We start from the raw sequence: 55,581 nt of genomic DNA on the forward strand, positions 1-55,581 counted from the left end.
AAGTCTCTCTTCAATTTGCACAGGCTTCCCTTTAATCTCCCAGAACGTTCTCAGTCACATGATTCCATTGTCACATGACCCCCAAACGCCTTCCCTCCACCTGAGGAAGTGGGTAATCCTGTCACAGATAACGCTGAGGCCCGGCCTCCTTAAAGGGTCAGCTCACCCTGTGGCAGAGCAAGCATAGGCTGTGCTGAGCATTGATCCAATACTGCACTTCTGTGCTTTTTTCAAACAAGAAAAAATATTTTTATTTTTTTTTATTCTCCATGTTCTTCCCTATATTACTAATGGTAACTAAAAACATTAGGAGCAAATGACACATACAAGTGAATGCCATATACATTCTGGCTCTTTTTCTGCTTCACTTGTTCTTTAAGGCACTTCTCATCTAGACTAATGTGTTCAAAAACTCATTTCAATTATTTTTATTATGCCTGACTACAGCTTCCTGCCATTAAAACTATGAGTGTACAGTTCATTTAAGGATTCAATATCCCTGTTAAACAGTCATTCATGTCAGTTTCCCCATTAACACTCCAGCAACTCATGGGGTACAGTTGATTTATAGAAGTACTTGGAGTTGATTCCCCTGCTTCCTCTGTCCATTGAATACTGTTTTGTAGAAGGAATATTTCGCACACTAAAGCTTAGCAATTAATAATGAAACATTTTCCATTTTGGTCAGCCGCTAATATTATGTTTCCTGAGCAGCTAAATGCAACTCTTTCTCTTTCCACTTCCTCAAATGTTTTTAAATTATTAATTTAGATACTAATCAGTGCCATTTGCTATCCAAGAAATATTGGCCCTTGGGACAGGAATGGAGGTGGGGATAAAGTGACTTTTAGTCACTTTTGTTCTTCCCATGTTTGGGGAAATAGAGCACATAGTCAGTCCTTGGTGTAAGTTAGAGCAGCCTACAGCCTGTTCTATCAAAGGCTGTGCCTACAAGGTAGGGGTGTGATTCCCCTGTTTGTGTAAAAATATTTGCACTAGATGTCATTGAGCTAGTGCAAGCATAAATAGCAGTGTAGATGCAGTAGGGCGGGTAGCAGCAGCAGAGGCCCGGCTTAGCTGTGCAGTATACGTACCCACTGGTTTCATGCAGCTGTGCCTCAGCTGTTGCTATGTATGCTGTCATACCTACACTGCTATTTATACTCATGCTCTATGAGAGCTAGCAGGAGCATATATTCATCAGCAGGGGAATCACATATCTACCTTGTAGTGTAGACATAGTCTTATACTCTCCTTCCCTTGGCCCACCCTAGGTTCAGGGCAGCAGAGAATAGCTTCAGAATAGTTTGCTGCAGCCTCTGCCCTCTATACCCCCAGCTCATTGCTACTTTGGAAGCTGGACTTGCATAGAGCCCTTATCAGTTCTACACCAAAGGAGGAGGCTCCCTGTTCAGGGAGTATTTTCATGAAGCTGCTCCTGTCACCTTTGAGGCCTCTTTACACTGCCAGAGTAGCATAAAGGGGATCACTGAATACAAATCAGGATATTTATAGTCCCTGTTGGGAGTTGGCTCTGTGCTCCACACTGGCATTATTGCCCAATGGCAATATTCCAGGGCATAATGTCTAACAGTAAGAGTCCCAGGATCAGTCATAGATTGAGGTAGTGCCACCCCATGCAAGATTCCAAAGGCCACTTTGCCTAGCAGTGATAGCTCAGGGTAATGTCACCCACTGGCAAGAGTGGGGGATGTTAGGGGAACCCAGGCCCACCCTACTCCGCTGGGTTCCAACCCAGGGCCCTTCAAAGCAGTAGCTCTTGTACAGGGCCTAGAGCCTGATCTCCCTAACCACATACCCTGGGTCACTTCCTACCCTTGTTCCAGTCCCTCCAGCATCATCTTGGGCTGGACTTGAGGTCCCTCCTGAGTTCCCGCTGGCTACAGCAAGTTGTCACCTTCAGCTCCTGTGGTTGATGGGCTCCCAGCATCTTGGCTACGAGGCTCTGTCCTGGCAATGTGGAGCCCTGGCAGCTTCCTGGCAGGAGGCTGCTGTACCCAACTACTGTCCTCCAAGGTCAGCCCAGACTGAGATGAGTCACTCTCTTTTTAATGCTCCACTGGGAGTGTGCCCAGAAGAGATGAAAGGTGTGTGGACTCTTGGGCTCAGAGCAGCTCTTTAACCTTTGCTTCACCAGTGCAAGGTCGGTACACCTGTCACAACCTCTTTGTACAGAGGGAGCCAAGCAACAGTGAGAGAGGGCTTGTGATACTGCTGTCTTGGGTAAAGGGTGACGGTGTCAGTCCACCATACTAAGGAGAAACTAGAAGTCTGGTGAGTTGTTCAGGATGGAACAACTGGAGGTCATAACATACAGGCTATTCATTAGAGATGAACAAAGAGTTCATAATAAATAATTTATTCTGAAAATATCATCTCATCTCCTGTTTGTGAAATGTTAACAAGTAGTTCACAAATTCTCACATCTGTTTTTCAATAACTATTTGCAATTTTTTTTCTTGATTATTTCCCCCTTATAGGAATAGATTGTAAAGTCACATGATATTGGTTAGTTACCTACAAGTCTCATGACTTTTATTGCTATTCCATGACTGGATGACTTATGTAACTAACCAGTGCAGCATGAGTTGGAATTCTAAAATTATTAGTCAAATATGCAATTCTTAATTTACTTTTGGCCAATATTTGAGCACTCATGCTTAAAATTCAGTTTGAGGGGCTGATTTTCCTCTCAGTAGTACCAATGTAAAATAGAACTAGCTTGACTGAAGTCATGTTAACTAGCATAAGTATGAGGAGAATCAAACCCTGTGTGCATGCATTTGTGCTAATAAATATGGACTGTTCATGGAAAGTGATCATAAAAGAGTTCCAAGTTCAACTTGAAATTTGTTTTCAAACACAAATGAATACTCACAAAAATCACTATTACCTCAGCTCTGCTAATAATATATAAATATTCCATACTTACTATAGGGGTAGCTGTAGTGATAGCAACCTCTACATTAAGGTAATCTAATATGTCCCACTACAACCGTCTGTTATCAGTGGTTTATAACTTTGACAAACCTTACCATTCAAACTGAAATTCTCCATATTTGGTCTCTGTCTCTGGGCAGACTTACTGTTTTTTAATATTTCAGCAATAACAGTGCAGCTGTTTTTGAGAATGAGGTTAGGAATAAATCAGTAGATTTGCAATGTCTGATATTTTTTCAAGTGATTTAGTGCTTCAGGAATTTGGAGCAGGCACATGAAATAGGACAGTAGTCCTGAGGTCAGAGAGGTGTTGTTTGCTGTTCCCATGACAATCCATCCAGATTTAGCCAACTTATTAAGCACAGAAAATCACTATTTTTACTTGTTCAGCAGAACCTATTAGGAGTTCACTCCTTAATTCTCTGAACATCCCATCTACACTGTGCATGCTCCCCAGTCCCTTGTACTTGGTTCTGAAGCAGCCACATAGACTATAACTGCCAGATGGGATACATGCGATTTTTCTTTTTAGCAAAAAAACCATGACTGTTCACAGAAGCAGCTCAAACTTCATAAAAAGGCAAATTTTGAGAAATATTAATTTCAAGTCAAATATTTTGCACAGCTCTATTTAGAACCCAAAAGGCTCTTTTCCATACCCTAATACAGAGGTCGGCAACCTCAGTCATGCGGCTCGCCAGGGTAAGCACGGCCAGTTTGTTTACCTGCTGCGTCGGCAGGTTTGGTTGATCATGGCTCCCGCTGGCTGTGGTTTGCCATTCCAGGCCAATGGGGGTGGTGGGAAGTGCCGCGGGCCAAGGGATGTGCTGGCTGCTGCTTCCCGCCGCCCCCATTGGCCTGGGACGGTGAACCGTGGCCAGTTGGAGCTGCGATCGGCTGAACCTGCCGACGCGGCAAGTAAACAAACTGGCCCGGCCTGCTGGGGTGCTTACCCTGGCGAGCCACGTGACAGAGGTTGCTGACCTCTGCCCTAATACAAAAACAATGGTGCCAAAATAAGATGAATGAAAACATGGTAGTTCTTCAAAATACTTTGTTCAAGTCTCTAGTCATTATTATTGATCAGAAAATACAATCTTCAGAATTATCTCCTCTTCTAGTATCCACTCTGTGACAGTCCGCAACCCATATTCACCATAGTGGTATTACTATGATATGATTATGACCTAATTATGCACTTTGTACAAAATGTGTTGTGTAAGGTGTCAATGGAAAAGTTATGATTTGCTGAATATGATTATCCTATTTTTATGCAGGTATCATTTTTGTATCTGGAGTTACAGGTAACAAAATGGAGTTCAGGATCATGTGGTTGAATGGCCCATCAAAGAACACTTACCTCACAATGGACCATGGAATAAGACTATCCACACCTGATAGACCTTTCCAAGGACGTTCCATCTAGAATATGGGTAATGGCCCCTGCTATGACTCAGTGAGGCATGCAAGAGCACGTGACTAAACCACATGATCCTGAACTCCATTTTGGGTACCTGTATTTTTCCACAAACTGGGCTAGGAACTTGGAACAAAGGGTTCCCACCATATGGAATAAGCTTTTAAAAGGGGAAGTGACATCACCAAGGGGCCTCACTCCCCACAGAAGGGAACACCTGTAAACACCTAAGGAATACAGACTGAACTGAGGAAAGTACTGGTTCCAGGTGGGAAAGAAGGAAGCCTGCCTGTGTATGAAACTTTGGTGGATTGTTTATACTATCTACCAGAGTGAGACATTGCTTGATTCAAATCCTATCTAGCATATTAGGCTTAGATTGCCTTTTTGTTTATTTGCAAGGTAATCTTCTTTGATCTGTAGATCTATTACTTAAAATCTATCTTTCTGTAGTTAATAAATCTATTATATATTTTTACCTAAAACAGTATGGTTTGAGTGAAGTGCTTTGGGAAAAAGCTCAGGAACAAGAGTTGGTGCACATCCACTTTCCTATGTAGAAGTGGTAGACTGGGTTATAACTCATTTACTGGTCAGGCTTTTGACTAGGGCAGGATGGTACACCCCCGGGATCCTAGGCTGGGGGTATTTTGGCTGGAGCTTCTCTATATTGACAGTTCTTGAGTGGCTTAGGAGAAGCATTCATGTAACTGCAGCTGGGTGTGTCCCTGACTGTGTCAAGGTCTGTGTAATTGCAGGATCAGGAGCAATCTGCAGCTTGTCACAGCAGCACAGTGTGAGAGGGAGCCCAGGCTGGTGAGACAGAGGGCTCAGCAGTACCCCAGTTCCAGGTTGCACCCCAGCGGGGGGGCACCCATCACACACTCATCTGTCTCTAGATCATTCTGCTGACACCTGCATCCTAGCTCAAGGTACAGATATACCTGAAGAAATAAGAGGAGAAAGATGAGAACAACATCAAATGTGAAACTGTCCTTAGTAAGGACGGGAAGCGCAATAAGTATGAGGTTCGGTGAGCTTCAAAATTGTTTGTTAATGTTTTGCAGATGAGTTCAAGTTTTGTAATTTTTTTCCTGTAAATGAAATCCATGTCACTGTCAAGGGAATTTCAATTAAAAACTATGTTTTTTTCTGACAAGGAAAGCCTGATGTATGCAAACAATGCCAAGAGCCATGAAAGCTGATAACTTTGCATACAGTTGTTTTTTCCAGAGACATAAATAAGATCAGCCTGTTTACCAGTTGCTTTAGAAATGGAATAGCTAATGGATTGCAGAAGATGTTATCACTATGCTACACAAAGAATATATTGGAAACCATCAGTAATGTAAGGGCCAGATCCTTGTCCTCTATTCCTGCTTCTTTGCCATGCTCATACAGCTGGGGATGCCCCTGAATAAGGAAATGCCCAGATGGAGTAAAGCTGGTATAGCATGTGGTGTAGAGAACACATTGGAAGAGGCAAGGGCCATGTTTGTTATGGGTAGGAGGGATTAGCCATATTCCAGAGCACATAGTACTCCAACAGATCCTTGGCCAGTGGAGTAGTCCCTATGGGACAGCAACATGGAGAGGGGTGTTTAGACTGCTCTGAGTTACATTCCTCCAGGATTTGGGGAGCAGAAAGAGCCTCCTTTCCCTCCCTCCTCAGCTGTACTGAACATAAGGACTCACCCCACGGTATTCAGGGCAATGAGGTAATTCTAGTTTTAAGTCAAATATTTTGAACAGCTCTAATTAGAATGCAAAAGGCTCTTTTTTATACCCAAATACAAAACCATTTATGTAAAAATGTCGGTGCCCTTCTTGATGAATGTGTATGTGAGGCTCCTAGGTGAGATACTGGCATGGTTTGGATGGCAGTGATGACATCCTTATGTCTCTTTTTTAATCAGGAACTGTTGATTAGCATTCCCAGTGTCTGGCCAAGAGTAAGGCCTGTCTGAGGGCTAGCTGGACGAAGCTCAATCTAGATGGGACAAAGATGAACTTGGTTGGCTGTAGAAGTCAGTTGGAAGCAATGGCAGTGATGGTATCTGCCCCTCCAGCTAAGTGGATTTGTCTACCTGTTGTGTCCAATGTTCACCATCTAGGAGTCTTGGACACTTGGCTGACACTGGATGATTGAGGATTGTGCGGGATTTGAGAGATGTCTCTTTAAGAGTGTGTGAGGAAGGGAATTTTTGGTCATGCCTACCAGTTATCAGTCTCTATAAGATCAGAGCCACTTTAAAGTAAGGCACATTGTGAGTTGTCCCTCACTGCTTTAGAAAGTAGCCTATTTTTTCTCTCTCTGGTAATGGGTTCTTGTGTGTTATTGTTCTGAATTCTAAATAGTAAAGTAGTCTTATGCTGCAACTGTCCATCAAGAGTGTTGTGGAAAATTGACCACACGATTGATTTTGGATCAGACAGCCCTAGGCGCCTTTATTTTATACGAACATATATGCAAGGAGAGTCAGCATGGCCCAGGCAAGGTGGCAAGTTGCTCTGCCTTCCATAAATTTCTAGCCAGCTTATAAAGGTTAAAACCACAGACAAATTACACATACTTCCATATTAATTACCTTATTTGGAATACATTGCAAAATTAATATAGGACAAAAGCAAAAACAAGCGTCTCGCCCCCCCCCCTTACTCACTGTCTGTTCTTTTGCGGTCAGCGACCTTTCTAACACTGTTGTGGTTATATATTTAATAAGCCTGGCTACTGCAAATTATGCTACTTGCGGACTTTATCACTCTGCCCCCTCATGCCCTTTATACACACAAAGCCATTGTTCCATTTTGAAAACTTTCCACTCTGACTCCTTTTACCTCTTGACACACAGAAACAACTTTCCATCACTCTTTCATCACTCTGTCGCCCTCCTCTCTGCCCCTTGTACACAGAGAGAAGCTGAACCAAAGTTTAACACAGCCTAGAAACAAGCTTATCCAAAGTTTAGGCCTAAAAGCCTGGCCAAAGTTGTAAGCCCACTGTATTTTCCCTCACAAGAGTATGCTGTGAACATAACAGCAAAGTCACAGCCATTTTATTCTGATATGGCCCTTGCCATTATTATTCATACCTTTGTCACCACCACATCTGATTATTGCAATGCACTCTAGAGCTATACTTGAAGCCCAGTCAGAGACAACAGGCAGTGTAGCATGCATCTGCTCACATACCTAATGTAGTATCTCAGATGTACTACTTTGCACTATGTTAGTTTGTAAATTCCATGGAATGTGTACAAAACTTTCTTATGGCTGGGTCCTATCAGCCTCAGCATCCCCAGTTTATATGGCCAATTGTCACTTGCAGAACATTTAAATGTGGGCAATTTTTCACATTGCCCTACACAAGCAGCTTCTCCTTTAGCAGAAGGCTGACAATTGCACAAAAATGATCTTAGAATATCAGGGCTAGAAGAGACTTCAGGAGGTCATCTAGTCCAACACCACTGCTCAAAGCAGGACAAATCCCCAGACAGTTTTTTAACCCCAGTTCCCTAAATGGCCCCCTCAAGGACTAAATTCACAACCCTGAGTTCAGGAGGTCAATGCTCAAACCACTGGGCTATCCCCAACCTTTCCCAAAGTCTCAAATCTTTAACAATACAAATTAAGTTCTCTTCAGTGCAGCTTCTGCCCAAAAATTGAAACAAGAAAGTAATTCTAACTCACCCTCTAGTGATAGCATAGACCACTGAGACTTTTAACTGGTGGTTTATAATGTTGCTAGAAAGCTAAAAGTAGACTATATTCTATCTCTCACTGTACGTTCTATGTGATATTCTCTCTTTCTACTGAATTATATAATGTTTGGGATTTCAGAATATCAAGAGCCATGTGTTATATTACCAGTTTTTTAAACAAATCATTTAGAAATGGAAATATTTCCTTTCTGTCAACTGAGAACACTATAATTAATAGTCCATTATGATGAAATTGAAGAAGCTGGAACACTGGACTAGGAAATAAGCAGCTGTTTATTTTTAATTTAATATTTAGCCATTCTGCTCAGCAAATCTACTTGTATTGTGCATGTGAATCTGCTTTCTTCCTATCCCTTTTACAAAATTATTCAAAAATACGACTGCAATAAGAATGGTCTCTTACTTTCATCAGTACACCCATTTTTAATTTTGGTAGCACAATGGATTTGTCCTGTTCTGTTGTGAAACTACTGGGTTTGAAAACATCTTGTTAGATATTTACTAAAAATAATATAGAGACAAATGCTGCCTCCAGACTTTGCAGGGCTGAGAAAATCCTAAATAGAATGGAACCACCACAGTCATACCACATATCTGGAGGGGATAGGCAATGGAAAGGACTTGCAATAAGACTTACACCACTATGTGCTCTGAGTTCTGGTCTGTGATGCCCTTTTCAAGGTGTGGCACCTCTCTTGGAGACATGTAAGGCACAGACTAACGGCCAAAATTGATACTGCAGCCTAATGAAATGCCAAACTACTGGATGTAAACAAACCCCTTCTTCAAACTGGAGTTTGCAATCTAATAGATACACACAAAAAGCCCTCAATGTTAAGCAGAATTTGTAAGCTGTACATAGTCAGATTCCCCAAATCATTACAGAAGTGCTCCGGTACTATTGTTTGGATACTATACAATTATCTGTGATAGACTATAGGCAATCTTGACTCCCTCTTAGATTCCACACACCAAGACCATTTATGGGGATTGATGGAAAAGGCAGCTTTAGCCCACAGGAATTTGCTAAATATATAAATTGTTGAAAGAGGTAGACATACCAAAAAGATACTAAGAATTTTTCACATATAGTGATTACTGTGTCTATTATATGTGTGTGCTTATACAATATACATGAAGGTGATACCAAACTATACACCAAAACTGTACAAAAAGAGAAATCCCAAGTGAGTTTAGTTATATAAAATAAAAATAAATGTCATGTAGAGGATGGTATCAAAACAGGCTGGTTGCAGCTGAATAGTTATTTATGTTTTTCCATTATTATATATAGTAGAAATCTGTAAGAACTGCTGTACTCAGAAGGTGCAATGAAAACCATGCACCCTTTTCAAACAAGTCTTTGCCAGGCGTAACATTTCTACACAGTAAAAGCCATTCAACTTTCAGATGTATGTAATCTTTTTTTTTTTGAACTCATGAACCCATAGATGATGCTTAGTATTATTGTTATACATTAAACCCTCAGAGAGTGGGGGAAGAGTTTGGAAGTGAAGTTTGGAAGAGTTCCATAGGCAGTAAGTGTCATTCTGTAAAAGCATATTAGTTTCTCAGCTGGTGTAAATCAACTTACAGCCAACTAACACCAGCCAACGATCTGGATCTTAAACCTGAGACCACAGTGAGGTATTATTACACCTTATCATGGCAAATCACGATCAATGTGTTGACTTTTTATTTTAAGAACAATAGTAGGTTTCTCAAATGAAATGAAAATCTTGGATTTTTTCCAGGGAAGAGTATAAGGTCTTTCAAACTGGATTAGGTGTGATATTTTTGATTCTACATCCCTTTGATATAAGTAAAGGCAGATTAGCATATTTGTTAAAATATTTATTCTGGATGATAAGATTCCACAAGAAACAAAAACAATCTACATGGAGACTGTGCCTACATGTCAGCTCTGCGTGAATCTTTGGCAACACCTTTTTCCTCTCACACCTTGACAGCACAGATGCATTGGAGCGAAGCTCCCAGGACTTTCTAAGCCAGAAGTTGCCCCTGGAACCCTTCGTAAAGAGGGAATTATAGCATCTAGCTTTAATATGGTATTTTTCATCCATAGATCTCAAAGCACTTTACACAGGAGGCAAATATCATTATCCTCGTGTTATAGACTGAAAAAGAGGCACAGAGTGGTGATTTACCTAAGGTCACCCAGCAAAACAGACCAGGAATAGAACCTGGAGTGAAATCCTGGCATTAGTGACTACACTGGAGCCAGGATTCACCCCAGAAACCCAGTCCAGTACTTTATATACTAGATAACTGTTACAAAGAGGGCATAGTAGAGGCAATACAGCCTGGGGCTTATAATTGAGGTCTCAACTCCCCATCCCATGCTTTTCCACAAGACCACTGGATGTATGGTTCTTTATGCACAGGAACTGTGCCTGTGTTTAGGAATAATAGAAGTATCTTTATTTTTAAAAAACCTACATGACTGCATAATAATGTACAAACACATGTGTTACTGTAACAGGTAAGAACCACATCTGTAGAATAAACTAGAAGGTTTTATTCATTTTTGTTGTTTGTTTGCTTTCTAACTACGGGGGTATGTTAAGAATACAACCTATCAATCTTGGACAATTTTGAACTCCCATAAATGCTATAAATATGAAATTTCAATATAAAATAAAACATTTATGGCTGGAATTTTTACTAGCTAGTGGGAGTGGAGAAGTTGGTGAGAGAATTAATGAGCTGCTCATTCATCCTCGCTGACTTGGGTGAATTATGTTCGAAATAGAAAATTGGGACCTATTTCTTAGTAAGATTAAAAAAAAACCTAGCTGAAGAAATACTTCTCACTGTAGTTTACTGCTGGGTTTGCTTATTTCTACAGGTTTATTTGAAAGTTTCTGAATTGATTTATTTAAAAAAAAACCTAAACAACTTGCCAGGCCTTATTTGAAACTGGGGTAAAATGGCCATGTTAGATCACAGATTTTTCTTTCTTTCTTTCTTTCTTTCTTTCTTTCTTTCTTTCTTTCTTTAACTTAAAAATCCTCCAAAGAACATATCTAAGAACAAGAAGTGAAATGATCTGATGTAACTGCCATTACTATTGGATGTCTCAAGTGTACTACTTTTAAAGTATGATAAATAACAAGAAGATCCAGTGTACTAATATGGCACCATCTATCCAACAGGGTATTTGCGTCAGAGGGAGTTTGCTTTTTTTAAAGACCACAGTATTTGGGTCTTGGTGTTTTAAGAACAATCAATAACTGTCTGTAAAACCTAAATTGGGAGCAATTTTATAAAGTAATCTTGTACAAAGGCTGCAACAAAAGCACAGAGTGATACAGTATGAACCACTTTATGGGACAAAGCCTGGACAAATAATAAGAGAGAAAATTATTAAATCCTCTTGTTATACTGACATTCCAATTCAGTTATTCTGTGGTCTTCCTTGGATACCAACAAAAGGAATCTGTAGAGTTCTAATCCTTTGGCCTCAACCTTCAATATTCCAGGTTAAAAAGAAAATTATCCTTATACCTTATATTATATTGGTGGTATTTCTCAAAATGGTAGATAAGTTTTCATGCTTTCTTTCACTCATGAGTAAGTGTCATCTTCTTTTTCTTCATTTTTATACTTCTTTTCTTATTCCCTTCACCCTTAAACTAAAGGTATTAATATACTATATCTATATCTATATATTAGCAAAATAACCTAGGGAGTAACCAGGGATGCTAGACCCCAGCATCCCTGGTTACTCTCTGCATTATTTTGCTAATTATAGTACAAAATGCTATTACCAAGGATCAGAAACAATGTTTTTTATTATCAGCCTTGATAGTCTTAATGATAAGCAGCACTGCCAAGAAGTGGCTGCAGGATGAGAAAGTTCAAGTACTGAGAGATAATGGGTGATGATATAAACGGCCCCTCAGCTTAACAAGAATTTTATCAGACTGTAACAGTCTTTTTCATGCACGATTTCTCTTGTAATCAAAGTGCCCGTAAGGAAACACAACATTTAGCTCCACACTAATAAAAAAAGTGATAATGAGAATAAGAAGGAGCAAAAGGCAGAGGGGGAGGGCCTATGCAATCTTTGATTGATATATTATGTAAGAGACCATTGTTTCAGATAATCACCATTTAACTTTTGTCTGGGTGATGGAGACTTTCTTTTAGTTTCTCGGGAAGCATATCTGAAGCTTCTGGGATTACTCTGTCAGAAAGGAGTAAAATTTTGAGTGCATTGCTCCAGTTAGTAAACAACAATAAATTACCTCTCTTCCACAAGTTCTTTGAAACAGGGGCAAATTATAATTTACCCATTTTTTACTGCCTCCTTGAAGGATAATCAGCGCTATGCTAGCACTGTGTGACTACCCCTTTAAGGGGGTTACTGAAATTTAGACATGCATGAGTTTTAGAGTTTTCATCATGAGAGCTCTTCTTTCACAATATCTCTGTTTCACCTATTAAATGATACCATTCTGTTTATCCTGTAGGGAGTGAGATGCAACTGAACCTGCCATCACATTATGGTTCATTTTGATGACCTAAAAGTACAGAATTTCTTTAAGATCTTTGTTTAATTTGTGAAGCTTTTGTGTAAACATTTTGTCCTCCTTTTCCAGGTCACATATGAAATATATACCTGCAAGCAGGAAGAACTCTGCTTCATATAACTGTTACAAGCTAAAAATGTGAATCACTCTCTTTTTCTGAATGCCAATAAACTTTCAGCTCTGTTTACCCATGTACCCACAATCTAGTCATAGACACCTCTGTAACATAGGTCATTTTTATCCTGACTCTCAAGAAGTTCATCTAAGATGACATGTTTTGTGCAGTGAATGTGCTAATGCTCCATTCTAAGTAAGACATATTAATATATGTTCTCTTTTGTCTATTGCTATTACAGCATGGTTAGACATGAACATCTCAAAAGAATGGAGCATATCTACACTTCAAACCAGAGATGTAAATACCAGCCATAGATGTATCTACCTTAACACTGGTGGAGATAGCATGCTAAAAATAGTGTCACTTTGGCAGCGTGAGTGGCAGGAAGTGTTAGCTGCTTTATGTGTAATCCTGTTCAACATGGTAGGTATGTGAGGTTAGGCAGCTATACTCCATTTTTAGTGTGATAGCTTGATCAGAGCTAGGCCCTGTATTCTCCATGGGCTATAATTAACACCTCCAGCTTGAAGTATAGACATACCCTGGAAGCAACATCATCACCTCTTTCAATGCCCATTGTGCAAAGGTAACTAGAAGTTTCATTATGAGTGAATGTCACAATGGACCACTCCTATAGCCACATTTAGAGTTATACATTTGCACAAAACTCATTAATGTATCTGCCAGTCCCCTCTTGTAACAATTACTGGTTCATTTATCAAAACAGCCATCAGGTGTTTTTAATGCTGGGGATGACAAGAGAGCCTCATGACAGCTATAGGACCTTCAGTATGTTATGGAATTCATCCACTGGTCAGTATAGGCTTTGCTTTTGAATTTATCTGGAGGTTATTCGACCTACTTTGGGACAGCGTCTCTATTGCAAGAGACTGCCCAGTGTGCACCAGCACTGAGGATCCCCCACTAACAGCTGAAATCACTGAGAGCTGTGTTAAGTGTGGGGGCCCTGAAGACATCTTGGTGAGCAGGCAGCTGGTGGAGTGGCGCGGCCAGCAGGGTGGCTGGCAGAGCGGTGTGGCAAGCAGCCAGCAGAGAAGCTGGTGGAGAGGGCCAAAGCAGATCCCTTCAGAGGCGTGGCAATCAGCCGTTGGGGCAATGAGCGAGTGCCCAAGAAGTGCATGATATAAGGTGCCTCCTTAACACCAGCTTCCACACTCTTCGGATGAACCTCTGAACTCTGGGGCTGCACTGGCCAAGGACAACAACTGTGAGTAGGGTGCAGAGAAGGAATGGGCACTTAAAAGGGACTTTTGGGTTGCTGGACTTAAGACTCTGAGGGGAAAAGGACACAGCCCAACTTACTTGCGGGTGGGTATATTGCTCAGGGTTTGTTTATGGACTCTAGTTGCAGTGTTTTTCCAAATAATGCTGAGTTACTTCCCTCCTTTTATTAAAAGTTTTTGCTATACTCAGACTTTGTGCTTACGAGAGGAGAAGTATTGTCTCTTAGAGGAGCCCAGGGAGTGGTGTGTAATTGTCCCAGGTCACTGGGTGGGATCTCAAGCCAGTTTTGTGTTGTATTGTTGAAAAGGAATCCCTAGATACTGAACCCAGCCCTTGCTGCTGCTGGCTCCACCTGGCAGAAGGGTTAAATAGAGATTAAGTGACTTGTCCCAAGTCATCCAGAAAATTACTGGCAAAGTAAGGTGTTGCAACCCACATCTCATGGTTCTCAAGTCAGTTCCTTAAACACAAGATCATCCTTCCTTTTTAAGGACAGCACATAAAACTTTCCAAAACACATGTATGTCTCTCTCTCTCTTCCTAGTAACTTTGAACACATGAGTTTGTACTTTGTGTAACTGGAATCTGTTGCAACATAAGAGGCAGGTCATTTCCATTTCAAACTGAATTTAGGATAATCTAGCTAGTTACCTGTGAGTACAGCTGTGAAAATAATCGATTTTTTTTGGTTTGGTGGCTGAAAAAAAAAATTAGTTACCCTACACTGAATTTTTTCAGTTTTTCTCACTAAAACAAAAAAGTGAAAAACAAAATTGTTTTGGGTCAAATGAAACATTTTGTTCCAGCCAAAACAAAATATTTTTCAGTTTTTTAATTTGTGTCATTCCATTTTTGTGTGGTTTTACTTTTTAAAAATAATTTATTAAACAATCCAACTAAATTTCAAAATAAAATTTTAAAAATGAAAAGTCAAAACAAATTGTTTACATTTTTTCTATTTGCCATCTGACTGAAAAAATGTTGCCTAGCTCTAGCTATGAGTTCTTCCAGGGGCTGACAATGCACTTTCTTCTGACTGCTCATGTGGGCTCTTCACATTGTTGAATATTTCAAACATGTCTTTGTTTTTTAGAAAACGAGGCAGGTGCACCAAATGGAATGGGGGAAGCTGGATTCCATATTTAGCCTCTTGACACCATCTTTAAGTGGTAAATTAAAAAGTGAAAACTGTATTCAGTGGTCTGCTATGCTATTTTTTATCAGGTTTCCAAAGGCACTCTGGTAAATTTTATTAGATAGTTACTTTTTGCATTGCTAGCAGTGGATAGTGTATGAAATATTACAATAAAATGTGTTTCTTCAAGAAGCAGTAATGAAATAAAATGCATCACTAGTTTTTATTGCATTGATGGCTTGTAGGAATAAAAGTTCCCTTAGGGAGATGGGCTATCTGTTCATAAGCAACAGAGAAAACTCTTTTTTTGCAGGGAAGTAAATGCATTAAAATTGTGGGAGCCATTAGGTTTATATAATAAAATCTTGTAAACACAGATAGTTTTCAACAGCTGTTTTGTATAGGACAGTATGGATGTTCTTAGCCAGTAATACTATTCAAAAGGAACATATTAGGTATTTATTAACTCAACTTATATTTCTCAGTCTCCTGGTTTAGACAGCCTTGAATAAAGTGTTCCAGTTTCAATCAATCAATTTCAATAAAAAATATTTTCAATTGTCGGTAATTTGAAATAATTTTTGGAGGGGTCATTAACTTTCAAGCATTGGTATTATTTTACAGTTAGGATCTACAGGCAGAGAGCTCTGCTGAAAGAGGTGATATGTGAAAAAATACTTAGACAATGGAAAGGAAATTCAACTTCGCAAGGAAGAGGTTGCTGGTGACTTTACAGAATTGTTCAAGACAAGGGGATTGGTTTGGATTTACATCAGTGTAATGGAGATGAAAATCTGATTCAATGGGTTTGTAAAAGCACCTGGGGATAGAAACTGAGGACAGAGGAATTGCCCAGATATTATTGTGGGCAGGATGTCTCCTACAGATTGTTTATTATTGATGCTGATCAACAAGCAGTTTGATTTTCAGATCCCAGGATGGCAGTTCAAAAACCACCACAAACAAAATCCTACTTTTCAACTGCACAGATGGGATAAAGAGTTAATGAGACAATAAACATGGAACCCCACTGTGAAGTATTTAGAATCACTCTTCAGAGAAGCACCACATTTTTGAGCCTGGACCAACTCTCGTTCAAGTCAATAGAGTAGGATTGAATCCTTTAAGCAGATAAGTATGTTTCTTCCCCGAAAGACCACTAAAAGAGAGAGATGTATTTATTATTTTTCAGTTTATTATTCTAAAAGATATTCTGACTAACAGGCATCCATCCTGTGCTCCCTGCACCTTGGCATAAATTAAAACAAGCAATATCAAACCAGTACTGCATAGAAAAATAGGCTGCCTGTTCCACCAAAAGTAAATAAACAACTCATCTGTCACTGCTTCAGTGATGATTAAAAACATCCTCACTCAAACTATCTCATGCCCAAATACCTAGGAGAATGCATAGGTTTAGCATGATGACCAGAAAGTTAACATATCCAGGCCCTGGTAAATCAAGAGGGAAGCAAGTTCAAGCATTGGCAAATACACTTGCAGGACTTCCCCCATTCACTGATCTCATCTGTGACCATATGGTACAAGGAGAGAGGCAATCTCCCAGAGAACTATCCAAACTTCAAAGAGGGCAGTAGTAAAGGCTCTGAGATAGAATGACAAAGACACCACCACATTTAACATTGGGAAATGCTAGAAGAGCTTTACAAATAATTCAAGGCCTTTTATAAATCTCTTTGTACTTCCTTCTCTTTTCCCTCTATCCCATGTAAGTCAAGGATTCTAATAATCAGAGTTTCTTTTTATATGTACTTTTAAAAAAAAATCAGGAGATTAAATGAAAACACTTTGAGCATCTTTCGCTGATAAAGGAGGTTGGAAATCAAACAGAGAAGAAAAAAGACCTGGGGCATTTCTCTGTAGGCTGTGGTACCAGTAACTCCTCCTTCATGTGAGAGAGTCTGTGATTGCAGTTCCATTGGAATCTCAAAAACTGCTGCTCACAGACACAGGGAGGAAAGAAAGCAGGGAAGGGGAGGAGAGTAACTAACTAAGATGTGAGCAGGTTTTCATGTGCCCATGGTGTAGTATTTTACCATCATTAGGTAAGAATTATTTAAAATGTGACACATAATTACTTTTCAAATCATGGCTTTATTGGATTTTGTTTCAAGTAATACAAACAAACAAAACCTCAAAACCTGCCTCCCCGCCCAAACCTGTTCCTTTAAGACTCTAGTAATTTATTCTCATTGAGCAGTGTATTTGTTTTTTTAATGTGGCCTCATTTTAAAGCTTGCATTTTTTCCTTGGGATTAATACCATCAAATAGATATGTCATGCAGCAAGGCCTAACATAATACATTCACTCTATTTGGTGGTATTTCAAGCATTAAATTAATATTCTTGAAGTAGATTCATCAAGTCCCTAACCTGTAATTGGGATTCAGGCCATGCTGCCGATTAGACACTGAAAAGGAATCAGCCCATGGAGAAAGACAGCTTTTCATTTTGAATCCAATCAGGGAGAGCAAACACAATCCAAACAGGGTTTCTGTGGCAGATAGATATGGTTATTCTAAAGGCAAAGGCAAATAAGAACCTGGGATGTTAATGAACATGAAATAGTGTGTTTTAGCCATGAGAACTCCCTCTGTCAGCATTACTTTCTTCAGTATCAATCCTATTGACCAAAACTTGGCAAAAGGAAAGAAAAAGTTTTTTTTTCATTTTTTATTCAAACTGATCCATTATGTGCCAAGTTAAGATTGTGTAAGTTTCCTTATTACAGATGCCAAATGTATACAAAGGAAAGGTGATACAGTGTTTGCTTAGTTTGCATGCATCAGAGAGATTACCACAGACACCTAAGAAGGTTAACATTTTGTATTTTTATGGGGCTGAGGGATGTTTTTAGAATAGCAACCACTTTCACCCTTGTAGTTCAGGACTTGTCAACATTTTCATTGTAGAGTACAGAATGCTGAAATTTTGGATTTGCTGCAGCAAATTCAAGGAAAACTGCACTGGAACCAAGTGGGCCAAATTTTGCTCTCAGTTAACACCCAGGTGATGCTATGGACTTCACTGGAAGCTGCTTGCTGCTCAACACTTTAGAAAATCAGATCACCTTAGATATCTAAATATGGATTTAGCAGCCTTACTTTAGGCATTTACTTTTGGAAGTATTGGCCAGAATGTCATAGTAAGTAGTGGACACTTCTTAGCAGTTGTTACAGTTACTCTACAAATTATATCTTTTTGAAGAGTACCAATTGTACAGGCATTATTACGTTTTGCCAGAAAACATTAGTGGAGAATTTTAACATCAGCAGTCGATGAGGTCCAAATCTTCAGGCTAATGTCCAGCCCAAGTGGCTGACTTTTGCCTGCTAAGCCATGGAGTAACTCAGAAGCCTCTCCATTAAGCTTCTTGATTTTACTGGGCCTTTGTGCACCTTGCACACTCCAAAAGTAAAACTTGTGTGGTTCCACTGAACAGAGTGGGGGAAGTTTTTGAGAATGGGCATAGACCCCATATATGGAGCTTTGCCCTGGAAGCACCCCGTTGTGAGTATGTATGGAAAAGATAGAGAAAGAGTATGTGTGACATGGTCAGGGGAATCCATTACAGCACAGAACCTTTGGTCCTCTGCTCTGTTTCATAGATTTATAGCTTATAAAGCCAGAAGGGATCATTGTGACCCAGACTGACCTCCTGTAGAACAAAGACCATAGGATTTCCCTAAATTAATTCTTGCTTGAATTAGAGCATATATTTTAGGGAAAAAAATAATCTTGATTTTTAAAATTACTAGTAATGGAGAATCATCCACGGCTCTTGGTAGGCTGCTCAAATGATTAATGGGCCAGGCTTCATGAAGTATTCTTTTAATGGTATTAATTCTAAGAAAAAATGCAAGCTTTAAAATTAGGCCACATTAATATAACCAAATATACAGCTTAATCCTATATGAGAATAAATCGGTAGAGATTTAAAGGAACAAGATTTAATGGGAGTTTTGCCATTGACTTCAATAGGACCAGGATTTCACCCATAGATTTAAGGGCCAGAAGGGACCACTATGATCAGCTCTCTGGCCTTTTGTATAACATAGGGCATAGAATTCCATCCACTTCAGTGGGAACAGGCTTACCATTGACATTATGACATAACTTTTTCAAGTACCACACTTTAGAACAAGGAGTGGCAACCTTTGCCACGTGGCCATCAGTGAAAGCCACTGGCGGGCCGGGACGGTTTGTTTACCTGCAGCGTCTGCAGGTTCAGCCAATCACAGCTCCTACTGGCTGCGATTCACCGTTCCAGGCCCATGGGGGCTGTGGGAAGCAGTATGGGCTGAGGAATGTGCTGGCTGCTGCTTCCCGCAGCCCCCATTGTCCTGCAACAGTGAACCACAGCCAGTGGGAGCTGTGATTGACCGAACCTGCGGATGCTGCAGGTAAACAAACCGTCCCAGCCCTCTAGCGGATTTCCCTGATGGGCCACATGCCAAAGGTTGCTGATTCCTGCTTTAGAGACTGTGCATGTGGTATGGTTGCAAAGAATTATAATGTGACAGTTGGATGCTCCCATCAGTATGAAGGAAATATAAGGAACTATGGTGTTTCAATATCAGCTCATTTCTAGTAGTATTTCTCAAATGTGAGTTACCCAGAATTGTAGTAATAATCCATGTACATCTCTCTGCAAGAGTGGAGGTAATAATTTATTGGTATAAAGAATAGAGATTACATCTGAAGTAATAACAGTCATTTATTTAAATAAGCTTTTTAGGATTAAATAGAATTCAGATGTGCCATGCAGTAAGTTTGCACGGAGTGTGTCTGCTTATAATAAAGGCTGTCAGACCATTACAAAGAGGCCAAGGTATATTGTTTTAAATCCACAATTAGTTTGGAATTGCAGGCTTTAAAATTCAAATATCAGCTTTGAACACTGCACAGATCAGATCTGCACCATATATCTGATTCCGCAGGTCTAGGGAGAAGAATACATTTTGGCTAGAATGTACTGGGATAATACAATATAATGGTCTGATCCTGCATTTCCCCCAATCCCCAAAACTATGATAAGAATCAAGAGGAATTTTGGGTTTCAAATAATGAAGGACTAGGCTGTCAATATATGCCATTTTACTTAAGGCTGATACGCTAAAGAGCCTAGGGTCAGGAGAGAAGGAAGCAAATGTAAGACATGATCCAAAGTTGTGCCTTGGAGGAGTGGACAGTGAGTCAGGAGAGAGAAGGGCAAAGGAGTTGAGGATGGAGGAGAGAATGGAGTTGAGGGAATCAATAACAGAGTTGATAGTGGTGAGGGCTTGGGAAGATTGGAAGTCACAAAAAGGATGGGAGGTAAGGTAAGGAGCCGCAGGAGAGTAGGTGTCAGGGAGAATGAGTATCATGGGGGTGGGAATCCCTTACTATGGCTTTGGTAAGGTCGCACCTAGAATTATAGTTGGTGCATGTAAGGTCAGATAGACTCAAGATTTGCCATGACAATGGAATGAATGGACCTAGCCTACCTATCGAAAAGACATGGTTAAAAAAGCAAAAGCCTTTTAGACCAATGAACTGTGACCTAGAGTTTAAAGAGAGCCTCATAGCCATAATGAAAGGCCTGTAATGTCAAGAAGGAACATGATGTTTTCCTGAACTTTTGAGTATTGAGCTTTCAGACATGTTCCAAACTGTGCACAAAGTTGCTTATGAACAAAGATCATTTGGACTAAGAAGGCTATTGGAAAGCTCTGGAAAAGAGCTGCCATATATAGCCTGGGTAATATTCTGTGGCCTGAGAAAGAATGAAACCTCAAGTAACCCAAATGGGAGACATAGTATACACTATTTATTGATTTTGTTTTTGAGTCTGCTCTCTTATTTTATCTTGTGACCTCCGGTGGACCAGGGACTCTGCCTGTTTGAGGAAGTAGCCACAATGTTAGCATTGAGAAGATAACAGTCATCAGCTACCACATTTCCCAGTCATTGCCTTTTTGAATGCACTTCTTATAGTGACAGAGAATCAAGTACAAGAAGAGCATTGGAAAACTGGAGAAAGTTCAGAGAAAAACAACAACAAAAATATTATAGTCTGGAGAAATCAATATGTGAGTAAATATTCAAAAGGAGCCAAATATGTTGAAATTTCCTAAATGACGCCAAAGTGAAAGGGACATATGGTAACAACCTAACAATATTAGAAGAATGTAAACATCAAGATAGGAGAATAATTATTTAAAGTTTGAAAAAAGGTAAGTAACTCAGAGAAATGGTATGCAATTACAGAATGGCAAAGTGAAATTGGATATCAGAAATAACTTTTATATTTCCTCCCAAGGAGAGTGGCAGAAAACCCATTATTTGGGACATATAAAGCTAGACTTGATGAAGTCCTAGGAAATAGCTGGTAGTCTGGTATCCTGCCCAGGCTGAGAGGGATAGACTGGGTGGGACCTAACAGGTCTCTCCCATCTCCAGTTTCTAGGAATCGGTTATTCAATGGACCAGTTTTCTCTGTAGTTTAATTCCATTCCCATATTATATGGGAAGAGGGAATTTAAATCTCCATATTAAAGGCACAACTGCAAACTATTCCAATGCAAAGGAAAGATAGGACGAAGAGTAAGATGCCAATATATCTCCATCTGAAGGTCTTTAATGACATGAAAATCAAAAAGGAATTCTATAAAAAGTGAAAGCATGGTCAAATTGATAAGGAGGAGTACAAAAGAACAGAACAAGTATGTAGGGACAAAATCAGACAGGCTAAGACACAAAATGAGTTACACCTGGCAAGGGACATAGAAACCAATAAGAAGAGGTTCTTTAAATACATTAGGAGCAAAAGAAAGATGAAGGAAAGTGTAGGTCCTCTACTTAGTAGGGAAGAAGAGCTAATAACTGATGATATCAAGAAAGCTGAGGCCTGGTCTACACTAGGACTTTAAATTGAATTTAGCAGCGTTAATTCGAACTAACCGCTCAACCGTCCACACCAGGAAGCCGTTTAATTCGACCTAGAGGGCCCTTTAGTTCGAATTCGGTACTCCACCCCGATGAGGGGAGTAGCGCTAAATTCGACATGGCTATCTCGAATTAGGCTAGGTGTGGATGCAAATCAAACTTAGTAGCTCCGGGAGCTATCCCACAGTGCACCACTCTGTTGACGCTCTGGACAGCAGTCCAAGCTTGGATTCTCTGACCAGCCACACAGGAAACGACCCGGGAAAATTTGAATTCCTTTTCCTGTCTGGCCAGTTTGAATCTCAATTCCTGGTTGGACATCGGGGCGAGCTCAGCAGCACCTGCAACGATGCAGAGCTCTCCAGCAGAGGAGTCCATGCAATCCCAGAATAGAAAGAGGTCCCCAGCATGGACAGACGGTGAAGTCCTGGATCTGATCACTGTGTGGGGCGATGAGTCTGTGCTTTCGGAGCTGCGCTCCAACAAACGGAATGCAAAGACCTACGAGAAGGTCTCCAAAGCCATGGCACTCAGAGGATACAGCCGGGATACGACGCAGTGCCGCGTGAAAATCAAGGACCTGAGACAAGGCTACCAAAAAGTCAGAGCGGCAAATGGACGCTCCGGAGCCCAGCCACAGACATGCCGCTTCTACGAGGCACTGCATGCCATTCTAGGTGGGTCTGCCACCACTGCCCCACCAGTGACCGTGGACTCTGAGGATGGCATAGTGTCGACGGGCAGTTCCTCAGCGATGTTCGCCGATGGGGAAGATGAGGAAGGGTTTGTGGAGGACGGCGCAGGCAACAGCGCTTACAATACCGCTTTCCCCGACAGCCAGGATCTCTTCATCACCCTCACAGAGATCCCCTACCAACCCTCCCCGGCCGTTAACACGGACTCAGAATCAGGGGAAGGATCAGTCGGTAAGTGTTATAAACATGGAAACATTTATTTCTTAAAAAACAGGAATATATAGTATATAAAAACTAGCTAAAAAGTTGTCCATATAAAACTATATAAAAAGAAGGTCCACACATATAGGGATGGAAGAGAAATCCTCTTGGGACAGTTCCACGAAGCTCTCGTAGAGGTGCTCGAAAAGCCTCCACAGGAGGTTCCTGGGGAGAGGTGCCTTATTTGGTGCTCCGTGGAAGCACACTCTTCCGCGCCAGGCCATCCTCACGTAAAGCGGAATCATTGCCTCCACCAGCATGGCTGCATACGGTCCTGGTCTGTGCAGGGATTCCCACAGCATCCTCTCTCTCTCTCTCCGAGTGACCCGCCTCAGGGTAATGTCGTTCGGCGACTGCTGCATCGAAGTAGGGCAATTAGTGTACTGTTACTATTGTGAATGCTTGACTTTTACTTTGCATAGCAAAGACCTTCGTTCAACAGGCACGTGTTGGAGGCCGCAGAGGAAAAGCATACAGTGATCTTTCTTGGGCACAGCCGCGAGGGGCTGGAACAGGGTCAGACTTTATGCTTTCCAGATTGCCTTCTGCGGGAGGGCACAGCTACCCATTAACTGGTAAGCAGCCTATAGTGTAGGGCTTACCAGGCCTGGCTGATAAACGGATTCAGCTGTACCGCCCTGCTTGTCCGATCTCCGGTGCAAGACCGCAGCCACTGAAAGCGTATTCCGAAATCTCGAACTTGTCCTGAGAGCTCGTGAGACTAGGTTCCCTGTATGATCTTGTTCACAGAAACTGAGTAGACTGTGTTCAGTGTTCGCAAACATGTATCTTTTCAAGGAAATCACTTCCTTTTTCCCATCACACAGCTGCGGCTCTTTCACGAACTGCCCCGCCATCCCCCTCACAGAGGCTGGCGCAGATTAGGCGGCGAAAGAAAAAGACTAGGGACGACATGTTCTCAGAACTGATGGCCTGCTCCAGAGCCGAGGCGGCCGAGCAGAGACAGTGGAGGGAGACCCTATGTCAGCACCAGCGCTCACACATCGAACGGGAGGACAGGTGGTGGCAGGAAGACCAGCAGGCGACTCAAACGCTGCTTGGGCTAATGAGGGAGCAAACAGACACGCTCCGGCGCCTTGTAGATGTTCTGCAGGACCGCAGGCAGGAGGAGAGAGCCCCCCTGCACTGTATCTGCAACCGCAATCCCCCGCCACAAAGTCCTGTCCCCCTCTCACCCAAAATAACAAGAAGGAGGGGCGCTAGGGGCCGTGAAAACTGTCACTGCACCCCAGCAGAGCGCTCATGTACCACACAGCTCTGATGCCATAAATTTTGAGAAGTGCTTCCCTTCCTGGATCACCCAGTCCCAAATCCAAGTTTCATCCCCCCACTGTGTAGTTGAGTATTAAAAGTAGTTTGTTGTTATTCACTGTTTCTGTCCCGTTTTTCTTGTCAGAAGACTTTGTGTGAAGGGGGGGGAGGGGATTTTTAATTGCATAGGACAGCCTCCATTACCAGGGTACAGACTTGGGGGCAGGATCAACAGCAGGACACACACAGACTGCAGCCACTAGGCACCAGGGTCAGTCTGTGAGGTGTATGCTGCCCCGGGTCAGTCTGTGAGGTGTATGCTGCCCCAGGGTCCTAGCGCCTGCCATCCAAAAATGGCAAGGCAGGCTGCCCTTACCATGCCCTTCCACCCTAGCCACGAGCCTCTCCAATGCCCTGAGCCCCAGCAAGAGCCCTCATCCACGGACACATATTCACCCTTCCCACACACCCCTCACCCCTTCCTACGCCCCAACCCCCAGCCCAGAGCCTGCATCCAAACTCCGTCCCAAAGACGGCACCCCTCACCCCTTCCTGCAAACCCACCCCTTCCTGCACACCCACCCACAACCGTCCTCCCCCCAGAGACTGCTGTAGGAGCAGGAGCCTGTCATTCCTCTAGTGTAGAAGCGGTCTGTACATCAGTGCACACCGTACCCACCACAGTCTGCGTCCATGTTTCAACCCTAGAACAGGAATTCATAATTAAAGAAAACTTTGTTAATAATCAGTGTTCCATTAACTTTATTTTAAAACGTGTGTTGGAAGGGGGGAAACCTGGAGAACGGGGTATGTAACCGCAGATCGAAGTCAACAGTCACTGAAACAGGCTCAGGTTCAGCTTCTCTGTAAGTCAAGTGGACAGTCATAGGTTACCCTGCTCTCTGAGGAACCTAGCTTTCAAAGCCTCCCGGATGCACAGCGCTTCCCGCTGGGATCTTCTATCGGCACGGCTGTCTGGCTGAGCATAATCAGCAGCCAGGCGATTTGCCTCAACCTCCCATCCCGCCATAAAGGTCTCCCCCTTGCTCTCACAGAGATTGTGGAGCACACAGCAAGCTGCAATAACAACGGGGATATTTTTTTCGCTGAGGTCCGAGCGAGTGAGTAAGCTCCGCCATCTCCCCTTGAGACGTCCGAAAGCACACTCCACCACCATTCTGCACTTGCTCAGCCGGTAGTTGAAGAGTTCCTTCTCACTGTCCAAGGCGCCTGTATAGGGCTTCATGAGCCAGGGCATTAGCGGGTAGGCTGGGTCCCCGAGGATCACTGTAGGCATCTGCACATCCCCAACCATTATTTTGTGGTCCGGGAAGAAACTACCTGCCTGGAGGCGTCTAAACAGACCAGAATTCCTGAACACACGCGCGTCATGAACCTTGCCCGGCCACCCGACGTAGATGTTGGTAAAACGTCCCCTATGGTCTACCAGTGCTTGCAGCACCATAGAAAAGTAGCCCTTTCGGTTAATGTAGTGGCTGGCCTGGTGGGCTGGTCCCAGGATAGGGATGTGAGTCCCATCTATAGCCCCACCGCAGTTTGGGAATCCCATCGCGGCGAAGCCATCTCTGACGACCTCGACGTTTCCTAGAGTCACTACCTTTGAGAGCAGTTGCTCAACGATTGCGTGGGCTACTTGAATCACAGCAAGCCCTACGGTAGATTTGCCCACGCCAAAGTGGTTCGCTACTGACCGGTAGCTGTCTGGCGTTGCAAGTTTCCAGAGGGCTATGGCCACTCGCTTCTGCACAGTCAGGGCTGCTCGCATCCGGGTGTCCTGGCGCTTCAGGGCAGGGGCCAGCAAGTCACAGAGTTCAAGGAAAGTGCCCTTACGCATCCTGAAGTTTCGCAGCCACTGTGATTCATCCCAGACCTGCAGCACTATGCGGTCCCACCAGTCCGTGCTTGTTTCCCGGGCCCAGAATCGCCGTTCCACACCATGAACTTGACCCATTGCCACCATGATCTCCACTGCGCGGCGTACCCTGCTTTGTGAGAGGTCTGCGCCACTCTCCTCACTGCGCTGCCGGAGCCTCCTCGCCCGATTTCTCAGCAGCTGACTGTGGAAGAGGTGGACGATAAGGTGCGAGGAGTTGACAACGGCCATAAGTACAGCGATGATCGCAGCGGGCTCCATGCTCGCAGTGCTGTGGCGTCCGCGCTGTAACCGACCAGAGAAGGGCGCGAACAGATTTCCTGCCTGCGCTTTCAGGGAGGGAGGGCGTGATTGACGGTTCAATGATGACAGTTACCCAAAACCACCCTCGACACATTTTTTTCCCCAGCAGGCATTGGGGGCTCTACCCAGCATTCCAATGGGCAGCGGGGACTGCGGGAACTGTGGGATAGCTTCCCACAGTGCAACGCTTCCAAAGTCGACGCTGGCCCCGTTAGTGTGGACTCACAAAGTCGAATTAGTGTCCTTAGTGTGGATACACAAATTCGACTTCATAAGGTCGATTCCACAAATTCGAGTTAAGTAGATTCGAAATAGTCTTGTAGTGTAGACGTACCCTGAGATGCTTAATGCCTATTTTGCTTCAATCTTCATTAAATAGGTTAATGATGACCAGATACACAACATAATTCATGTTGACAACTACGGGGAAGGAATGCAATAAAAATATGGAAAGAACTGGTCAAAGAATATCTAGATAAGTCAGATGTATTCAAGTCAGCAGAGCCTAATGAAATTCATCCTAGGGTACTTAAAGAACTAGCTGAAGCAATCCCGGACCAATTAGCAATTATCTTTGAGAACCTCCAGAGGATAGTAAAGGGCCCAGAAGACTGGAGAAGGGCAAACATATTACCTATCTTTAAAATGGGTACCAAGGAAGACCTGGGGAATTATAGACCACTCAGCCTAGCTTCAATACCTGGACAGATACTGGAGCAAATGATTATTATTAATAGGGTTATAAGGAATAGTCAGCATGGATTTGTCAAGAAAAAATGATGCCAAATCAACTTAATTTCTTTCTTTGATAGCATTATTGACCTAGTGTCTGGAGGGAAGTAGTAGACATGATATTCCTTCATTTTAGTAAGGCTTTTGACACAGTTCTGCATGACATTCTCATAAGTAAACTAGGGAAATGTGTCATAGATGAATTTATTATAATGTGGGTGCACAACTGGTTGAAAGAATAGTTATCGATGGTTTACTGTCATATTGGGAAGGCATATCTAGTGGGGTCCTGCAGGCGTCAGTACTGGATGTATTCAATATTTTTGTTAATGACTTGGATAATGGAGTAAAGAGTTTGTTTATAAAATCTGCAGATAGCATCAAGCTAGAAGGGGTTGTGAGCATTTCAGAGGACATGTTTAAAATTCAAAATTACCTTGACAAATTGGAGAATTGGTCTGAATTCAATGAGATGAAATTCAGTAAAGACAAGTGCAAAGTCCTTCACTGAGGAAGGAAAAATTAAATGCACAACTACAAAATGGGGAGTAACTGTCTAGGTGGCAATACTGCTAAAAAGGATCTGGGGATTATAGTGGACCACAAACTGAATATGACTTCTCAATGTGATGCAGCTGCAAAAGAAGGCTAAGATGATTCTGGGGCGTATTAACAGGAATGTTGTATGAAAGACACAGGAGGTAATTGTCCTACTCTACTTGGCACCAGTGAGGTCCCAGCTGATGTACTGTGTCCAATTCTGGGCACCACAATTTAGGAAGGATGTGGACAAATCCAAAGGAGAGCAACAAAAATGATAAAGGGTTTAGAATACCTGACCAATGTGGAAAGATTGAACTGGGCATGGTTAGTCTTGAGAAAAGACAACTAAGGGGCGACCTGATAAAAGTCTTCCAATATGTTAAGGGCTGTTGAAAAAGGATGGTGACCAGTTGTTCTTCATGTCCACTGAAGGTAGGATTAGAAGTAATGGGCTTAATCTGCAGCAAGGGAGATTTAGATTAGATATTAGGAAAAACTTTCTAACTAAAAGGGTAGTTATGGAATAGACTTCCAAGGGAGGTTGTGGAGTCCCCATCACTCTTCTTCTTCTTCTTCTTCTTCTTCTTCTTCTTCTTCTTCTTCTTCTTCTTCAGCCGTAGCTATCATTCGCCATTTGGTCCGTACCTGTACAACTGTGAAGGCTTGATGGCCTGAGAGCAGGGGTGGCTCCAGGCCCCAGCACGCCAAGCGCGTGCTTGGGGCGGCATGCCGCGGGGGGCGCTCTGCCGGTCGCCGGGAGGGCGGCAGGTGGCTCCGGTGGACCTCCCGCAGGCGTCCCTGCAGGAGGTCCACCAAAGCCGTGGGACCAGCTTCTTGGGGCGGCGAAATGTCTAGAGCCGCCCCTGCCTGAGAGTCAAACATTGGAACAGACTTGATGAACCCATGTAATGGGGGTCTGCCTCTAGGCCACCTCCACCCCTCAATTGGTAGAATTTTATCCCAGATGTTACAAGCCACCCGTAGAATGACGTTCACTGGAACATCTTGTGCATCCTTGCGCATGTCCGAAAAGCATAAGGCAATGGCCTGTGGACAATGGCTCCAGTAGTCTGTAGACCTGAACAACCATAAACATCTGCATTACACATGAAGTCATTCCAATTTATGCCCAATAAATGACATTGATTTTTTGTGTGGAAAGTCTTCAGCTTTGTCCAGTCTGCGTGATGTAATGTCCATGTTTCACAGCCATACAACAGTATGGGAAGGATACTGCTCAAATAAATCCTGAACTTGGTTGTCATACTAAGATGATGTTGATTCCATATCCATTGTAAACAGCCTGTGGCGGATGCTGTGATCCCAATCCAATGGAGAACCTCCATGTGAGAATTGGAGGAGCTGGTAAGTATAGAACCCAGATAGAAAAAGCTGGGAACTGATTCAACGTTTTCATTGTTCAAAGAGATTGAAATCGAAGGTGGACCTTGTCCTAGATTTTGTAGTTTTGTCTTTGACTACAAAACATGGAAACCAATCTTTGCTGACTCCTCTTCCATGAGGCTGGAGTGCCTCATGAAACCTGTTGGGGCTCTGTACTAAATGAACTACGTCATCAACATAGTCAAGTTCTGTGAGTGAGAGATCACCAGTCTCAATGCCTGTGGACTGGACGGAACCCTGCTTTATGAAATCCATTGCCTGACAAAAGAATGCAGGGGCCAGAACGCAGCCCTGCCTAACACCAGATATGAATTTAAAAGGAGCTGACATCTGGTTCCCAGACAAACATGAGCAGTGGTTCCATTATGCAGCTCTCTAATCAAGTCCAGCGGAGTGGTAGGGACTCCTATGCTCTTTAAGTCCTTCCATAATGCGACACAGTCTACTGAATCAAATGCAGCCTTAAGCTCATCATATGCTACATGCAGGGGCTTCCTGAACTCACGATGTATCTCCGACAACAAGCAAATGGTCACAATGACATCTAATGTGGACCTGTTCCTCGTAAAGCCTGACTGTTGGGGACGACACTTCCGATGTAGCGTAGGCTCCTGTACACCCAGGATCATGAGATTATCATGTGGAGGGACTATGCATACTAGATGTTCCAACTGATTGTATAAATGACCTTTAACTGAGTCAACAGATTCCTCTGTTGGCGCATAGACTACTAGGACAATGAGGTAACTGTGCTGATGTTTAAGATGTTTAAATAAGTAAATGAGGAGACATGGACGTCCATCATTGGAAGCTTTTAAAAACAAATTGGAGAAATACCTGTCAAGGATGGTTGAGGTTTACTTGGTACTGCCACACTGCAGGGGGCTGGACTTACTTAATAGCTTCTCAAGGTCTCTTCCAGCCTTACATTTCTATGATTCCATGATTCTGTGAGTGATTCAATTCATAGCCTCTCTGCTTAGCTTAACAACAGAGTGACCCATGAAATTATTGGTCTTTCCTGCCCACTAGGAACTACACTGACACGTAGTGTCTCTTTGCAAAGAAGTCACTAAATGGTATTGGGTAATGACTCAGGTTGGGTGTGAATCATTGAATAGGCTGGAAGTGAAAAATCTTCATATTTTATTACCAAAACAAAGACCATATTAACATGATTTTTAATAACATTTTATTTATTCAGCTTTATCATTGAGCCACGACACCTGCTGTGAGAGACAAACTCATGTGTGACCATTACAAGGAAAGGGCTTTAATAAGATCTTAAAACCATTACTGTTTACAGTGATCCATCAGAGCAACAGTTCACAAGCTTCACCAAGCAACCTCCATAAACAAATATTTTGCAACACAGCCACACTGATATGGGGAACAAAACTATTCTTCAGCTGAATACAATGAGCCAAATTAACCCCTGATTTCAGTGATGTTACCCTAGGTAGAAATTTGTTCCAGTGAATTTAATTTCAATAGCTGGGTAAAAGGAGGAGAGAAATGGACAGGAAAAGGAAGGCGGAGAAAAGGATTTGTGCCCTTTAACTGATGTTTAGCGGTGTTAAAATGGTTTTAAGCCAAGTGATGCTGAGACTGAATTTAAACCAGCTCCTTGTGTGAACCAAGAATTTTCTCAAATGCAGCCTATTTGAATTCAACGGAATCCTGTGGAACATATTCTGATTCCATTGAAGTCAATCTTAAAACTATTACTGATTTCCAGGTGAGCATGAGTGAAGTAAACTGATATTTAGGTACAGAGAGAGAGTTCTTCTGGAGGGGATATTTCAATGCTAGTTGCACTGTGAAGGGGTCAGGCACTAGCAAGTGTCTCAAAAGCAGCAATCTGTAACTCTGATGGTAGTAGGGGTTACAGATATTTCTTGGAGAAGGGGCAGAGTGTATTTTTTGGTATCTTCAGTGTCACACATTTAAATATTTTTATAAACCCCTCTATACTGGGGACATGTTCCTGGCACTCAGTTCAGCTGGAATCACCTGGTTCCCAGTAGAAAATCCTGTTGCATAATCAATAACAATTTACACCACCCATCAAGTAGATTCTCCTCTGCCAACAAACCACACCAGCAAAGGCAAATGTTTCTGGTAATACTGGAATAACAACTTCCTGACTCACTTTGCCATCTTCGTTGAGGAAGAAACATTTTCTACTGGACAGAAAGGAGACTTCTGTAGTGCCTCTTGGAGTCAGCTGTCTATCTTTTTCTTCACAGAATCCACCAATAACACAGATCCCATTATTCATAGAGATAGCAGCTGTTTCATAGCACTTAAAATCCAGAGGCATCTGAGTCCACATATCTAAGGTAATGTCATAGATCAGAACGCTGCTATAAACTAGCTTAGGTACTACTGCCAAAGCGTCTCCACCTATTAGGTACAACTTATTCTTCAACACTATGGAAGCAAAATATATCAGCCGAAATGGCAAGTTGGAGATGGGAGTCCATGCCTTCTGCACCAAGTCAAAGCTCTCAGCAGAAGTGAGTCCGTGTCTGTCATGTCGTCCCGCAAGAGCATACAGCTTCAGGTTACCGGCTAGTAAGCCATGTGAATCCCGGGGCACAGACATGGAGGGGAGCTGTATCCATTGGCCAGTAAAAGAATTGTATTCATAAAGAGTGTCTGAACAAGAGCCATCTCGTTGTTTGCCTCCAGACAGGTAAAGCTTGTGCTTCACAGCTGTGCTGGCAGGATGTCGCAGGCATTTCAAACCTGGCAGCTTTTTCCACCTTCCTGTATAAGGATCAAAACAATCCATTCCAGAAAGCAAGTCAGAATCAATGTCAAACTCTGAATAGTCATTCTCCACATGTTGAATCCTGTACCTGTGCAGCTCCATGCACACAATGCACTCATCTTATGTACCCTGCCTCAGTCCCCCACTCTCCCACAGCCTTTCTTCCCCAACCAGTTGTTTCCACCACATCTGAACATCCCCATAAAGTTCTGAGTCTGCCTGGATCTCTGCAAGTGCTTCATGGGTCAGGAAAGGAAGGCATATGTGCCTCATGAGCATAGAAAGCACTGGGAGGCGCTTGGCTGGTTTAAACCTCACCCAGTGTTGCACAGCCTGGTAGACAACCAGTTCAGAGGCCACTACAAGGTCGTCCGAGGAGATGATACTGGTCAAAGTGCTGAGGTCCAGACATATGAAATCATAGTCCTAAGAGATGGACCCAAAATTCAAGCCGATGTGGTGCATTGCTGCATGAAGCAGATCTTTGTGGTTGTGGGCATATGCCAGTGCATAAATCCCAATGCAGTTCTCCATGGAAATATTCTTCACAAAGAATCTGGAAGAAATAACAAAGGGAATAAATATCACTGAGGAGCTCCCAAGAAAGCTCAGTCTCCTGATTGTGTCAGAGAATTGGTTGTCCCTGTATAGAGCTTGGTGATTAATTGATTATTTGGAACTAGCAGTTCTGAAAATAATATTTTAAATTGCTTTAGGTTGAACCAAAACAAAAAATCTGAAAATTTCAGTGAATCAGAAAAAGTTGACAATTTTGGTTTGGTTGAACAAAATGTTTCATTCGTTTCAGGTTAGATTCACAAAATGATGGGAGAAGGAAGCAACTCCTGTCTAACTTTCAGCCTAGGGGTAAGGGCACGCACTCAAGCTATGTTCTTCCTCCTCTGGGAAGGATTTAATCCTGGACAGAAAATTTGATCATTGGTCTTCTCTGTCTCAGGAGGGTGCTATAGCCACTGGCCTGTGGATGCTTTGGGGCAGGGTTCACTCAGTCTTTCTTGTTGAAGCTGTTCCACCTTGCTTGTTCACATGTTCACATGCATCCGACAAAGTGGGTATTCACCCACGAAAGCTCATGCTCCCTAACGTCTGTTAGTCTATAAGGTGCCACAAGACTCTTTGCTGCTTTTACAGATCCAGACTAACACGGCTATCCCTCTGATACTGTTCCACCTTGTATACATAATTAAATACTCCCTAGAGCAGTTGGGTTTCCCAAACAATTTTTTTTGGCGAATAAGGTATTTGTTGAACATATTTCACCCAGCTCTCTATGTATAACTCTGGATTGCTAGCTGTCTTGATATCTGAGACTGCACAAATAATACTTTGTCTATCTGCAGTACCCCAGGGAACTCAAGAACAAATATTTATTCATCAGATCTCACAACCTCTCTGTGAAGTCTGCCAGTGTTAGTATGAGCATTCTTTAATATGATAAACTGACATACAGAGGGGGAAGTGACCTAATCAGGTTACAGAGGGTAGCAGTAGCAGAGCTAGGAATAGAACCCAGGAGTCCCCCACCTAATAACCTCCCTTATTAGACCACATGCCCTCTCCCAAACCACACAAGCTTCTATTGGACTGGACATAAACAGTTCCCCATCTTCTAGAACAAATTGTTTCACTTGGGATAATTTATAGGAGTGATTCTTCACCACCCACCTTTCTCACACACAAGGGTGGCAGGTATTGCAGGCCAGGGAGGCTAAGCCTATGCAAACAGCCTCACATGGCCCCACCTACACTCTGCCCTGAGGCCCCCTCCTGCTTGCTGCTTCCCCTTTGACCTCTGCCCAGGCAGGCTGCTTCTCTTCTCGGAAGCGGGCTGTGGCTGGGACTTGGGACAGATGGGGCCATCCAGTGCTAGGGGGCCCCCTGGTGCTCAGGGTGCTGGAGGCACACCACCCAGTGCTCTGGGGCTGGGGGTGCTCAGGTGGGGTGGCCAAGGGCTAGGGAGTGGAGACCGGCAGCTGCTGGGGAAAAGGGGGAATCTCTGGTGGAGGAGGGGGAGTGGAAGAGGTAGGGGAGCGGGGTGGCGGGGCCTCGGGCAGAAGGTGTGGCGCCAGGGGCTAGCTGCCTATGCTTACACACTGTATAACATGGTCTCATGAGATTTTGGGGCAAGAATAAGTTCCTTGAAACTGTGACAAACCAGGCAGGGCACCCTTGACTATTTTATGTTAATGTCATGCTGATACCAAACTCTAGGGATGGACACCCTGTATTCAATCTACAAACTTTATACAACATGGGAAGGGGCAGGTCACACTTCCCCCACACATTTACTGCCCTTTTCCACTGTGCTTCAAACCCATTCCTGGATAGAGCCCTTCCAGATTTCACAGCACATGCAGGCCTTGGTTTCTCTTCTGTTTAACTGAAAACTGGTCTAATTGTTTTGTACGTTCTACTCAGAACTGAATTTGACTCAACAACCTAGAAGTCAAATCCTCTTTGATCCAATATTCTTATCACTGGGTCATTCAGCTCCCCTACAACAGAATTTTTCAAAATGTTTATGCAGGAATCAGGCCAGATGTGTTGATTTTTAAATGACATTTTATTGAAATGCTTATGTTGCAGCTGTGAGATGTTTCTCCAATACATAAATAATGCACCCAATCTATACCCAAACAGCACATATAGACCCTCACAAACAATCTTACATCACACCCACCCTAAGTACAAGGAGGAGACCAGTGAGGTCATTGTGAGTTACCTGCTAATGATCTCCTCTAGTGGGAGGATCTGGAGCCTACAGGATAAGTAATAAGGTAATAATTGGAGATATACCAATCTCCTAGAACTGGAAGGGACCTCGAAAGGTCATTGAGTCCAGCCCCCTGCCTTCACTAGCAGGACCAATTATTTTTTGCCCCAGATCCCTAAGACTCTTCAGCAGTCTCTGCAGTAAGTGATATCTCCTCCAAATAAAGATAATTCAGCATGCTTTGGATGATGGAGGGGGCTATAGCCTTGAGCAAAACTTCCCCATCCTGGGACGCTTTGAAGGAGCTGGTGAACATGACCCGGAAGTATGGGCTGACTGAGGCCAACAGCACCCTGCACCAAGAGACGCAACTGTGCTAAGAGATTACATGTGGTATTTGCAACCAGTTCACTTCTGGGGACTCTGATCTCATCAGCTCTCTCCTAGTTAAGCAGGGGAGGGCTTGTTTAGTATTTGGATAGGAGATCTCTGAGATAACTTAGGGTGCTCCAGGATATGGTGAAGGTTAACTCAATAGGAAGGTCTCTTAATCCAAAATCAGCATCGAAATTATTTTCTCCATATGGTGCTACTGGTAGTGGGAGTTGCTGTGCAGCAGGAGGTGCTATCCTTGGGATGGTACATAATACCAATGTTGTGATCACTTGTGGGGCACAGAAGCCAGAAAAAATCCTACTTGACTTTGAGATCTTGGGGGGCAGTTTAGGGGAAATCCAGATTTTTAAAATGTAAATAGGGAAAATTTTATCTAAAAACATAACCCCTCAATAAATATAGCACATGATGGTGCATTTTTATATTCTGTTTAGAGGAGAGCTGTACTTTCTGTGGAGATCCCAAGGGATATAGGTAGATAGGATACTGTAAGAGTAGGGGGGGTTGCCTTTGGGAAATTTTCCTCTCCCCCACCAGAGTTTTACTATGTCTTTTGCACCTGTTGGCTGCATTTCATTTCTAGGTGAAATGTTCCCTGTAGGATCTTTTGTGATGAAAGGTGTCATTTATACAGATTAGATATTGTCCTATTACAGGGGTAGGCAACCTATGGCACGGGTGCCGAAGGCGGCACGCAAGCTGATTTTCAGTGGCACTCACACTGCCTGGGTCCTGGCCACTGGTCTGGGGGGCTCTGCATTTTAATTTAGTTTTAAATGAAGTTTCTTAAACATTTTAAAAACCTTGTTTACTTTACATACAACAATAGTTTAGTTATATATTATAGACTTATAGAAAGAGACCTTCTAAAAATGTTTAAATGTACTACTGGCATGTGAAACCTTAAATCAGAGTGAATAAATGAAGACTCTGCACACCACATCTGAAAGGTTGCCAACCCCTGTCCTATTATTAAGTTTTTTTCATGGTGCTATGAGTTCTGCATACTAGATTAGCTTGCTTCACGTCCCCAAGTAAATAACTTCTTCTGTCCTGTTTCAACAGTATGTAGTTTCTGGTTCTTATATCCAGAAGCTACTAGCATGGAGCAGAAACCCACCCGTGACAAGGAAACCTCCTTCCTTCAACCACCAGTGTAGCATCACAGAACTGCTGGTCGAGATACATCTGCTTTAAACCTGCAGGAGTGGGAAAGACAAAGACAAAACCTTGATCAGAAATATGCGGGTAGAAAGAAATGACATCTTCTACTAGAAATATTTAAGGACTAATACCTTCTCTCAGGGCAAATGAACTGACAAGGAGCCAACAGTCATTCAGATCTAATAACCATTTGGTGGCCTCTGTTGGGAATTAGTTTGATGGGTTTCAGTCCAGTTGCAAGTCAACAGGGGTCAACATCACAAAAAACTGGAACTAGTCACCTGACCTCCCTTGCTGGCAGGTACAGCAGAGAGCCCAAACTCTGAAAGAGCCCTCCAGAACAGGGGTGAAATGCAATGGCAGCACACAATATGTGTGAATCGAATCTTGCAATGTTGCTGATGTTGTGCCATAATTGCTGTGTGTGTAAATGACCTATTGAGCTGTCAGCCAGCACCTTTACCAGCATCGAATCCACATGCAAAAAAAAGAGAAATGGGAAAGATAGCTTCTATCCCAGTTCATTTTCTGGACGCTGACAGCAGCCTCAGCCATTCAGTAGCCTCTGTATGTCACAGAATGTTACACTAAAGGGACCACTCCTAACTCACATCACTCATCAGAGCAGCAAACCTACCCTGACTCAGAAAGCTTCCCAGGGACTGAGGTGCATCTTTGGTGTCATCCTTTTCATTGTCCACATCCATTAAGGAATCCATTATTCCAACCACTGAAATGAATTTAGGAATCTACAAGATTGAAATATCCCCCTGGGATCCTCAGAATCACCAACCAGTCCTGCCAGGAGTTGAAATAGGAGAATAACCCTGATTCAATAACCCTGATCGTCACGCACAGAGTCAGCTCCTTAAACAGCCTTTCTGTGAAAACATAATGTCAGGGGCAGTAGCCTGTTTGAAGTAGAGAGGGTGGGTCGTCCAGTGGTTAGGTCATTATGCAGCGATTTCAAAGGCCTTGGTTCAATTACTTTCTCCACCACAGACTTCCTGCATAAGTTCAGGGAAATTATTTAAATTGTTTGTGCCTCAGTTCCGCATCTGCAAACAAACAGGGAAATAACAAATAGGGATAATAGGGTTGTTATGAGGGTAAATACATTAAAGAATGTATGGTGCTCTGATACTACAATAATGGGGAACATTTAAGTACCATAAATAGAATATCCTATTATATCTCCTGTTCTACCATAGTGAGGGACTGTTCCTTTGATCCAGCCTCAACTCATACTGCAACCACCTCCTTAATCAGGACAAATTCCTAACTATAGACTGTTGGTTAGTCCTTGGCTTGGACTTATTGTGCTTTTAGTCATTCCTTACTCAGCAAATTCCTATTGAGACAGTGCAAAAGGGGACTGAGTCCAGACTGAGTCAGAATCTCAGAGTTTGGCACATCAGGATACGGCATGACAGAGAGACGATACCACCATGAGAGCTGGACAAATGCTGCAAAAAATTATCAGGAATATCTGTTTACATTCTTAAATTCTCTTTGGAGGTGTTTGTGTTTCTTGTGTTCGCTTCCCACAAACATTCAGTTGATTGATTTTGACTAGTCCAAAAGCTCCTGGGAATTTATAGCTGAAATTTCAAATTAAGCTCAAATTTTGAGGAAAAATTTTTGAGGAAATTTGAGGAAAAAATTAGAAAATTCACCAGTCTGTGAACAGAAAGAGGCAAAATGTACAGAATAATTTATCCGTTACAAATTATTCATTCAATTCTAGTCATAACATATAGCTGCCCTGTCAGCATTGTCTCCGTTGCTTCCTCTCCACACATAAATCCAAGCCCCTCAGCCTCTCCGCTACGGTTCTGTTGTGTCTGTCTTTCCACCCCAGAAAACTAATGGCTGAATCCAAACAAATTAAAACAGAGCAAATGTAACAATCCAGCTGGAGCCTGGTCTCAACTGCCCCTCGCAGAACCCAGAGCCGCACATTCCATTGGGTTGGCTTTAAAGTGGCAGGAGCCTCACAGCAGAAACAGCACAAATTCCATTTCCTCTCCCTGCAGGATATGTTACCTTGCAGTGAAACCCTGGAACTGCTTGGCTATTGCAGAAACATCTAAGGCCTCGGGTAGTGCAATTCAGTTTGGATGGCCTGATGCCTGTGGCTCTCTTATGCCATTCTTGAGTCCAATGGACCTTGTTTCAGGAAACAGCTGTGTTGAAACCTTGACAAGGATAAAACTCATTATTATTTGTGCCGTGGTAGTCCCCAAAAGTTCCAGCTCCATAATGTTAGGTACTTGCAGCTAGGTCCACAAAGTGACTTAAATGCCTAACTGCCACTTTAGATGCCTAAATCCAACATTTAAGCACTTACTGAGAGCCTCAAACCCCCACCCAGCTGCCACCTAACACTGTAGATGCCTACATTCCCTAGGCACCTAAGTTTCCGCCAGTTAAGTTCCTTAGGTGACTAAGTTTCTGCCAGTGGGCATACACAAAGCTGCCTAATTCCTGACACTGCTGAGCCATTTCTTTCCCTAGCACACACCTACACTCTGGTGGGATTCTCAAACTAGGCATTCCCCCACATATCTTGTCAATGAAGTCAAAGAAGGAAAGAGAGAGAGATTGATTCTATAACTCGTTGTCTAGGGCTTTCACTTGGAATGTGGAAGAACCAAGGTCAAGTCCCTGCTCTAATTAATATTTAATTATTTATACAAAGTGGAACAGCTTAAACATTGCATCAGTTCAAGACAAGCTTGTAGCAAAGGCACAGACAAAACAGGGTTGCCACAGATGTGGCTTGCATCATGCAAAGCAGTAAGGAAGATATTGACAAAGTACCACAAAATGCACCACTTTTCACCAGGGCCAGTGCAAGGAAGTTTCACGCCCTAGGCAAAACTTCCACCTTGCGCCACCACCCCCATCTAACCCCGCCCCCCCATGGCAGCTAACCCAGCCCCTCCGCCCGGGCAGCCGCCCCCATCACCCTCCGCAGGAGCTACCCCACCCCCTGCAGCTAACTCTGCCGATGGAGACACCCCACACCACAGAAGCTAACTCCACCCGGGGAGCCCGCCTCCACGGCAGCTAACCTCGCCTGGGGAGCCCTCCTGCAGCAGCTAACCCTGCCTGGGGAGCCTGCCCCAGCTTACCTCAGCTCCGCCTCCTCCGCTGAGCACGCTGGCATTGCTCTAATTCTCCTCCCCTCCCAGGCTTGCGGTGCCGATTGGAGGAGAATTAGAGCGGGGGCTGTGTGCTCAGTGGAGGAGGCAGAGTGGAGGTGATCTGGGGTGGGGAGCGGTTCCCCTGTGCGCCCCCCCCCCTCATTATCCCCCCCCCCCGCCCCAGCTCAGCTCCACTCCACCTCCTCACCTGAGGGGACTTTTAGGTGCCCTCAACCACTAGGCGCCCTAGGTGGCCGCCTAGTTTGCCTAAATGGTTGCACCGGCCCTGCTTTTCACCAACGTGCCACACTGGCAAACAGAAAAGCACAGGGCATACAATGTATGAAATTGGAGAATATCTCACGGGAGAGGAGTTTCACAAGGACACAGTGTGCATTTGGGCTACAATACAGAATAAGGACAAGGATAGTGATGAATAGAGCCTGGCACCTGGTACACAGGGTCACAAAGCCACTCGCTCAGCTTTGGCCCGGCTACCTCCCATCATCATGACAGAGGGGAAGGCAGGCCAAACCTGAGAAGTGCTGTGACCCCTGTGACAGGTCACAATGCCTAGAGCAGGGACCCCATCATGGTCCCCATGAGACAAGGCAGGCATATTCTTCACCCCCCCTTCACCACAAGGCCTACCACACACCTCACCTGGGACCAAGACCCAACCTGCCTCAGAACCCCCCCACTCTGAGCAGGGCCTGACTCCCCTGGGGGTGGGGGGAGGGATGGATAAAACAAAATAACAAGAAATGCCCAAAAACTAAATGAAAATTATAAAAAATAAAAAGATTTTCCTGGGGTGCTAATGTTGAAGCATATGTAACTATTTTTTATGACTCCAGAAGAAATAGACATGAAATTGGAAATTGACACTGGGACTCAAGTAAACTTCATCCCTGAGACAGTATATAGGAAGAATTTATCACCCACTATGACACTAATATTACCTATGTTAGTGCAACTAGCAGTATATGGAGGGCATCCACTCCATATAGTGGGGATATGCAATGTTAAATGCAAGTACAAGGAAAAAATGTTAGAATCTTGATTTCTGTATAATAAATATGACAGCAAAACCAGTATTAGGACAGACAGTTTTAAAATCATTACACCTGATAAAAATCCTAATGTCAGTGGAATCCATACAAGGACATCTCAAAGCTGAGGAAATTAAGAAAAGATTTCCTGGTGTGTTTGAAGGCAAGGGATGTCTACCAGGATATTGCATAATTAATCTATCTACAAATGCAGTGCCAGTAGTGCATGCATCATGATGTCTGCCATTAACCATAAGGTCCAAAGTGAAGAAGGAACCACTAGATATAATTGAAAAGGAGGAGGAACCATCAGACTGGGTTAGGTTGATGGTTGCAGTAGAAAAGAAAAAAACACTGGGGTGATCCAGGTTTGCACATACTTGCAATATCTGACCAAAGCAATAATGCAGGAACACTACAGCCTACAATCCTAAATGACATCACTCATAAACTGTTTGCAGGAAGTGTATTCAATGTACTAGATCTGGATATTGGCAGATCAGACTGGACAAGCAAATTAACCACTTTCAATACTTTGTGTGGAAGGTGGTGCTTCAAAAGTAAGCCCTTTGGCATGTCCTCTGCACCATATTCAGAAAAAAGGTGCCTGAAACATTCCAAAGACTAACAGGAGTTACAATCATAATCAATGACATTCCTGTATGTGGCAGCACCAGAGAGAAGAGACAACAGAGTTACAACCAACACAATCACAATCACATGATAACACTATGCAGTGATGAGCTGCCAAAATCTTAACAACCGGTTCCTTATAAAAAGTTCTGATTTAAGGGATGTTCATCCACAGTATGTATTTTTTGTACCTTTCTCCATAAGAAATGGCAATGCATTGAATCATTGGGAGTCATACTTAACAAAAAAAAAGAACATTTTTACGTGTTTATTACAATAGAAACAAAGTATTGCTTTATTACACGAATTTACAATACATTTGAAAAGAAGAAAATATAAAGAGATGTATGAGTAAGCAAACAATAATAAAGAATGAAATGCCTGTTATTCTTGTATATTAAAATATTACATGTGAACTACTTAAGTTATTAAAAAAAGTAATATATTCATGTTGAAGTATACAATGCAACAACAAACAACATTTTAAAGAATATTTAAGTACATTTATTACTAATTAGGTAGTAATTTCCAAATGGCTTCTTGATCTTCTCCATAATCTTTGGTGTTGGATACATGAACTCTGGTATCTAATGCAGATCGATGACTTCTCATCCATGATTTAACATATGCTATTGGGTTCCAGGAACTTCGTGGTTTTCCCAACAAATTGATGGTCATATAGCTTGAGATATGTTTAATTGTTAAATTTGCCCTTTTATCACTACAAATAATATTCATCAACGAAAAAGCTCTTTCTGCTTCTGCAGAACTAATTGCAATTGTGTTCATAATTTGCTTTGCTTTCCTTATTGTTTCCAGATCAGGAAGATTTTTTGATTGAATGTTATTGTCTACATAGTCACGAAAATCATTTAAATCTACTACAAATTTTATGAATTTACTTAATTCATGCACCTTTTTTTCCTCCTGATTTCCAAGGTAACCTGACTTCTTCAATATTCAATGAAGTGGGATCCATAACATTGAATAATTCAACTATTTTAGGTGTATTACGAGAATGACCTAAATTATCTTCTTTATATTTAATGTGCTTTTCGTTTAATAATCTTGCCTTAATTTTTTCAATAATGCGCTCTATTACTTTGTCTCGTGGCAGTGATTTAAACTTTACATTATCTTCAAACTCTATGCATTTAAAAGCATCACATTCTATCATTTCATTAATTTTATTTTCGTGTATACCAAAACTATCTTTTAATTGTATGAAAAAAACAATTGTTCATTTGATTAGTTTATCTGCCTTTGTTAAACTCAATTGTCTCGCTTGCAGTGCATTTGATAATCATGCAAGTTCATCCAAAATGTCAATCATTAATGCCAAGTCTTTTAAAAATTATTTATTTTTCAATCTTTTTGCAATGCCAGAAAATTTCTGATTTTTGGAAAAGTAAATATAAAGAGCTGGATAAGCTCTCCAGACTGCTTTGACAGCTCTAAGGCTACAAGAAGCCCATTGTGGACCAAAAACACGGCCTATTTTGATGATTTGAATATACAGTTCTTCAGAAACTTGTTTACGTTCAAACTGACTTTTATTTGACTGATGAAAAATTGCATAAATCTTGTCCAAAAAAATCTTGAAATGGCTTATTTCATTTATATCATTTATAGCATAATCTAAAGTCAGTTGTAGCCGATGATTCAAACAATGCCAAATTATAATGTTTGGAAAATCTTCAATCAGTCTTGTAGCAACTCCAGATTTATGTCCAAGCATGGTGCTCGCGCCATCAGAACAAAATCCAATTAAATTTTTCTTTAAATATTCTGTGTCAAATCCTGTATCAGTTAACGTATGTCTCAAAGCATTATAAATATTTTCTGCTTTTGTTGATTCTAATTCCACTAAATCGAGAAAAATTGTTGGTGAAGAATCTTGTAATTCACATTTTAGAAGAATTACAAGCACAGTTTTACTTGAAATTGTAGAAGCTTCATCAATAATAGTACAAATCTTTGAATAGTTTTCAATGATTTTACTAAAAATTTGTTTTCTTATTAATTCAGCAATATGTTCTACGATTCTGATGGCCAAAAATCGAGAATGTAGGCAGTTCCCAAAATCAGTTTCATTCTTAATTTGTAGCTCTACTTCATCCTCCATATCTGACATTGGTCGGTTTCTTTTTACTAAGCTGTTGAAAGTTTGGCTGGTTATTGCAATTTTTTTCAGTAAGTTTCAATCACTGTAGTGAGAGGTTCTTTTTTAGATTCATTTAAAATATTTATAACTCTCAACTGAGAGCTTGATTCGAAATGTTCCTTCATTTTTTTTCTTAATGAAGCTTGCTGAACTTTTTTATCAGTTCCAGGTGCTTTAATAGTACACTTTTGCCATTCTGAAGAAATGTGTAAAGATTTTCCTCCAAGGACCCCCAAATGTGACGTCTTTGTACAGTGGGAACAGCCAAGTTTTTTGCCTTCAGTTATCAAGCCATTATATTTCTTTAAAAAATATTGTGCCTGCTCGGAAGTCCAACAATCGGGTACTACATTTTCACAATCATGTAAATCCTCTTCCATTGTGGACACATTTTCAGATGATTCAACATTTAAGATATTTTCATCACCAAAATTATTGTCATTGGCGTTTTCAGTAATTAAATCATTATTTTCACTACTCGAACTACTGACTAATGATTTTGTCATTTTACTGGAAAACCAATCACTAATGCTTTTCTGGTGTTTCATTATGAAGGGTAAATAATATTGAATAGAAAACTTTAATCTTCGAATAACAGTCCAGTTAGTATTACACACTGAAATATCACATGCAATTTACTAGAAACAAACAGATCAACTATGACTGGTTGTGTTGAATTGTATAGAAAACAGTTGCACAAGTGCACGAACAAGGCAATTGCAACTTCAATTAATTAACACAAGAAATGAGATGTTGTCTCTCTCAACAAGACGAACTTTGGGAGCGATGACATTTGACTCACATGCTATATCAACATAACCAACGAGGCAAGTGCGACCCTGTTAATAAAATAATAAACTAGACTGGGAGCAAACATTGTCAGGGCCAGCTTTAGGACGATTCCACCGATTCCCCCGAATCAGGCCCCATGCCCAGTGAGAATCCCTTCCCTGTCTAGAGGCGCCTTTTTAATTTTTACTTACCTGGCGGCGCTCCGGGTCTTTGGTGTGTTCTTTGGAGTCTGCTTGGGGATCTGAGAACTACAACAGGCAGCTTGTTTGCAGAAAGTGACCAAGACAGAATGTGTGTGCAGATACTTGGATGGCTGCAGCAACTGTCTGCAAACTCCACAGCTAGTTGCTGCCAGCCAGCCCCAGATGTCCGCCAGGCACAGCACTGCCAAGTGCTACCCAGGCACAAGCTGCTCCATTTGGCTTACCTGGGGTAGGATGACCAGACGGCAAATGTGAAAAATTGGGATGGGGGTGGGGGGTAATAGGAGCTTATATAAGAAAAAAAACCCAAAAATCGGGACATCTGGTCACCCTAACCCGGGACCATGGACCCTGCCCCCCTAGCCACCGCTCGCCTTACCAAATGCTACTGCAGGAGAGATCTGAACCCACCCAGAGGCAGAACTGGGGGCTGACTCTCCCCTGGAGGATAAAAGGAGCCCCCCCCACACACACCCTGTCCTGGGTCCATCCTTCCCTCCTGCCCTCATCACACAGGCTCCTCCAGGAGCTGCATTCGGAGGTTTATAAATGACAGCTCAGCAAACAAGCTGCTGGCTGCCAGGAGCCCTAGGCAGCCAACCCAAGGCACGACAGCTACACAACCACTGCACAACAGCCCCAATCTACACCACACTCAACAAACAATCCATTGTGCTGCAAGAACTCTGTGCAGGCCCAGCAGAGCATATAGCACCTCATCCCCAGCAACACAACCACAACACACTCTTCCTCCCATACACACCATAAGTGACCTGAACTGCACAACTCCAAGTATTATACATCCCTCCCCAGTGCACAACCCCCAGCCCTCACACCCACCACTGTGCAGACCCTCTCCCAGCCGCACAACTCCCCTGCTACACAACCACGCTGCAACACACAACTCTGTCCGGCACACACACTATACACACGTCTCCACTACAGCACTCCCCGAACTAAAAAATGCACAATGCTCTGAGCGGGGGATGGGGGAAGGTGGAGTCGGGGCCGGGGGGGGCGACATCATCCTCGTGGGGTAGGGGGCCCCTGCAGGGCCAAGGGAAAATTGCCCCACTTGCCCCCCGGGCGGCCCTGGAGCTTGCAGCTCCCCCCGTCCCCTTACCTTGCCAGCCTCTCAAAGCAGCAGGAGGACTTGGGAGCTCAGCTGAGCTGCCCAGCTGCTGGCGGCTGGCCACACTGCGGCTCTGCGGGCGGAGGGGCCGGGGGTAGAGGGGGGACATCCTCGTGGGGTAGGGGGCCCCTGCAGGGCCCGGGGCAAATTGCCCCACTTGCCCCCCGGGTGGCCCTGGAGCTCGCAGTCTCCCCCTCTTTGCCGGCCGCTCAAAGCAGCAGGACAAGCTGGAGCTCAGCTGAGCTGCCTAGCTGCCGGCGGCTGACCACGCTGCAGCTCTGCGGGGGGTGGGGAACAGGTAATCCTGGGAGCTCAGGTGGGGGACAGGGCGGTCCCGTGGGCCACATCCGGCCCGCGGACCAGAGTTGTTCTCCTACCTGCCTGGTTCTTTAACATCCGGTTCTCTACCGGCGTCTAATTCTGGCGAACTGGTGCGCACGTCTGCAGCTCACCACTGACACTATGGCTGTGCCTACAAATACAACAAGCAACACTCACTCCAGATAAGGGAGAAGATTTAAACCCAAAGAGTGTAGGGATGATAATACCTCCTAATGCTGTTATTGAGCAGGAATATTTGTAATGGCATGTCTGAATTTCTTTTGTTTACGGGGCTGGTGTGTGTGTGTGTGGGGGGGGGGGGAGTATTGTACTCTTGCACAGATAGATACACTGCCCCTTTAAGAGAGGCACAGAAAGTGACTGATAAACTGTGTGTGTGTGTGTGTGTACACTGAACTATGCTGCTGAGAGCAGTGTGTTTTGGCAAAGCCTTGTTAATAACAGCCTGGTTAGTTTACCCTGTCCTGTGTGGATCTTCATTCCTGGGAGCAGTCCAACTGAAAGCAGTACAGCTTCACCAGGAGAGGCTGAGATACACCTACCCAAGAACAGCGAATAGCCTGGTGATTGGTGCACTCACATGGGGTGTGAGACACTTGTTTCAAAGCAGGCAGAGCAGAGTTTTGAAAACAGGTATCCTTGATCATAGGTGAGTGACCTAATCACGGTGGATCTTTCTCTCTCTAGCTTTTTTGTGAGAAAGGGCTGACCTGGCCAAATCCCAGGAGAGAATTCATGGCTGAGAATTTAGAGTGGAGAGGTGTGCTCAGAAGCCACCTACAGGATCCCATTCAAACTCTGGTCAGAGGAGGACTTGTAGACCAGTCCTGTGAAAGACCCAATTTCAATTCCCCCCTCTGCCTGAGCGAGGCAAGTTTTGAACAAGGGTCTCTCATCTCCCTTAGGAGCATGCTGTCACCACTGAGCTAGGGATCTCAATCTCTCCTGTTAAAGCTGTTCCACTGGGTATAATCAAAAAGTCATTGAAGTAGGGGTATTTGACCCTGGCTCTTCTAGTGAGTGCCATAACCACCAGACTACAAAATAATTCGCATGCTCAGTGTCTTTTTTGGCCCAATGACTCTTTAAGTATTTGTACACAGTGGAGCAGCTTCAACAGGACAAAATTGAGAGAGTGACACATCAGACTATTCCACAGCTCAGTAGTATGTGCACTGCCCTGTAAGCTAGGTCTCCAGGCAAGGGCTCTAATCAGTACTAAGGCAGATAGCTCCAGCTGCTTTTGTATGGAGTGAGACCAGTGCCTAACTCATTCTCACAAGAAACACTTAGGTGCCTAAACTTCCTGACTCCAGGAGAGGGGCTTCTGGTTGTGGGTCACATGCTGAGATAGGAGTCTCCCTGCAGCCTGGACTTAGGCACCTATCTCCAGGAGCGGGAGCGGGTTTAGCATTTCAACATGGGCTAGCTTAGGCTGCTGCCTGCCTAGATTACTGTCTTTTGTGGATTGCATTCTTAGGTGCTGCTATCTCCCCATGCATTGTATAGGGGGCCTAACTCAGGCTTTGTAGATTACCTTAATGTTCCAGTGATTTTTGTAGTGCCTAAAAGTTAGGTTTTGCAACACTGAGCATTGCAACATTTAAATCCCATTGTGGATCTAGGCCTTAGCATCTCTGTGGCTCAGTTCTTCGTCTGCAAAAAGAAGATAATGGTACTTCCCTACCTCATAATCGTGTTGTGAGGATAAATGGATGAAACACAGGAAGGTGCGTAGATGCCACAGGGCTATGGCATACAAGAGACAGAGAGCTTTGACAGAGTGAGTGCATATAGTGCAGGATATGGAACTATATTAATAAAATAATCCTGTAGCATCTCAAATTGTTAGATTATTTATCAGAAGGGAAATGAATGCATGGAAGCCTGGTGTATTGGTTTGTTTTTCAGGGAATTGTGACAGTCTGCTGAAGACATGCTTTGCTAGAGAAATACCTTACTGCAGCTTCCTGACCTTTTCAATAGTCTGTATTTTCATTGCCTGGCCTGTTTATATATTCCAGACATGTTTGTTGGGCATTCACTGCTTTACTTGAGGTTTTTGATAATAGAAAATGCTTTGTTTCTCACAACAAACACTTTTATGTCCCTAAAAGTATGTTAGTTTAGGCTGAACCAGTCAATCAAAATTTAACATTCTGGAAAGGTCAGATTTCTGCCATTATTCACAGAATATATTTAGCACTCATATTCTGGGATAAATTGCGTGAGTGACAAGGACAATAAACTATATAAAAAGGAGACAAATGAATTCAATGTAGCCTTTGATGTGAATACAGAGCAAAATGTGACTATTTTTGACATAGACTTATAGAAGTGCTATTGTGGAGGCTGTGCAAGCATGGTCTTGGACAAATACAAACCCCAGAGCTCAGTCTTAGTAGCTGGGCTGGGTACTGGGGAGATAAATGGGGGGACAGGATGATGAAACCTTAACTTTAGTAAATCTTGATTTTAGCAAAGCTTTTGATATGGTCTCACTTGACCTTCTCATAAACAAACTAGGGAAATCCAACCTAGATGGAGCTCCTATATGGTGGGTGAAAACTGATTGGAAAACTGTTCCCAGAGAGTAGTTATCAGTGGTTCACAGTCATGCTGGAAGGGCATAACGAGTGGGGGTCCCGCAGGGATCAGTTCTGGGTCCAGTTCTGTTCAATATCTTCATTAATGATTGAGATAATGGCATAGAAAATACACTTATAAAGTTTGTGAATGATACCAAGCTGGGAAGGGGTGCAAGTGCTTTTGAGGATACGATTAAAATTTAAAATGATCTGGACATGGTCTGAAGTAAAAAGGCTGAAATTCAATAAGGACAAATGCAAAGTACTCCATTTAGGAAAGAACAATCAGCTGCACAAATACAAAATAGGAAATAACTGCCTATGACGGAGTACTGTAGAAAGGGATCTGGGGGTCATAGTGGACCATAAGCTAAATATGAGTCAACAGTGTAACACTTTTGCCAAAAAAGCAGACATCATTCTGGGATATATTAGGAGGAGTGTTGTAAGAAGACATGATAAGTAGTTCTTCTGCTCTACTCCATGCTGATTAGGCCTCAGCTGGAGTATTGTGTCCAGTTCTGGGTGCCACATTTCAGGAAAGATGTGGAGAAATTGGAAAAGTCCAGAGAAGAGCAACAAAAATGATTAAAGGTCTAGAAAACATGACCTGTGAGGGAAGATTGAAAAAAATGGGTTTGTTTAGTCTGGAAAAGAGAAGATTGAGAGGGGACATGATAACAGTTTTCAAGTACATAAAGGTTTATTACAACGAGGAGGGAGAAGAATCGTTCTTCTTAACCTCTGAAGATAGGACAAGAAGCAAAGGGCTTAAATTGCAGCAAGGGAGGTTTAGGTTGGACATTAGGAAAAACTTCCTAACTGTCAGGGTGGTTAAGCACTGGAATAAATTGCCTAGGGAGGTTGTGGAATCTCTATCATTGGAGATTTTTAAGAGCAGGTTGGACAATCACCTGTCTGGAATGGTCTAGTTCGTGCTGGGCAACCTGCGGCTAGGGTGACCAAATGTCCTGATTTTATAGGGACAGTCCCAATTTTGAGGTCTTTTTCTTATATACGTTCCTATTACCCCCCCACCCATGTCCTGATTTTTCACATTTGCTGTCTGGTCACCCTACCTGTGGCCCGAGGGCCACATGTGTCCCATCCGGGTAAGCTGATTGTGGGCCGCAAGACATTTTGTGGACATTGACCGTCTGCAGGCACAGCCCCCCGCAGCTCCCAGTGGCCGTGGTTTGCCGTTCCCGACCAATGGGAGCTGTGAGAAGCGGCGGGCTACAGGGATGTTCTGGCCGCTGCTTTCTGCAGCTCCCATTGGCCAGGAACGGTGAATCATGGCCCCTAGGAGCTGCCTGCAGATGGTCAATGTCCGCAAAATGTCTCACGGCCAACAATCAGCTTACCCTGATGGGCCACATGTAGCCCATGGGCCACAGGTTGCCCGTCCGTGGTCTAGTTAATACCTAGTCTTTGCATGAGTGCAGGGGACTGGACTAGGTGACCTCTTGAGGTCCCTTCCAGTCCTATGATTCTATGATAAACCTACCCCAGTGCTGAATTAGTATTCCCCTGCCCTTCCCTCCAGTAGAAGAGGATGGAAGAATCCACACAGAGGCAGATCCCCCATCCTGCCCTGCTCTACCTTCCTGAGAGCTGCAGAATGCCTACTTTCTGGGCTCTCCATGATGCAGTGGGTTTGCATCTCTTGATTGGCTCCCTCATTCAGTGGTTCTGCTTCACAGGTCCCTCCACAAACCATTTATATTCAGAGAAGCCTTCCCTATGGGAAAGTTTTGCAGAAACGTAAATGCAAGCCCTTTTGTTGATCAATAATATAGTCCCTTGATAGTGAAACATGGAGCAACTGAAACCTTCTCAGGGAGCGCATTGTGTAAAATATTCGAGAAAAGTATGATGCAATATATACTCCTGTTAAAGACATATATCCAATGTAAACACTGTCTGATAAAATATGAGAGATAATTTTGACCACTTCAGAATTTAAAATTGGCACTAAAAATCAGTGCATAGCTGGAAAAAATATGTATGAAGATAATTGACTGATATTAAGAGCATATAATTTTCTTAAGTATACTTAAGACCAAATCAATAATGCGTATATAAAGGGCAATGTAATTATTTTGTATTTTCCATATACTCGCCCCATCAATATTCAATATATCATCTTGTGACTGACCTCTTATTCTGTGTTTGGCACAGATAGGAAAATTCATGAATAATGATTGAATGTCATAAAGATCCATCATCATGTACTCATCATCCGCTTATCATTTACCTGTATGTCAAGTCCATGCCCTGTGATTTGCAGGGCCACATTTTAAAAATGACATTCATATTGCTTCTAAGATTATACCAGGTCACCACACAGGTACTTCTGCAGCCACATGAGTGCATGTTCACTACTCCTATATCATAAGAAATACTAAAGAAATTTAATTCTCAGTTTTTAAGAGTCGGCAGTTCAAAAGGTTAGTTAGCTTAGATTTCACATTCAGCCACATACTAACAAAATGAGGATTTGCAGCAAAATTTGCTATGAGATGATATGTTAGCCAGACAAATAACCTTTCTGGAGCCTTTGGTACTTTTACCGGAGAAGTGGGGTAGAAATTTGGTCTGCTTTCCACCTTCACGGTCCAACTTTAATTGCTTTTCTTCAAAAGATTCCTATAGGGCTGCTTCAAAAGAATAGAGATTGGTGTTCTTCCTTTGATCTTGTTTTCCCTTCTGATTCCTGGTATATTCAGCTGCTTTATTCATCTGTTCACTCTCAATGGAGGTCTTTGTTTCAAACAACAGATTTGCCTTCTGATTTAGTGCTTAATTTATCTCATTTATCTTTTCTTCTTCTTTTTTTGGCTATACATTTACAGTTCAGAGATTTTTTAAAAACTTTTATCCAGGTGTGGGAGTGGCATATAAAATATTCTATCACAATCTTAAAGTACTACACAGCCACAATATTAAGACACTCTTAAATATATGTTATATTTAAAAAGAAGACGTACGTGTTTGAGAAAAAAAGGATTGGAAGGAATTAGAAGCCAAATAACATTTTTGATCAGTAGATCTATTAAACTAGAATGAAAGTACTTTTGGCTCGCTAGGTTGAAATATTTTGTTGTATTGTATAGTCCCATGAATAAAACAAAATCAGGGGGGTTTATGTATGTATTGTTTTCTTACCCTTCACTCTCAAGGTTACAACAAAAACTGAGGGCTTATCCACATGGAGAAAATGACTGACAGAACCTTAGTGGAATAGCTTATTCAGCTATAGCTATGCTAGTCAGCTTCCCCATGGAGACAAGATCTCAGGGTTGCAGTATTTATGTTCTTTGCACTAAGATTTTTCAAGCCCTGATAACAACTGCAGAGGAGCTAACATCACACGTAGTAATGGCCATCTTTTCTCTTTATCAGACACATTTATAATCTCAGACAGGAATAATTTGTCCAAATTACTGATCATTGATCTATTGAGTGGAACCTATTGTATTAACAGTAGTCAAGAAACTGCTGCACTGTGCTTATTTATTCCATACAAAAGTCTATATTGAAACAACTTTGATGGTGGAAAGTCAAGTGCTCAGAAGATCAGAAATGCTAAAACTGAGGTGACCTGTGAAACTTTAATTCAACCTCCTTGTGCATATGGATTATGACACACTACCTAATTGTATGATCTCATGCTATTTGTTCCACAGAACCATAACTCATTAGTACTCAGGAAGAAGAAGATTCCTTCCCACATGCAACTATAATAGAGCTGAATGTGTAAATAGTGTTTTGGTTTGGTATTTGAACTGAAAATTCAGAGGGGAGGGGGATTAAATTGGACTGACTGAAATTGATCTTTTTTCCCACTAAAAGAAAAGAGCCAAAAACATTTTGTTTGGGTCAAATGAAATGTTTCATCATTTCAAAATAACATTTTGAAATGAAATGTCCATTTGAAATGACACAGTTCATTTTGAAATAAAATATCCAGACAAATTGTTTTGACTTTCTCTAATTTTTTCCCCATTTTTTTTATACATCTGAAATGCTTCAACAAATTCGACCCAACTTTGTGTTTTAGTCACTCCCAAACTGTTTTTTTTTTTGGGGGGGGGGCAAATTTACTGTTCATCCAGTAAATTTCATCCAGCTCAAAGCTATAGTATTGCTCTGTGTGGGTGTTCTGAAACCCTGTGAGGATCAGTGGAGTTTGGGAGCGCGTGCAGTGCTGTGAGGCAGGAGTTGGAATATACTGTTTAAAATTTCTGGCTCATTCAGATTCTGTCATAGTATTTTCTGTAGTTTGTGTCAGCCAAAACTGGACTGATTTTCACAAATACTTAAATCAAAAGGCACTTATCTGACCTTAGAACTAGTCCGCCACCAAATGTTAACTTCCAGTTTCCCCCATTCCTGCCATAACCTTGGCAAATATTTTACATCTAAATTTTGGCCACATGTATCTGTTGCTAACACTCAACAGTTTGAAACTGGTGAAATATAATGTTTACCCTGGTTTTCCTAAAACTTAAAATAATAATAAATAATTATAATAACAAACAAATAGATTAGATTTTTATCTGCATCACATAAAGACTAAAAAATGTGAAAAGTCAAAAACATCACTGACCAAATTCATACCATATCAGCTTTGATTGACACCTGATGGGCTTTGTCTATGTAGTGAGGCGGCGTGGTTCCCCGCTGCCCTGGAGAGAGATGAGTCCCTCCAGACACCAGAGTGGGCAGAGCCAGGGAGCTCTGAGCCCGCTCCCCACAGGGTCAGGTGTGGCACTGGAAGTATAAAGGCCAGACCCCAGAGCTCATTGAGAGAGCAGCCATCGGGGAGGCCAGATGCCTCTGGCTTAGCTCACGACTGGGAAACCCCAGTGGCCTGCGGTAAACCCAAGGACTGGCCCGACCTGCCCCATGCCAGCTACCTGGAGGAGTTGCCGAGCCTGCCCCTCGCCAGCTACCAGGAGGAGTTGCTGAGTCTGCTCCTCACCAGCTATCCCGAGGAACCCATGGTGCTGGACACTCTTGAGGACACCACCCTGACCCAGGTATCTCAAGAGGGGGAGTCTGGAAGTAGCCCTGGGGCAGCCGATCCTGGTCTGGCTGCAGCAGGGCCAGAACCCGTTTCAGCGTGTTGCAGCCAGGATCCCCACTGACACAGCAGGGGGTCTTCTATTGCTGCTAGGGCCCTGGGCTGGGATGCAGTGAAGTGGGTGGTCCTGCGTCCCCTATGCCACCCCACTCACAGGTGGCAGGCTCCTCCTCTCCCAGGTCCTTTGGAACCTAGGGCCTGGGATTGCTATTATATACTGTTATTGCTCAGCCCCTGCCTGAGGGCCCGAACGCCTGACTCACCATTGCCCCACCCTGACCTAGGGCCTGGGTTTACTGTGTTTATTTCTATCTTCACAAAGGCCGTAGAGGAAGACTCCCGTGGCTGGACTAGTTTCCCACAAGACCTATTCCCAAATTTCGTGAGGCGGTGTGGTTCCCCACCACACCAGAGGGAGATGAACCCTGGCTAACCTCTCTACACATGGTGGAAAATGTGGGCACGATCCCTTGACCCCTGTGAGAAGGGATCTGTGGGGGGGACATACCCCGGTAAGAGCCAGGGATATGGACAAATTTATCAACCTCCTGACCAAGAGCCAGGAGCGGCAGCAAGCAGCCCAGCTCCAGCAGCAGCAGCAGCAGCAGCAGTAGGTGGCCCAGCTCCAGCAGCAGCATCAGCTCATCCAGCAGCTGGGAGCACAGCAGCAGCAGCTGATTCGGGACCCAGGGATTCAGAACCAGGAAGAACAGCTGGGAGACACGGCCGGGTCACCCCACACCACTGCGCCGGTGCGGCTGACAAAGATGGGACTTGATGACGACCCTGAAGCCTTTTCGGTAACTTTTGAAAGAGTGGCGCTGGTTGCGGGGTGGGCTCCTGACCAATGGGCCACTCTCTTGTCCCCATACATGACTGGGACAGCCCAAACAGTGTATAGAGGGCTGTCTACGGAGGATTCAAGGGACTATAGCCAGGTAAAGGCAGAGATCCTGGATGCTTTGGACGTCAGCCTGGAAACCTTCCGGCAGCGGTTCCAGAGCCAGACCTACCCCACAAGCACCAGACCCCGGTTGGTGGCCCAAGAGCTGAAGGAAGCGTGCAAGCGGTGGCTACAGCCGGAGAGGAGGACTGCGGATGAGGTCATGGAGCAAATTATTTTAGAACAGTTCGAATATATCCTCCCAGCGCGAGGAAGGGCCTGGGTGCTTCACCATTGGCCAGCAATGCTAGCCGCTGCAGTTGCATTGATGGAAGACTTTCTCGTGGCTGAAGCGCCGGTGGGGCCAGCTACCAGAGTGCACCCCCCAGGGCCAGAGCGCCCTAACCCCAAAAAGAAAGGAGGCACTCAGACTGAAGTGCAGAGCCTCCCCTGCGGACAAGACGGTCACTCAGAGCTTTGGGCCAGATGCCCCGAACTCCCACCTTGACAAGGATCTGCACACCCCGCCCCGTGTTGAGTGTCTCGAGGACCAATCAGAGTCCCCCCAGGGGCCCAATGGGAGCCCCCACCTGGAATCATTGCCCAGAACTCAGGCCCTGTTTTGTATGTGGGAAATATGGACACTTGCAGTGTGACTGCACTGAGATGGACTGCAGCTTCGGCCACGTCTGTGTGGGAGAGACCCAGGCCCGGCTGCCACAGGTCCCCAAGATCACTGTTCCGGTAGTTGTTGGGGACCACCCCAACCCTGGCCCTGATCAATTCGGGCTGTGGCCAGACGCTAATCCGTCAGACCTTGGGGTCATCTGGGAACGATCTGGCTGCAATGCATCCAGAGCGACGTGTGGCCATACCCCAGTGCCCAGGTCCTGCTAACGGTGGCCACGGTCACAAGACAGATGGTCGTCGACCTGGCTCCTCGACAAGCCTACCCAGTGATTCTGGGGCATGACTGGCTGGCATTTGAGGAGATCCTCCACTCAATCCCTGTGCTGGAAGGAGATTGCCCCGAGGCCCAACCGGAGGAGGAGGAGGAGACCCCGGATCCTGAGGGAGGGACCGAGGAACCCTGGACTGGCTATCAAACCCCGACTTAGCATCGACTTTTTCCACAATCAAAGAGCAGACCGCACCCTTAGTCGGGCCTATGAACAACTAGCCGCTGTCGATAGGGCAGTGATCGACCACATTGCGCAAATCAGTGGCCCCGATAGGGCAGTGATCGACCGCATTGCGCAAATCAGTGGCCCCGTTTTG

The 55,581-nt window shown here is 43.3% G+C and overlaps 1 protein-coding gene and 1 pseudogene across 3 annotated transcripts; both read right to left on the minus strand.

Moving 5' to 3' along the window:
• Positions 1-30,437: 30,437 nt before the first annotated feature.
• Positions 30,438-38,203, minus strand: LOC120381021 (kelch-like protein 5). 3 transcript variants are annotated; one of them, XM_039499049.1, is made up of 4 exons: positions 37,617-38,203; positions 36,914-37,074; positions 36,233-36,311; positions 30,438-32,538 (listed from the first exon to the last, which is right to left on the minus strand). In XM_039499049.1, exon 4 carries the CDS (start codon positions 32,082-32,084, stop codon positions 31,251-31,253), a length of 834 nt encoding a protein of 277 aa, XP_039354983.1. In that variant the 5' UTR covers positions 32,085-32,538; positions 36,233-36,311; positions 36,914-37,074; positions 37,617-38,203; the 3' UTR covers positions 30,438-31,250. The 3 variants fall into 2 exon arrangements, with proteins under 3 accessions (XP_039354976.1, XP_039354983.1, XP_039354992.1); XM_039499042.1 differs by having other exon boundaries at positions 36,914-37,283; positions 37,774-38,203.
• A 3,417-nt stretch (positions 38,204-41,620) lies between these two features.
• LOC120405778 lies at positions 41,621-43,780 on the minus strand (annotated as a pseudogene).
• Between the last annotated feature and the right edge of the window lie 11,801 nt (positions 43,781-55,581).

The sequence above is a fragment of the Mauremys reevesii genome, linkage group 1, assembly GCF_016161935.1.
Source record: "Mauremys reevesii isolate NIE-2019 linkage group 1, ASM1616193v1, whole genome shotgun sequence".
Taxonomy (NCBI): domain Eukaryota; kingdom Metazoa; phylum Chordata; order Testudines; family Geoemydidae; genus Mauremys; species Mauremys reevesii.

Excerpts from the sequence above, each read along its gene's own strand:
- LOC120381021 (XM_039499042.1), bottom strand. The coding sequence starts at position 32,084 with ATGGAGCTGCACAGGTACAGGATTCAACATGTGGAGAATGACTATTCA.